Raw genomic sequence first — 60,948 nt, forward strand, 5'->3', positions numbered from 1 at the left:
TTGATTACCGAAGGTGAATCACCAGTGTTTGTCGCCTCCTCTGATTTACCGGTGGTGGTTGGTGGCGGCTCAACCATATTCTCCAGCAAGACATCCCATGGAAAGTCATCAGCAGCCTCTACACTAGTGGTTGAAGGAGGAGCCGCCATGTTTTCATCTAAAATTTGCTCAAAGATGGATGTATCAATATGGAGTTCCCAATTCAAGTCCAAATCAACCACTTCCACCACAGGAGGCTCTACCGAGCCTCCTGTGGGAATAAAGCAATCGGAAACCAGTGTTTCCGATTGAAAATCCCACAAAGAGTCGCACTCACTACCCACCTCTTCCTCAGTAGTACTACCCGCAGTTTCGCTGATGTCTTTTTTGCAGCTTTTGTTGTTGCCAGAACTATATGTGGTAGTTGATGCCCGCTCCAACACGCCGTTATTTCTCTTTTGTCTTTTACGACATTGTTTTCCAGCAGAAGTCGTCGACGAGGACGATGATGCTGCAGGCGGAGACGAATTAGACGCCACTTTAGGCGTGTGACCAGCCGAGCCGATCAACAGAGGGAAATTTAGCTTGGCTCGCGAGCCATGCAGCTCGAAAGCAGCTTTATCATACGCAAACGCAGCTTCTTCGGGCGTATCAAACGTCCCAAGCCACATTCTTGTTCTTTTCTTCTTCGGATTGGTAACCTCAGCCGCAAACTTCCCCCACGGGCGCCGCCTAATCCCTCTGTACCGCGTCCAATCCGCTGGCGTTGATGCTTGCTTTTTTGATGGCTTAGAACATTCGAATTGAACCGAATCACTTACAGGATCACTGGTGGCAGTTAAGCTTGTGTTTTCGGGTGGAAAGTTGTGTAAAATGTAATTGACATCTCGGAGGAGATTCTCCGGCAAATGAAGATCGTCATCGCCGGAATATGCTTCAAATGCCATACTTTTGAAAGTAAAGATACCAAAATGTTTCTCTGTGTTTATAGGCTTCTTGCTGACAGTCAATATCTATTGCTTGAGAGTGAGTGCGCATGTGGATATATATAGTTGTATATAAATATAATATATAATGTCTGCTGATTTTATATATGTTCACATGCGAATCTATCCATATAAATATATAACACATGGATATCGTCTTTATCGTTGAAGACGACATGCAAATCTTACTAATATATTAAACCAAGATTCTCTTCACATGTTTTTATTCTAGCCTATTTACATAGGATTTCATGTACTTACATTTCCATATCAATAATTTTCACATATTCACAATTATTTTTAATCTACTAAATTAAAATAATCATTCCAATTTAATTCAATTAATTTTACAATTGAATCTATTTATTCAAATTAATGCAATTAACTCCATGATTAAGTCTATTTATTCCAATTAATAACCAACTTGTAAATGATTTAGTTTACTTTTGAGGAAAGAAGAAGAGCCGGTGAATAATGATCAAATCGAATGTTCTTTAAGTTTTATTTATTTATTTATTTATTAAGAAATGACATGAAAAATGCTATAAAAATATAGATATCTTTGAAAATTATTTATAAAAAACACTCTAGAAGAAAAAAAGAAAAAAACGTTCTTTAGAACAATTAGGAACATTTAAAAAAATTAAATAAAGATGTTTACAAAGAGATTTTCGAAAACTTAATGTGATACAGTTTAAAGTTGATATGTATTTGTAAACTTAGTTTTCAATTAATATTACAAAATCTTTTACTAATATGCGTTTTTTATTTTTTTTCAGGTCTAATGGTTCATTTATGTTATATTATTCTTATTCATTGCATTGTTTATTTATAAAGTATTTTCTTTTTATGTTATAGATATAGTTTAACATCTTTTGTAACATCTGAGGGTAAAAAACTTATGTCAAATATTTGTGTCGACTGAATGCGTAGTTTATTTTATATTGTTTGTTGATATGTTTTCCGCCCGTGTGTAACACGGGTTATTATCCTAGTCTTAAATATATATAAATAAAATCTTCGTATTTTCTATCAAAGATTGTTTTATTTGTAAATGATGGTTTGTCATACATGTGACCTGAATTCATTGGTATATGTCTCACCAAACCCAGATAGCCAATTAACGGGTTATAACATTTCATTATATTAAAAACTAGTTTTAGAGCCCGTGTCACACACGGCCACACGAGATAATGCACATTATAAAATTATAAGTAAACAAATAATCACATAGCGTATATGAAAAAAAAATGTATTATATCTATGCTTATATCTATACAATGCGTACATAAATTGATTTTATTTATATCATAAAATTATTTTTTTAAATTAACTTAATAAAAAAATGCTCGTGCAAAAACGTACCCAGGAATATTTCTTTCTATTGAAAAATTCATTCTCGGTGCCATATATATATAATTGAAAGACTTTTGGTTATGAATCAATTTCGGAAATAAAGCTTTTCATACGATAGTAGTTCTAACCTCTCAGTCTAAATACAAAATGAGCGTTACCTTTATTGATATATTTATCAATTTACCACTCATTAAAGGAAAGTAGAACATTAAATTGTAACAATGGATGTTCTTCAAGAGCTATGTTTTTTTAGCTACACCATGAAAAAGATTTTGATAAGTTTCAGAGGGCTTTTCGACTTTGTCATAATGACAACATAAAAAATAACATGTTAACCCATCCAATTTTGTGAATATTTTGTTTCATTTGAGCATAGTTTTCCATGATATGCTTCCCATACAACGTTCTGATCACCATTGAAGGAAAAATTAATGTTGACATAAATATTTCAAATCTGATAAAAGTTAGAAGCATTGATAGACATGAGGGTGGCATGTCGAAAGTGTTCGTAATCTTTTCTTACATTTTAACAGTCGAGGGAAAAATAGTCAGTTTGCCAAATCCCGAACCTTTTTGATTATTTCAAAAAATGCCATTAAAAATAATTTGAAACCGAATCATGTTTAAAATTCTAGCTTTCATACTTTTGACATTTTAAAGTCAACACTTTGAACCCATAACAAATTTGACGATAAATCTATTTTGCATTCTCAAACTTTTAAAAATACTCAAAATTTTCATTTTTGACCCGTAACAAATTTTGATCTAAATGCAGTTAACTTGTATCAAACAATTTATTTACCAACTTTTGACCCATAAAATCAAATTTAAGTTCCACAAAAAACCCGAAACAATTTTCAATTGAGAAACATGATTTGCTGTTGATTTTTTAAATTCACCAAGTATTTTGAAATATCTAGTAAAATAATATGCTAATATTTATATTTACAAAATATATAGATATTATATAAATATAGTGTAAAAGGAAAGTGAATCATTATTGATTTATTACATATATTAGTTTTGGAAGGAAAAAATTATGAGAATTAACCAAAACATGACAAGTGTTCACATTTATTTTACTTTATTATATTAGGTAGATTAATCTCACCAAATATTTAATAAGAAAATTCTATAAAATAGAGATATACTAAAAATTAACATTCGATTTAAAAAAAAAGATATAAATTTATACGGAAACATAATGTTGTGGTTGTGGTGATATACTTGGAACTAACACCATCAAAGTTATATAAGAAAAATAAAACTTGGCTAACACTAATTATTATTATTATTATTATTATTATTATTATTATTATTATTATTATATAGTATAATTTGTAACCTTGGTGCCGCCAAACCCCTCATTGGGTCATTTGGCGGCACCATATTAGTCAAGACATTTTGTTTTTTTTCCTGTTTTATTTCCGGTAATGTAATGAAAACCAACCGATCGAATATCAATTTTTTTATATTTCTGGTATCGTAATGAACGTGATGGAAGCCGACCGAATTAACGTAGACTCACCGTGTTTTGTTTTAGTTCTGGTACCGTGACTAATGTAACGAAGCCGACCATGTTTGTTTTTTCGTTTTAGTTCCAGTACAATAACGACGTGACGAAAACCGACTGAATTTGCGTAAACTCACCGCCTCAACGTCCAGGTTCGACAAAGCTCGAGTCTAATCAACGCTTGAGTTTTACCGACAACGAAAACCCATTAGTCCCCCTCCATTTTCATATACTTTTTGGTTTTATTTCTTGTTTTAGTTCTGGTATCATAACGCATGTAACCGAAACCAATCGAATTCGCGTCAAATTAACACTTCAACACTCTGGACCGACAACGCTTGTGTTTTATCACCACGCGGGTTTTACCAATCTGCCCGGCGCATCGTGCCGGGTTAACACTAGTTATAAATATAAAATAAAAGAAAAACTTAAAAAATGAAAGGTAAAGCTTGAAATTAGTAATCAGGCATGTACATTTGCGAGCATGTACATTAGCGTTGAATTTAATGTACGTCGTAACTCAGTTTCGAAAGAGATTTATGTTGAAACATTGATTAAAAATTAAGCACTTCGCAACGACAAATTCAAATATTATGAAAACATTATATTTTAAAAGCAGCTAAATGCTATTAAAAGTAACAAGATAAAAAAAGTAAATGACAAAGCCTTTAGATTAGGATACGGAATGATTAGATTAAAAAAAAAGAAGCAACATTGTGAGGGACAATAGTAAAAAGAAGATTATATCTAAAAAAGTGTTAAAAAGGATTCAGAGTCATCAATCAAGTTTAATGCCCATAAACCTTAGTTCAAATGTTATTGGAGTGAAGGTGAAGATTTAAAACAAAGGTACTAAGGTTTCAAGTTTGAATTCTATCCCAGCCAGATAATATCGCAATGGGCCTTTGGATGGAGACGATGGACTTGGGCTACCGGCTACTCAACATTGTCGGCAATTGCAAAAGCATTGGGTCGTCTTTTGTCATTGGATTATTTCCTGTAACCGACTTTACTCGTTTATCGTTAAAAAATCAAGTTTAATTAATGACTTGTATTAGATATATTGCCATGTTTCATCAAGTTCATGTCAATTTTAACATAACGCTATTGTATTCAAATTGAGATAGAAAATTAGAAATTATTAATTTTATGGTATAACTTTTTAAAAATATAAAAATTATTTACGTTTACAAATTTTAAACGCTATAAAAAAAAGGCAAAATGACGATATTCCCATTTTACCCCCAACAACCTTACAATTTGTTTGATCCACTTGCTAGCCTTCTTATCCTTGCCATTGAATGGTCTTGATCAATGTCTAGATTCCTTAAACCATTTTAGGATAATTTTTCTTTGACCATCTTATTAACGATCAGCGTATATTACCCCTTTGTTCATCCTTCTCTAAACTAATGTTATTTGTTCATCCTATCCATATGAATCTCTATTTATATTGACTATTGTTATTTGTTTTTTTTTAATGGCAAACAAAACAATTTTATAACAAACCAACAACTTGCAAGAAGCAAGCATACAACATAAACAACCACCCAAATACAATCAAAAACCATTGTTATTTGTTATCCTTGATCAATGGTTCTTGTCAAACTTTTTATTATAACTTTCTTTTATAATTTATACTTCTTGTCATTTCTATTTTGATGTGGTAGCAAGGTGGTCAATGCGTAAAATAGAAGGTCACAAGTTCAAACCCTATAAAATACAAAAGTTTATTAGTCGTTCAAAAAAAAAAAAAAGCACCCAAAGATCGATGGACCTATAGGATTTGAGTTTCAGTTCGTCACAAAAATTTAGCATATAGATGTTATTTCAAATTTTTTTTATGTTCATTCATGGTGTTAAATTCTATTATATACATATACATATACAATTAAAAAAAATTATAAATATTATATTATATTAAAGATATATTATTAGCCAAATACATAACTTATTTACATAAAATATATCAGTGTAAAACATTTTACTCAAATTATAAAACAGAAAGAAGTACTCGGATAGTTGTGGCACGTTTCGTTATCAGAGTGTACGTTTTTTAATCTTATATTTTTTTAAGTGGTTTGATTAATTATTTAATAGATGCGTGCACCTATTTCCAGTAATACGTTAAAGAATTAGCATGCAGACAAACACTTAACGGTTGGAATAAAAAATGAGTTTGCTTAAAAATTAAAATACTCAAAGACGATAATGATTAAAATCACTACTTTACGGTCTCATTGTTTCAATGCTTATTAGTCATTCGGTTGTTAAATTTCAATAATACCAATTTTTATCTATTGGTCGGAATTAATTTAAGTAAATAAATGTTTTTTGGCGATCACAACTTTTAATATATTTTTCTTCAATAATGTGGAATTTTTGAAGGAAAATAAGTTATAATTCATAAGTTATAAATTGAAACTATTAGAAAACATGTCTTTAATTAGAATTAATCTATAGCTCAATGCTAGGATTATTAAAATCCAATAACCATTGATTCTTTTATATGGTGAGACATGACAAATACGAAGAGAGATGCATTTACCTTTACCTCTTTTTTAATTGTCAATCTTTTATTTTTTAACAAAGAGAACCTATTATTGTAAAACTCATAGGATCTAACGGTACCTTACTAATAAATGGGATAAGTTGAATCATAACTTATTCATATGTGATTTTCAAAAGATTACGATAGAAAACCAAGTGAATACTATAGAAAATTTAAGTTTGTTGATGATTTCTATAATAAACAAAATATTATCTAATATATATAATTGTGAAGTTTGGTGCCGCAAAGCCTCTATTGGGCCACTTTGCGGCACCCTAGTGGTAGTATTTTTTTTTAAGTTTCGGCCCGTAATAAACGTAATGAAAATCTGCCGATTGTGAATTTTGTTTTTGTTTTAGTTACGGTATCGTGTCTAACGCCACGGAAACCGACCGAATTCGCGTAGACTCACCGCGTTTTGCTTTAGTTCCAGTACTATAATGAAAACCAGCCGAATGCTGATTTTTGTTTTTTGTTCCGGTACCATAACGAACATGATGAAAACTGACTGATTTCGCGTAGACTCAACCGCCTCAATGCCTGGGATCGATAATGGTCGGGTTTTACCAACGGTTGAGTTTTACCGACCGATGCCACGCCATTGGTCCATCCCAATTTATATATATATATATATATATATATATATATATATATATATATATATATATATATATATATATATATATATATTTGTTTTATTTTTGCCTTAGTTTCGATACGATAATGCACGTAACCGAAAACGACCGAATTCGCGTTAACTTACTGTATTAACGTTTGAGTTTTACCACCGCCTGGGTTTTATGGACCTGCCCAACGCTACCCGCGGGGAAAATACTAGTTCATCCTATTTATGCCTTCCCATCATTTCACTTTTGAAAACAACCAACTTGCATTACAGTTAATGCCTTAATAGCATGGAAAACTTGACAACATGACTGTTGACTGAAATTGTCAACATGAAATTGGTAAATGGCATACAGAAAGTCATCTTTGACGGCTTTTTTCTTTGGCGTACAAAGTGATTAAAATCATTTACTCCAATCATAAATGTTTTGAGTTATTAGATTTAAATATTCTCCACATTATTTTATTTTGGCATCTCAAACTAATTAAACATTAACTTCATTAGTTTTCTTATTAAGGTGACATTTTTTAAGTGATATGGTATTTTTTTTAAACCTATGGGTCCCACATCACTACATCTTTCTTCTCGTAACATTTCGCATTTGCATAATCTAGCCACGGTTTATGTGTTTAATTTGAGGCTAGATAGTGAATCATGCTTGTTCAATGCTTTCCATTTCATATAATAGGCTTGCAATAAATTTTTCCACAATTTGATAGAAAATTTGCTCTTATTAAGATATTTGGCTTGATTAATTCGGAGAAGACGGAATTAGTCAATTTGAACGCGCAGCAGGGTGGCACCGGCATTCGATACCGAAAACTCAAAACTTGATATTGAAAGCGCTCATCCTCACCCATATATGTAGTCAATGACCTCCCTTACTAATAATCTTCCTAGTATGTGCCGTCCCTGCCATTTCCACGTTTCTATGAAGCTTGACAACGACGGGCATCGCCTACAAAAGGTAGTGATTTTGGATGAGATGTTCGATTTGGATCATCTAACCTAAGATAATGATTACGATAATGATAATAACATCAACAATAATATCATTAATAATAATGTCGTGTCATATCGTTAACTACTTTTAAGTTTTGCATTGTATTTTCGAGGCATTGCTATGTTTATATTACACGACTGTCACCTTTTATTGACATTGTAGGGGTATGGTACTAAACCCGGTTTTACGACCCTAAATTTATTGTGTTTGGCTTATTTTATTATCTGGACTAATACAATGTAATTGGGCTGAGGGAGTTTTGTGGAGGTAACCCTAACTGGGCTAGGCCCATTAGGGTACCATGATGGTGGCCATGAGGCTCTCTATATAAGGAGGTCTCCACCTCCTTATTAAGGGGTCATGCTCAATAAGAGCCACCACCACTTTTTGTGTCTGTAAACAAGAGATCTTTGAGATTTCTTAGCAGTCACCTCCACACCCCCGAAAAACCATTGCAGGTCTCAAGCAACCGGAGGAGAAGATCAAGACGTGGTTCGTTCATCTCGAAAATCCGTGGAAACATCGTCATGGATCAGGTCAGATTCATTTCATGCTTCGACATTGGCGCCATCCGTGGGACGGCAACGAACTACCCTTCGATCTTCCTCTCGGCTGTCAGATCTCTCCCAGGAAAAACCCAGATCTGGAAGTTTACAGAAAAAGGCTTCAAGGCTTGTTCTATTAAAGCTCAAAAGATCCATAGATCTAAAAGAGGCTTCCAGATCTGTGCAAAAAGAAATTGCCTGATTCGAATGATCAAGTCTCCGGATCTGTGATGGTTTTAAATCCGCTCCGAGCTTCAGATCTATCTAGATATGATTTACAGATCTAGATCTAGATTACAGACCTGGATTTTAGGTTTAAAATTGCAGATCTAACTCTTAAATTGCAGATCCAAAGATTACCAGACTCCCGCCGTCATGTACGCGCGCCCGCGGATTCTCACTCCGCAGCCATGCATGTGCCGCCGAGGGAACCACCATGTGGGTTTCGCGCAAAAGACCTCCACCATGTGGGTTTTGCGCAGAAGACTGCCACCACGCATGCTCGCCAGCGGGTCACCATTCCGCCGACATGCGTGAGCGCCCGTGGAAACCACCGCGGAAACCACCATGTGGGTTTTGCGCAAGAGACCTCCGCCACGCACGCGCGCTCGCGAGTCACCACTCCATCGCCGTGCATGCGCGCATCAGGTCACGCGCCATACTTAAAGGTTGGGAATCCTCATAATATCCCATATGGCTACACGCCATACTTAAAGGTTGGGAATCCTCATAATATCCCGTATGGCTACGCGCCATACTAAAGGTTGGGAATCCTCATAATATCCCATATGGCTACACGCCATACTTAAAGGTTGGGAATCCACATAATATCCCATATGGCTACGCGCCATACTAAAGGTTGGGAATCCTCATAATATCCCATATGGCTACACGCCATACTTAAAGGTTGGGAATCCTCATAATATCCCGTATGGCTACGCGCCATACTTAAGGTTGGGAATCCTCATAAACCCATCAGGCCAAGCGCCATACTTAAAGGTTGGGAATCCTCATAATATCCCATATGGCTACACGCCATACTTAAAATGTTGGGAATCCTCGTAATATCCCATATGGCTACGCGCCATACTTAAGGTTGGGAATCCTCATAAACCCATCAGGCCAAGCGCCAAACTTAAAGGTTGGGAATCCTTATAAACCCATACGGCTTCGCGCCACATGCTCACACATATCACACAGTCTACGCGCACGCGCACGCAACATCTGCGCGTGGCGCGGGACATAAAGTCTACGCGCACGCGCATGCAACATCTGCGCGTGGCGCATAACACAAAGCCAGAGCCTACGCACACGCGCAAGCTTCATTATTATTATAGCTCGTAAGTCGCCTCACGCGCAAGCTTCATTATTATTATAGCTCGTAAGCCGCAACTCGCGCAAGCTTCATTATTATTATAGCTCGTAAGCCGCAACTCGCGCAAGCTTTATTATTATTATGCGCGCAAGCCGCAACTTGGGGGGCTTGTAGGGGTATGGTACTAAACCCGGTTTTACGACCCTAAATTTATTATGTTTGGCTTATTTTATTATATGGACTAATACAATGTTATTGGGCTGAGGGAGTTTTGTGGAGGTAACCCTAACTGGGCTAGGCCCATTAGGGTACCATGATGGTGGCCATGAGGCTCTCTATATAAGGAGGTCTCCACCTCCTTATTAAGGGGTCATGCTCAATAAGAGCCACCACCACTTTTTGTGTCTGTAAACAAGAGATCTTTGAGATTTCTTAGCAGTCACCTCCACACCCCCGAAAAACCATTGCAGGTCTCAAGCAACCGGAGGAGAAGATCAAGACGTGGTTCGTTCATCTCGAAAATCCGTGGAAACATCGTCATGGATCAGGTCAGATTCATTTCATGCTTCGACAGACATCATGTTATACTATTTTATTTGTTATAATAGTATCATGTTATATTGTTAGCTATTTTTAAACCACGAATATGTGTGTTGGCATTTCATCTAAGACACGTTGTTTTATAAGACTTTGTAGAACGTCTACCGATCACCCTTGTAAACGGGAAATTTTTCAAAAAGTTGAATTTATACATATATATATATTTTTAATATATATTCTTAATGTCAAAACTCAATTACCCAATTCATTTAAGCCAATTTTTATTAAAAAAAATTACACAAACCAAATCATTACTCAATAAGCCCATTTAAAAGTTTAATTGCTTAAACGTAATACAAAAATCTTGTCACTTACGGCTCAAATTTTTTCTTGTCTTGGACCAAAAATTTTATAAGCATTCTCGAAGATGACCATGAGTGAAGAGCGTGCATTCTACAAGAATACAAAGGTCGAAGGCAATGCTAGTGATTAGAACTCATAGCGTATACTCAATACTTGTATTAGATAGATTGATATGTTTTAACTCTACAATATTTGCATTATTAGTTTTGATTTTTTGAATGTGATGTCATCGTTTGTTGAGACTTAAGAGACTTGAGAGTGATTGAAGGTAACAAGCTAGAAAAGATGGTTAGGAAAGATGTGGGAGAGAAGGGCGTGCAACACACATGTTTTACCTAAGGATGAGTAGGTATTGGTATCAAAACAAGTACTTTGGTACCGATACCATTACTAAAGTTTTTAAGAAAGTTGGGACAAGTACAAATATTTGCTGAATTTTTACTTACGATACCGATCCCGAACCTAGCATTTTCGATACCGGTAAGTGTTTGAAAAATTCGAGATCGTTACCGGTTATTTAGCTGATAATATTTAACTAAAGTTATAACTAATATAAATTAAAAAGGGGGAAAATTATCGACAACCTTTATTACAAGTCTTCTTTTACATCAAACTAGTGATTTACCCGCGTCTGTTACGCGGGAAACCGGTTTGTAAAACCCAGGTATTGCAGTGGCGAATTAACACAATTTCGGCTGGTATTAGCTACATTTGTTATGGTACCAGAATTAAACCTAAAAGTTAATTCGTCAAATTAACATATTTAAAATAAGAAATAAAAAAAAGTAGCGGAACTCATATAGCGTATTACAAACAAAATTAACATATTTATTCGGTCGGTAAAACCCGAGCGCTACGACGGTAAGCCGACACAAACTCGGTATCTTAAGCATCTTTCCCCGGCTACAAAAATAAACAAATCAAAATAGAGATACATAAGAAGTTAATTTTAGTGGTAAGTTGCAGAGTACATCTAAATAAACCAGGTAACAAAACCCGAACAGTAAGCGTTTGAAATTAACCCAAAACTAAAGACCACCGTTGCATTAAGTATGGGGGATAAAAGCACTAAAATAACTTGACAGCATAAAAGTAAAAACAGCAACTTCAATAACCAGGACAATGGTAAACTCACTAATTAAAAACTGGGAAAAAAGAAAAAGGGCTTACAAGATAACCCAGAATCGAACCTACACAGAACAACCGATAGTCATTTACCAAATAGAACAGAATAACCACCCAGCCAAAATAATAATATTGCTATCATTTGAAAATATCTAAAATAAATATCTCAAGCCGAAAATCATTATCTCAAGCCGAAAATCGTTTTTTTTTTTGTTACATGTAATATATGTTGTAACAATTAATACAAAACATCGAAACATTTAAAAAAAAATGTTTTGCTATTTTTTAACATTTTTTTTACTAATTTTTATATATGTTTTCAGGTGAGAGAAAAAGTTATATTTATATTTGCATTTTTTATTCACTTTAATTGTTGACCACAAGATTTAAACATTAATTAAAAACATGTGGTTAAGAATGGGTTTCTAGAGTTTTCACAACTCAAGTGGGTTTTCATTTTATACTTTGCCTATATATATATATATATATATATATATATATATAGGGGAGGGTTAATGCACAAATAAAATTAACGTACTAAACATGAGAATCAAGTAGAGTAATTATGTAATTACATCACAGAGTAATTACGTAATTACTCTGTGATGTAATTACATAATTACTCTACTTGTATATATAATTACTCTACTTGATTCTCACGTTTAGCACGTTAATTTCATTTGTATTTGATCCAAACCCCATATATATATATATAATGGTAACAAACTAAACATCAAAAGATATGCTATTACAATTCGTGTGAACCCCACATCTACCTATACTAATAAAAGAAAATAATCTGGACACATGACATTCTGAGATTAATCCTCATTATCAAATTACCATCTAAATCACTTCTCTTCTATTAATGGAAAAGAAAAAAAAATATCTTTGTTCTAAATATAGTATTGATTATAAATTCAACATACCGTATTAATTGATCAATCTCTATTAATTGAATTATTAATGCTATAAATTATATTGTAAACATACTTAATATAAAAAATTAATATATATAATAATTACGTGTTATAAAGATATTTTCTTTAAAATTAAAATGTATATAAAATAATATGTGTTTAAAGAATACACTAACATTTAATTTTTGAAACATCTTCATATTGGAGAAAACTATAATAATTTTGTTTACTTTTTACAAATATTCAATGTTTAATAAGTCTTAAAAATCATAGACAAATTTTCTATTTTTTATATTTAGTATAAGACTATTGTGACAGTTGAACAACAGTGTGTTTATAAGGATATCATGAAAGCTATTCAAAAAGAAAAATCTGGTATCTTTATTTGTTTATGATTTAGGGTATGGAGTGAAAAACATTTTTGTGAAAGGCTTTAACTATATCCTTCATATCTAAAGGTTTCATTGTTTTAAATGTTGTTTCCAATGGTATTGCTTTTTACATTAATTATCTTTTATTTTATTTGTTAAATTATTTATTTTAATTTATACATTAACTTATACCGTGTAATACACGGGTTTCTAAAGCTAGTTTAGTTCTATACTTAAATAAAAGTTTCCTTAAAAGAAAACAAATTAGATATTATAAACTAGTATTGTTTGGAATTAATTTGCTTTATTTAAGTGTGTACACATTTATTAAAATTTAGGAAAATTGGAAATAAATAATCTCACATTTTGTGTATTGGTCGATAATAATCTCACCTTTAAAAATCACTAGCAATGGTCCCACCTTTTAACTATTTTTGTCTCACTGGTCATCCGTTAAAAAATACTTAACGTCGTTATGTTTTTTCCCTAGTTTCAAACCGATGTTTTAGGGCTTTTGATCGGAAGAACGATACGAGTCGACCGATGTAAAACTTATCTCGAAATGGTGATCCAAACGACGAAACAATGTTTCAATTCGGGTGCTTGAATTTCTAATTAACAAAAATCAGGCCATTTGAATCACCGTTTCGAAATAAGTTTTACATCAGCCGACTCATATCGTTCTTCCGATCAAAAGTCCTAAAACATCGGTTTGAAACTAGGGAAAAAACATAACGTCGTTAAGTATTTTTTAACGGAGGACCGGTGATACAAGAATAGTTAAAAGGTGGGACCATTGCTAATGATTTTTAAAGATGGGATTATTATCGACCAATACACAAAAGGTGAGATTATTTATTTTCAATTTTTCAAAAACTTAATTTAAAACATTGTTTTTGATGTTAGTCATTTTAAGACACCTCCGAACGTTGAAAATTTAGAGGTCGAGATAAAATCATATATAAAGCCACAATTGAAAACATCAAAAGAGCAATTAGATATTGACCTTATGTTAACATGTTAATTAAAATACTTTATAAGAAAAACAATTCTTTAAGAAAATAAGTTTTGTCATTTATAACATTCGGTAAAAACATTTATAATAATTATCCATTTCTTATTAAAGTTTATGAAAAGACGACATGATGACGTCTGCACGACTGTTGTTCCTAGGGATGAACGTTTTCAGTACAAGTACTGATTGGTATCGGTACCGAATCAGTACCAAGTTTTGAGTTTTCAGTATTGGTACGTTTTGTTATGGTACTGATATTTCCCAAATTTTGTACGAAATACCGGTACCGGTACCGAACCGAACATTTCAATACCGGTACTGATATCAAATATTTCCGAATTTCAGAATTGAAATTTTTCAAAATCGATACCGATACCATCCGGAGCTCATCTCTAGCTGTTTCACAGCCCGTCTTCGTTGTTCATCTGCCACACCCAAGTGTTGCCACTAGCCATTATTCCCTATCACTGTCTTATTTTTATCTAACTACCATGTTTGAACTTTACAAATTTACATATAAAATATTATTATTTTGTCAATCAACTAACAAAACTAGTGATAAATATAAGACAGTGACAGGGACCATGGTTCACAATTAACACATTTACGTTCCTAACAAAACCTGTGAACTAAATCATCAATCGCCATAGTCTTCCAATTAGGGGTATGCATGGGTTGATTTGAGACGGTTTTTAGTCAAACCCATAATCATAACATATATGTCGGTTAATGGATAACCATAACTATAACTGACCCGTTATGGCGGTTTTGGTTAATCGGTTTTGTAGGTTATGGTGAGTCGGTTACAGGTCGGTTAACCATAACCAAAACAATGTAATTGACCTAAAAGTTTGATACCAATTATTACAAAATACGACGACATGACATAATTTTACAAAGTATATAATCCATAAAATTAATAACAAATATTCAAAAAAAAATGATATTATATAATCGAACAATGAAATTCAACTTAATTAGATTACAAACGTTGAACCAAAAACTTTAAAATGATATAATCTAACAATATGTTTGGTGGAAGTTAATCCCAAACATATTGTTGGTTAAATAAATGGGTCGGGTCGGTTATAGTGGTTTTGGAATTATCTTTAACCAAAACAGACCCGTATTTTACGGTTTTTAAAAATTCATTAATTAACCGATCCACTGGTTATGTCGGTTATTGGTTAAAAATCAGTTCGGTTATGTCAGTTATGGTTCGGTTTAACGGTTATGGCGGTTAAATTGCTCACCCCTACCTCCAATTGATTTCTTGATTCCCCGTCAACTTTGAAAGAGAAAAAAGAAAAAAAAAATCGTTTTCTCTTTATTTATTTTTTTTCTCATTTGTTTTATTTTAATACCAATTTGAGATTAAAATGTAAAAAAATTTGAATATACACAAATAATAGATGTTAACTATATAAAATACATATAAGAAGCAAAACATGTTATGAATAACTTTGCGTACGTGTAATAACTTCTTTATAAAAATGATGTATACACGCACTGTGACATCCCTCGATTTCGGGTCAAATTGTATTTATTTTGTAATTGTTTTTATGTTGTAAACCGACCCGATTTATATCCCGAACATTTCAAATATATAAAATATTGGATTTTATGTTACTAAAACATTCCCGCTTGTCTAATTTGAAAAACCCCTTTTACGGATTCGAAAACGGACTTAAAACGCTCAAGATACATCAAAAACGAACTTCCGGACGCGAACCGACGTGCTGACCAGCAGCAGACCAGCAGCCCCATTTTTTATTTTTTTTGTTGTTTTGTGACTTGTCTTGACCCCTCTTGCATGCAAACCTTGATATCACACCCCATGCTTGACCCTTTCAACTCACCCTATATATACACCCCTATCCCCTTCATTAATCCTTTCTCATTCATCTCTTTCTCTTCCAATTCTCAAGCATTCAAAGGTGTTCTTCATATTTTTTTGGCAGTTTGACTTTCCAAAGTCAAACTGACCATAGTCTTACATTATAATCAATTTGTTAACACTTATTTATACTTGAAAATTGTTATACAACATATATATAATAGCACCCTTTGTACATTCGGTGGGCATTTCTCCGGTCTCGGTCGGTTAAGTGTCCGGCCCATAAGACAAAGCTTCATGGAGGACTCGTAGTAGTCCTTGATTATATATATTTTCCGCATCTAACTATCAAACTTGTTATACTTGTTTAACTTCTGCTCATCTTAGTTCTATTTTACATTTTGAGTTTCCATGGTTATGGGTTTGTAGAATCTAACCTCGGTCGTATCCCGAAACAAGATCCGAACCGAAAACCGAACTTTCGTTTAAAGACTTTGTTTTGACTTTTTGTATGTAAGACTTTGATATTATTATTTATAAATTATTTTACAAGTTCTATGATGTATGTGGTAACCATTATTGGCCTTATTCCAAGATAAAGAAAACCGAACCAAACCGAACTAAACCAAGTCTACTCGCTTAAGACACACAAGTGTGTTTTTAACCATTAAAGCTTATATATTTATTTAAAAATACTTTATAAACTGATTTTAATTATTTTCACAAAGTACTCGGAATGTTGAATCCAACTTGATCCTATAACAAAGTTTGGACCGACTAAACCGAACACTCGCTTAACGGACGTTGTTAGTTCTAAAACAATAAAACTACATACTTGGTTAAGTCTCTTTAAGATTTATTGAGTTATCTCATACATTTATTATTTTGGGAAAGTTGACTTTGGGTTTGGTCAAGTCACCAAGACCCGAACCAACCACCCGAACACTCGTTAAAACCCGTTTTAGTATCTATATTATAAAGGGACTTGCTTTCTTGCATTTTTACCTACCTTATTACTTAACATAGGTTGAGTAAAATTAAGAGCTAGATACTTTAACCCGGTTTCGAGCAAACTTACATTTTTAAAGGACTATTATTATAATTTATTAAATATTTACATTTTAAACCTTAAACTTTAAATTGTTTACATTTCTTATCATTTATTTTCGTTTAAAGACTTCCAAGACAACTTTTCTAATACAAGAATTCTTCTCCTCTAGGCTTCGTTCGTTAAACTCATAGTTCCGGTTAATCTCCAAATCATCAAATCTTTCAAGTTTATTACTTGAACGTGACTACTTTCATCCCCCGTTTTCACTCTTTTATATTTTGGGGGTGACATTACAAACTTATTCAAATCCAAATGATTTATACTTAAGTCTTAAACCACAAACTTTATTGTATACTTTACTTAAATAAATGCTCAATTTGGTGATTATATGCTTATATGCTTAAGTGCTAATGTGTTTACTGCTTTTGGATGGTTGATTCACAAATCCGAGTATATCTGGCATCCCCTTATAGAAAGGTTTCGTTAATGTATTTTTATTAACGATTTCATACAAAATCCGAGTGTATTTGGCATCCCCTTATAGAAATGTGTCATTAATGTATTCTTATTAACGATTTCATTTATCTAAATTGTTGCTATTATTTATTGTTTTGTATACAAGTTGTGGAATTTCATATTATATATCTATTGTTCAAAAACTATGAAATTGCTCACCAACCTTTGTGTTGATAAATTATATTTATGCAATGTTACATGTTTGACTTTAGGTTGACTCGAGGACTTGAAGAAAAAAACATTATCAAGACTATTAGGATATTAGCAAAACGAACAATATATTATTTACTATGATTTGAATTCGGTTATTGTATGAACAAGTTATGTGACTCTTTGTGTTTTTATGAATTTAAATGAGTTTATTAAATATTGTCACTTAATAGTGTCGTGTGCGATGAACAATCGGTTGCGCCCCGACGTTTCCGTCAATGGTCGGGGTGTGACACGCACGTAACAACAGTATTTTGGCATGACTTTAAAAGAATAAATATGAAGACATATAAGAAGCAAAAAAATTTAAGACATTAGAAACTATATGAAAACATATAGTGAAGACATTAGAAGAATGTTTTTAAAAATAATATATATAAGAAACAAAAAATATAAGACCGAGTGTTGACTGCACCGAGTGTTGACCTTGGATCTAAAAATGGATGAAGTGAAAGATTACAAATAAAAGTTTAGTAGACATCAACATACAATACAAATAAAAGTTTGGTAGAACAACCAACATTTTGTCTCCTAGCAAAGGGGTGTTCGGTGTCCCTAGTAGGATCTTAATAATACACCAACTGATCTCTTTGAGTTTTTAAATGTCCCGTTAAAGTATAAAAAATGACCTTTATATATATTTTTTAAATCGATGAAAATTGTGATTATAATAAACAAAACAAAGTTATTATAACAATAAATAAACATATAACGATTATACTACAAGTTCGATTGCCCAACCCATGTACCGGACTTTATAATTTCTTGGTTACCATCCGATTATCCAAAATCCTCTTGTGGCTTAAGTTAATTCAGACTTTGAATTATGAATTGCTCATTTATGAAACAATTTGGATTAAGTTACTTCAATTTAAAAATGACCTATTATTAACTGGGACGTAAAAAAATGAGTTAAGTAAGGGATGTAAAGTTTCAGACAGGTTGGTTATGCATGACGGGGAGATATGCGGGTTGTGGGGTTGGACGAGAGCTCCTCAGTTGTTGGCTGAAATAAACGAGCTGAGGGGCCTACTGACTCAGTGTCAAGGAGTTTGGTTATTTGCTGAACAGGACCGGCTCGTTTGGGGGTTGGATGAAGGGTCGGACTTCTCAGTAAAAAGCATAAAAGTAAAGTTTACGGGTGCGTCAGTTGTGGATTGTGAATATGTTTTTGAATGGAATAACTTTGTGCCTAAGAAGGTGGGTATTTTAGCGCGGCGAGCGGATATGGAGCGTGCTCCCTCTTTGTTATCCTTGGCTAATAGGAATATTCCGGTTCCATCAGTCGTCTGTCCGATATGTGAAGACGAGCTGGAAACGACAGAACATATATTTCTGTCATGTCAATTTGCCCAATCGGTATGGAGTGTAATTGCTTTTTGGTGTAAGGTCCCGCCAATTTATGCCTTTTCGACTCAAGATTTGCTGGAACTTTACAAGTATTCGTCTATGCCATCCCGAGATGCTAAGGCATTTCACGCGGTTTGTCTCACGGTAATTTGGTGCCTTTGGAAGGTGAGAAACTCTTTGGTGTTTGAAAGGAAGCCGGCACAGTTGAATCATATAATAAGTGAGATTAAAACATTATGCTTTTTATGGGTTAAGTGCAGATCTAAGAATACGACCCTAACGTGGGAGAAGTGTAGTTTTAATCTTAGTTACTAACTGTAACGGAGTGGTGCGGGTAGTTTTTCCGCTGTGATTTTTGATTGTATTTGGGGGGTTGTTTCTGTTGTATGCTTGCTTTTTGCAAGTTGTTGGTTTGTTATAAAATTATTTTGTTTGCCATTCAAAAAAAATTTTGATTGGGCTTATATTTATATTTACCGTTATAAAAATTGACTTGAGTTACCTTTAATTATAAAATTGTCAAATCAATTATTGATTTAATATATATGCACAAATATTATAATCATAGACAGCATCTGAGCTTTGTATCCACAACCGGACACGATACACCACAAACAAAATTTCCACACTACCAACATATAATATGCGTGGTACCGAACAATATAGGTTATATATTGTGTTTACCAGGTTAGATCTCGTGTTACATATGGACGGAAAATATAAATATAACAATGAGATATAATTAAAATTTTTATTAAAATCGCGTATTTAATAAAGCAACAATATAATCCAAACCTCGTAACTTAAACCACCATTTCAATCCAAACATCCACACATCTAGTCCAAACGTTCATAAATAATTTCTCAGAATTCAAAAAAAAATAAAATAAAATAACAAAGTCTCAAAATTTAAAAATAACAACGAAAACAATTAATTATCTTTATTACTCAATAAATAATTATTATAACAATTTATTTTGAAACTTACTTCAACTTAAAAGTTAATATTTAAAATTAATGTTCTAATTAACATATGGAAATTATATAAATGGAAAATTGATGAGTTGGAAGCCTATATGGACATGCTAATTGAATGTCATGTGAAAATTTTGTATTAGTTTAATAGTATAGTAAAATTTATATAACACAGTACAAGTTGTATGCCTTTTATAAATAATAATAAAAATTACTTTACATAACCTTTTCCGTTAAAGGAGAAAAAAAACAAGCGAAAGTATTTTTTTTAAATAAAACCAAACAACCACGTTATTTACAAAATATTTTTTATAATAATAAATCAAACTTTATAACTTTTTATTAAGTACATTTTTTTTTTGATAAAAACCAACAAACAGTATGATACCTTTTTCATATAAATAATCAAATGTTATTTACTACATTTTAAACAAACCAAAGGAAAAGATAAAATTCAGGAAGTTACAACATTATCATGATAACGTCAACACATTCCGTGTTGAAAGAACAAAAAGAAAAGACAAAATAAAAGTTTCTGAAGCTTAACATGGCTCATGTTCAACCTAAACACGTCAATATTGAAAGTACAAGAGAAAAGATAAATTTGGAAACTTCTTAACTCACCACAGCCATGCTCAGAGTCAACACAGTCATGTTCTCTCTACTACTGTACCATCTGACAACAATCATTAAATATAATAGGACAAATTGATCAACAAGGTCGTGAACTCAATATGGTCCATGTTGAGCCCCCAACTCGGCCTATAAATTGAATGCTTATCTTTCACATTCAACACAGATTCAATAGCATTAATCCCACTTCAACCACCTCTTTTCTCCACCATTAATAAGAGAATTATTCTCATTCATCAACCATTTGAAGATTAAGGAGATTAAGCTCTTGGAAGAAGTTATTAACATAAAAAATTAGTCATCCAATTTAGTTAGATTGTTCTAATTTGATCATGTTTGTATCTAATACTTTGATGTATAACATTATGCTTATTATTGGCTAAACTTTCATAGTATTATCTTGGTTTATAATGAATCTTAGTTGAAGTTTAATAATATTGGTTAAACATGTGATCGGTTTATAATAAGTAAATGTTATGTTGTAATTACCACTTTATGAGGAATGTTAAAATACTCTTAAAAGATACCCCAAGTGCCAAGCTTGACGATAAGCCAGGAAACTGTCACTCTTGTGAGGCATTGGATAATAAACTTTAAAAAAGACACCAAGTACTGAGCTTGATAATAAGCTAGGGAACTGCCATTCTTGTAAGGGTTTCGTTGAGAGAAAAACATAAATCCTAATATGAACATGGACCAAATAAAGTATTAGTAGTAATTGATCATCTTAAAATTGAAATGCTAACAATGATGTGAAAACAGATTGTTGAGGTTCTTCCACTAAAATCGGTTAATTATTTGTTAAGTGAGTGTGCTACATAACCTATTTTAATCAATTCTTGGATGGTTATTACATGAGTTCTATAATTGTTGAAGAGTTGCTAAGACTTGGTAACTCAAGGTTGATCCGATACAACTTAACTACTCTTAATTGGTATTTTAAGTATAATAAAAATGTTATTTTTACTAAAATATCAAGGACAATTCACTTAGTAATTTAAGGGGTTGTCTTATCTTTAAAGTAAATTATCTCATAAATACTTAATATAAACCACTTGCTTACATAAAATGATGTTTTAATGTAGGTCACAAAGTTATTCATATCTTTTTCTTTAATTATCATTGAATAATATTACTTAGAAATAAGGTGTTATTTCCACGTTTAATATCAAAACAAGCTCATATCATATGTTTATTATTTAATTGCTAAACCAAGTTAAGAGGAGTTTTCACCAAGATGATACATTTTTATCCTTAATTATCTCTTTAAAAATATAAAAACTCAAAAATATTGTCTTTAATTTATGCTTTTAAATTTCTTTAAAAATGTACTTGTCAAACCAAAACTACTATAATGTTTACTTCCGGTTAAAATAAATATGACGATTAAGTAGTAAAAATCAAACAAGTGTGTCCGTGGATCGATACTTGGTGCTTACCGATACTATTCTACATATACGACATGTACCCTTGCTTATTTGTGTGTGGTCTAGTTAAGATAAAAATCATTTTTATAAATTTAAAACTCGACATTGTGTAAAATAAACCTTTTGAAAAACTTGACAAGCTTTTTCTATACCATCTCACGCACACTAGGGTGCGATTATATATGTCGCTTGGTGGGCAATTTGAAAGCTTCGAAATTATACTATTTTCTTGAAAAGATATATGAAGTATGCGGTGTTGTTTGATGACGCTACTTCTCTTTCCTCTGGTATTCGAGAAGAAAGAGTAAGTGTATATTTAAGTGGTTAGAGTGGTTGAAGAACGCTCTTTTATTCATGCAATTTTCCTTTCTTGTTTCTACGCGTGTAGTTTTTTGCTAGACGGTGCTTTATAATTATCCGTCGTTAAAACAATGTATGATTACATGTTCTTTATATGTGATTACATACATTTAATCATACCGATCACATCTATGTAATAATCACTTACAGACTACATAAGTTTTTTTTCTAAGACAATAATATATATATTTTTTTAAACGGCCAACGGATTCTTCAAATGGGCTACTGGCTAAATTCACCGCATCAGGATACATTCGTCTTTCGATCCAGGAAAAACCCTCACCTAAGGCCAACGCCCGTGAACACTCACCCGAAGACACAACAGTGCAGTGAGATAAAACTCGTTCAGTTTAAGGATCCAACTAGTGCAAGCCACCTAATAGCCTAGTCTCCCGTCATCACCTTGGTGCCTCTGAAACTAAATATTGTGGACAGGATTCGAACATGGGTCACATGAAACCCAAGTCTCGTCCTTACCACTCCACTAATATGGTTAAATTAAAAATAAAATAATGCTTGTGTATATGGTTTAAATTTTTCAAAATCTAATACCGTATTTAAAATGTTATTAACTAGTCTTTTCTACCCGGCGCATTGCGCCGGGGTAGCTGGCAAAACCGCAACGTTGAAACACGGACGTTGGTAAAATCCGAGCGTTACGACGACGAATCGACACGAATTTAGTCAGTATCGATTGTGTTCGTTTATGATATGGACACGAATTCGGTCGGTAAACTTGCCCATTGGTAAAACCTGAGCGTTGTCGGTCATGGGCTTTAAATAAGGCCGCGTGTCTGCGTGAACTCTGTTGGTTTCTTTCAAGTTCGTTGTGTTACCGGAACCAAAACAAAACAAAAAAAAACTGACATTTGCTCGGTTTCCATTACATTTATCATGGTAATTGAACTAAAAAACAAAACTTATCGACTAATACGGTGCCACCAAGTGACCGAATAGGCCACTTGCGCACAAAACTTCTTGTTTATATTATAGTAATAATAATTTTTAAAAAAGTGAACTTCATAAAAGTAGAAAAATATAGTGCCTCTTCTCACGTTACCCCTGTAAATAATAAAAATAAATAAATTATATATTATGTAGTTGGTTATGACTTATGAGACATTTTTCTAGTTTTCTCATTTTTTTTTAACGACGACTTTCTTGTATTTAGGCTACCGTATGTTTTAAATTTGGGGAGCTCCGATACCCCATTTTGACCAGACTATGCTGTTTTAACCGGGTTCAGGGCTGGCTTCAGAGTTTGGCTTGGGCGTTCCCTCAGGAAACCATACCGGGACTGACACTTGACAATCGTTGTACCACCACAAAAGCAAACTCTCTGGCATAACACACGGTGGGACGATAACCCGAGTGGGCTCAGTGTTTGAATTGACAACCTTAACACAAGACCTAGCTCAAATTTTTCATTGCAATGCATAGTTTTTTTCTTTTTTTTTTTAACGATTAATCCTTAGCGCCCTTAAAAAGACTAATCCTATTCGCTGTCCAAGGAGGTTAAGGAAAAAATAAAGAAAAAAAGCCACCTCAGTGGACTATCGAGTTACATGTGCAACAGAAAAGAAAATGTAGAAATAATTGGCAAAGACTGGAAAAAAAAAGTACGTCTCTCATCAATTAGATGTTTGTATGATGGTGATTTGGCACTTCCTATATCAAACCAAACGCTAAGCATATTAGACTGTTTTAAGGCTTTTTATTTACCGGATTTTGCAATTTAGTGCCCATTTTAATTTAATGGTAGATAATAAGTTTTAGCTCGATTGATATTAAAGGAGTGATGATTTGGGCCGGAGACAACAAGGTCTCAAGTTTGAATCCGATCTCAAGCGGGTTTCGTAGCGGGCCTTCGGGCAGTGGATTTTCCTGGAACATGTGATGGGTAGTGAATATTTGGGCTGTAGACAACAAGGTCTCAAGTTCGATCTGAACTCAACCAGGTTTTACTGCAGTGGCCTTCGAGCGGCGGATTTTCCCCGGAACATGTGATGGTGAGCGTTGTCTGCGGTAGCGAGCATATGGGGTCGTCTTTTGCCGTCAAGTTACCTATGGTAGTCAGACTTTAATCGTTAGTCGTTTAAAAAAAAGGAAAATTTACTAACATATTTTTTCTAGTATTTATAAACTAGATTCATCATGCAACCTTTCTTAAAGTGCGTACCTTACCTTATACACAAATTCATATAAACACCATTGAAGATTTAAATGTGTAGTTTGTTAAAAAGACACATTTTAATGGTTAAGTTTAAGAGATATACTAAGTGGTTTAGAGGTCATCTTTCAATTAGTCAGACTTTTTAATAATTTAGCACAAGATTGTCAAACAGCCCTTTAGTATCCCTAATTGTGAAAATCATAAGTAAACATTACTACCAATTTACAGTATTTTGCTTGTCTACTAAGGTTGAACATGCCATTCATACATAGATAGGGGTATAACAAAAAGTTGTTAACATAATAATCATCATTAACACAAATACATGTGAATTTAGTAAATATAACAAGAGGTAAAGTGAGTAGACCTGCTTTCAAAGCTCGAATTGGGTCAAGTTTAAATGAACCTAAACCTAAATTGAAATCATTTGATAAAAAAATGTACAAGCTCTACAAAAAGAAACCAACCAAACTCCACCCACACCCAAGTTCATTCCCAAAACACAACCCGAACAAGAAACCGTTCCCAGAACAAACGATTACCACAAAAAAAGAAAACATAATAGGAAACAAGCAACAACTGTCCCGACTTGACCATACGCAATAATAATTGGTGGAAACAGAGGAAGAAGTTACACGTGTTTGGGTCGACGTGTCAAGGACCCAAAGCTTGGTAACAATTTTTGTTTTTGTTTATTTTTTATTCATTATTGCTATATTATTTTTTCGTAATGTTTGTTTTTAATTGCAATTGTCATTATTGTTTACATTGTAGAGATGCTTGTCTATTAACCTTTAGGCTGCGTTTGATATATAAAAATGAAAGCTGGAATGGAATGTGGATCATTATGAGGGAATCTACTAGCATTTATTCGCTATAGAGCCTAATCAAATAGGCTCAGTGTTTTGGAAATGGGGAGACATTCATGATAAGGTTGGAATATTTAATGCTATACATAATAAATAATTGAACAATCGACGAAGTGAAATGAACACAATATTTATGAAGAATCATGTCAAGAATGAAACAGAGATGCGTTTGTCATTTTACTCTTAGGGCTTGGCAGGTTTTGAGCTTGAGTTGAAGTTGGCGAACATCGCGTTGATGGGACATTCATCAAAAAAAAAAAAAATTCCAAGTATTATAGTCCGTCTCAATTTAGTTCAGATGCTCGTTGTCAAAAATGTCTCAACAACACAGATGGCAAGCTGGAAACCCAAGAGGAAGCCAGCCCAGTATGTATATCAAGGGGGTGTTTGGCCTAGCTTTTATTTTTTGGCTTATACTTATATTTTAAAGTGGCTTATAGTTTATTTTTTATTATTTAATAAGCTTTTTTTAAGTGTTTGGATTAGCTTATATTATACAACTTGATAATAAGTTGTTAAATCCACCAGTCTTTAATTTGTACAATAATAAGTTGCTTTAATAATTATCACTCCACCACCATTTAAGGGCAAATGAGTAACTTGCACCCTTACACAAATAAGCCTCATCAAATAAGCTAAAAAACCATATTCAAATTAGCCTATATAAGCTTATAAGCCTAAGTTTAAAAGCTAAACCAAACACCAACTTAAGCTTATTTTATAAAAAAAGCTAAAAAAACTATAAGTTTTGTTAACTAAAGCTAGGCCAAACATCTTCTAGCAAACCCAATCGCAAGCAAAGTCGGATAATACATTGTTGGGTTGGTAGTTTTGGAGGCGCAAAGCAAAATAAAAGTTTGGAGCCTTAATCCAAACTTAATTAGTTTAAATCTTCCTTTATTCTGCTTGTTTATAAAACTTTAAATTTCAGACTAAAACATTCAGTTTATATCTTCCTCAATTGAACAATTTTCTTCTCTAGTTTCATAATTCTTGATTTTGTTTTATATCACTATCAAACCATTTTGTTTTATCTCAATATTTGATCTCAAATAAGCAAATGCTTGACAAGAAACTATAAATGTTTGAAACTTTGAAACTATTTAATCACTACTGACTGACCTTTGGGACTTTTAGAAACAATCTGCTTTGGATTTATTGAAACGTTAACGGTATAGGTTCATAGACAATTTTCATTTAAAACTAGGCATAATTTCTGGTGCGTTACAAGACTTGATTCTCCAATCAACGTTTCAATTCTCTATTCTCCAACCTGCCATTTGATTTCTGCATTCTGCCCTATGCCCTAAGGCTATGTGTAGCGGAGGGACTACAAAATAAGGCGACTTTTGACACGTGGCCAGGGGGCAGTATGTAGCCCAGGGGGGCGGTGTTATAGCCCACAAATCGCCCTACCCTCCAATCATTGATCGCCACACCATCATCACCATAACACAAGCATGCAAGATGTTTGTCACCCCCCCCCCCCCCTCTCTGTCGCCCCTTTTATCGCCCTGGGGGGCGGCGTTCTCGCCCTCGTCGCCCATGTTTGTAGCCCCACTACACATGGCCTAACTAACACTCAATGGAAACCGGATAACATAGATCACACCCTTCACAAGACTACTCAACATGCCCAAACTAATATTTAAAAAAAATGGGGCCTAAAAGTCATTCTTTAGTTGACTGACCCTTCATCTGGCCTGTCGACTGCACTTATGAACCACCTTTCACGTGACCATAACACATATAGCTTACAATTACATAATGTCTATAAGTTGAACTTCATTTGATCTTATGGGCGGACAAATCCCACATTGAGGTTCAATTTAGTGATGAATGGATAGGAAGACAAACTAACGGCTTGGCATATTAACCAGTCAATTTTAACCTTTTACACCATAAAATTACAACTATGAACAGGAGATGACCCAACATAACATCTAACACATATATCCCCAATAATCACCGATGCCCAATCTAGACAGGGGAACCAACCTGTTGCAGCCATGGCAACAAAGAACATACAACAAAATGAATGTGACTTACATGATCAATAGCGCGGCAGCGCGCAAATGTTTGTAACCTCAAGGAAGAAAAGGGTTATGTGACGGGCATGCCTCTCTCTGCTTCCGGTAAGCCCTGATTAAACAAATTGTCATATCATTATTAATATTGGTATTTGCTTCTAGCAAGTCAAGTATTTGATCAAACAGTAGCATAGATAATGAATCATTCTATTCACCTAGTGGCACTGGATCCACCGAGGGCAACAGTTCCTAAAACAATGAAGAGGAATGGAATTCGAATCAATGCTTTGCTCTTAGTTCCTCCTTGACTCCTTGGGACTCCGGTTCTCACCACTCTTGAATATGTACCTCTTGTTGAATATTTGCCTGTTGTCGCACATAATCATATTATTTTTGGGATGAGCAATATCAGAAACCGTTAACCAAAACCGAACCAAAAAACAATGAAACCGAACTGAAATTAACCAAAAATGAGCTATCGGTTTTTTTTAATCATCGGTTAACCGAAATTAACTGAACGGAATCATTCATATTTTCATATATTTCTAGCTTTTATGCCTCCAATTCATGTACTTCATGTTTTATACCTCCATTTCATGTCTTCCTGAGGAAAAATTTTTAGCCCTCATTTGGTTTTGGTTATTAAATGAACCAAACCGAACTTAATCGAAAACCGACAAACTACCGAATAAACTGAACCGACTAACAGAAAACCGATTGGTTAATAGATTAAATGATGACTTTGGTTTCGGGTTCAGTTTAGGCTAATAACTTAACTTTTGAGCCTTTGTCTGAGAAAACCTTTCAGGATCATGTATTTATACCTCCACCTCATGTACGTATACAGTTATGCCTCCGTTTCATGTGTTTATACCTCCATTTCACGTATTTCTAAACAAAAATTTTAGCCCAAGTTTGGTTTTGGTTATTAACCGAACCGACAAACTGACAAACTAACCGAATAAACCGAATAAACCGGACCAATTAACCGAAAACCGATTGGTTAATAAAATAAATTAACGACGACTTCGGTTTCGGTTTAGGCTAATAACGGAACGGAATGCACTTAAAACAACTTATTTCACCCTAATCATAAGATATGAATCCACTAATAATAATCAGTTTGGCCATAGCTTCTCTTAGTGGTTATTATACATAAATTTTATAGTTCCCATTTCCTAATTGCTTGATGTCTGACCACAATTCGAGATCAACATATTGATAATTTAATTTAATATGATCGACGTAAACTTACCGGACTGTAAGCATGTGTAAGCTTCAGAAATCTGCAGAAAATGATAATTAGAATATATAACTGTAACTGATGGCGGTGAAGGAATAAATTGAAAGTACCAGTTTGAAATTGGATTCAGCGATGGGTTTTTGGGATGCGGGGACCCGATCCGGATGAGTTTCCCATGCCTTTTGCTTGTAAGCTGCTTTAAGCTGAATATGAATATATCATGATGAAATTGAGTTGTGAAATTAGGGTTTAGTGTGTGTAATAAATAATAATAATATTGCACCTGTGATGATGAAGGCGATGAATTGGGAGAAAAGCCTAATAATATTCTGGCTTCGTCTCCACGCATCGTCTTCTTCTTCTACGGTTGGTTGGTTCTAGCGCTCTGTAATTAAACTGTCGTGTCATCATAACAACCAAATTTTCAAGCATATTTCTTTAGTACCTTTTTAACCGGGATTTATCAAACTCCGTTATTTCAATTGTAAATTTAAAAGCAGTTATGAATTAATTTAATGTAGACTTAAAGGAAAAACAAACGGGTTAACGAAAATTATTAAAATAGCATGATTTTGAAAATGACGGGTGTGAATTTGCAAGAAATTTAAAAAATATGCTAAAGTTGCGTAGTTGGTCAAACTTTAGGTATGAAAATCACACTATGTTATAACTCGTTTAACAAAATGATTTTGACCCATGACCCATGGATAGCTAGCATGAATGAGATGAGAGATTATAAATTAGAAAAAATGTAGGCTTGACACCGAAGCTTCAACATTTTCTTTTATTAGTATTGTAAAATTTTAAATGACGAATTTCTTGTATCAACCTCACCTAAGCTCATGTGCGTTAACTCGGGTAAGGCAAACCTAGTTAATCACTTATTAATGTTAAACACACACATACCTTTAACTAAAAGTTGGCACTTTTATTTTAATTTTAAACAGATGGTATGATCCTGAAATTAAAATAGCAACAGCATTCAATCATAAATACGAAGCAACTATTTTATTTTTTACGCTAAAACTAATATCACTAGACGAGTAGAGTGTAGAGTGGCTCACATAAAAAACAACAATAAAAAATGTTGCGGTGAGCGTGGATCGAACACGCGACCTTCAGATCTTCAGTCTGACGCTCTCCCAACTGAGCTATCCCCGCAACTGTGATATGTCGTTCTGCTAATCCTTAATAACAAGATCTGTTTTCAGCCAAATTTTTAAGTATTCAAGCAACAAAATCAAAACAAAAAAAGAATAATAATAAAAAAACATTCTAATTTCATCTTAAAATGGTAATAAAAGCAATGGTTCAAAAACTTGATTAACATAGTTTTTACTGTTTTTCTCTCTATTTCTCAAATCATAATACTAAAATACAAAATTTTGTTTGGTGAAACACCGAAACCAAATCAAGATCCTCAACGCTTTGCGATGAGCAAATGGTTTTCCGGAGAGATGTTAGAGGGAACATATTTGACAAGCTTGGATCCTAGTCCATATTCCCTCATCCATGTTAGCCTCCCTGCATCAATAATATCCTTGCACATAAACCCTAGCTCAGCCCGCTCTCTAGCCGACATATTAATACCTCCACCAATATCCTTAACAGTATCCCTGCCAAACACAAACAAAACACATTCATCACTTCAAATAAAGTAACGAGTCATTTCACAATTTCATAATTAGAAAATGATTAATGACTACATGTTTGTATCAGCAGCGTCTGAACTGTGGTCTGCGTCTACTGCCCAGCTGGTAAACCATGTAATTGCATGAAAATCGTCTTTTGTAAGCTCCAAATTTAAGAAAAAATCTTTATCTGCAACCGGATAAACAACTATTGTTACTTTCATGACACTGGCATACAACAAACGTTATTAAAAAAATGTCAGGATTTGGATTTTACTGATGTAATGTTTCCATAGGCAGAGATGATGGCAACAAGTTGCTATAGAAAATCCTCTCAAATTAGACTTGGCTACACCTTCCCCAACACAACATCTTATGGTCATATCTGCCAATAAAAAGAAAAAAAGAAGTGAGGACTTTATTAATTAATAAAACATTTGATACAATTTTAGGACCACCCAAAAGTATCAATTACCAGTCGCAGGCCCACACAGATGTTTTCCAATCGCCAAATAAGGAAGTCCTTTTAGTGCCTCGATTGCATTCAAATTTAAGTCCTCAACTACAACACACAATAAGAAAAGATAAAACAATGGTCTATAAGATCAACAATTCAAGCTTGGATGAAATCCTTACTGTCAATTCTCAACCGCTCTAATATCAAGCTCTCTTTCTGTCGCAAGCTTCGATCAGCCTAAAGATTGATCTTTATAAGTTGTCTGGTTTTAACATGTTATAATAAAAACAAAAGAAAATGATGTCTGAAACTCTGAATAGCAACTTCACGGACCTTAAGTTTATATGATTTGCGTTCAATCAAAAAGACTTTTGAGACCCCATAACAGTCTGCAAGCATTTGTGTCAAGTAACCTCTTCCAGCTCCAAACTCAACAACTGCAGGAGAATCTGCAGATGAACTGTTATAATGAAGTTGTTCCCCGATACTAGAAGAATTCAATGCTCCAAGCTTCTCCAAGTTTCCAAGAATTGATGCCTGCTGGATAACATGTTTTTCTTGAAATGGTATTTTCCTGTAACTCCATTAATTAATTAACAAAAAAAAAAAAAAACAAATGGATTCCTATTACCTACACAGAAAAACCATAGCAAACGGTGCTTCTATATTTCATTGGATAAATAATGACACGGAATGCCATGTAGGCACATAAATCAATTATAATATTCTGTAAAGCAATTAAAAGAATAATTTGGTTACAGAGTTTTCATGGCAGGGCACGTATTTTTTTAGCATTCTGTCATGAAATTGACCCTGATATAGGTAAGCGTCCCTCAAAGTATTGCTATACAGGCATTAATATACGTCATTACAAATGCACAAGTAATTAACATAGTTGTCAAAGGGCGCATACTTTGCAGCATTCTGTCATGAAATTGACCCTGAAAAAGGTGCACTAAAGGCGCAAAGGGTGAGCCTTAAGCAAAGCGCAGAGCATTAACATAACAATTTTGGGGGTTTTAGACATACTTTAGGCTTGCTTAGTGCTAGTTTTGGTTAGTTTTAGGCCATTTTTGGATATTTTAGACAGTTTGCCCGGATTTTGCATAATTTGAGCAGGATTTTGGCCAGAATCTAGGTCGCCCGATCACCTGGATGGCAGCGAGGCGCTTTCCCTGTGCCTCGCCTTGCCTCGCCTAAAAAGCCTAGGCGAGAAGCGCTTTTGACAACATACATCATTAATCAATCAAATGCGTAAGTTAATATAAAACTACAGTAATCATTTAATATGTCTTCTACAGGTTAATTTGTCTCGTGATCAACACATAATATTCAAGATTTCTAACTCAAAACACAATTCCAATAGCAATGCATACACTGCAAATAAAAGAAAAGCTGCATTTCACGTGCCATACCAGTCAATAGCGCGGTTAATCCAACTCCGACAAGCATCCGGGACAATGTACGAGTCCAGAATCTCCTTACACACCGAATCATGAACATGCTTTATCTTTTCAATTAACTTAATCAGTTGAGGTTCAGTCATGGACTGCACAGCCATCCGCTTGCACTCGGAAGTAATGCCTTCATGATCGTCTTCTTCACCGCCTCCATTAACACCTTTTCGATAAAAAGGCTGGTGAGACAACGAGTTCTTGTGTTTAAGCAACGGGCAACGTTTAAGGTGAGACTCAAGGTTAGATTCCAGTACAGAGCTGATCCATGATTCATATACACATAATAATAATATTAAAATAGGGAAATTGAGCATTAGGTTATGGATAATAATAATAATAATAATAATAATAAGTGGACACTAACTGGGAGGGATCAATTGAGCACGGAATCCAGACGTCATCGGACCGTTTGGAATGATTACCGCAGAAGTCGGAATTAGCGATCGGAGGAATTGCACAGAATCTCTTCTTCTTCGGCAGCCAGAACTTGCAGCGGCTCGCCATTCGCCTGAACCCTAAAAGTTGTGCCGGTGGGATTTACCAGGGCTGCTCGGGAAGAGAGGCTTGGTGCTGGCTCGAAGTTTGCTCGGATTTAGCTTGGGAAAAGCTTGCTCGATATGGCTCGATTTGAAACTGAGCTGCCTTGATTTGGTTAGAAAGTGAGCTTAGCTTGGTTGGGTTCGGAACAAGCCGGGCCGGGCTCGGTTTGACTCGCTGGTTACTTCGGCTCGCTTTAGCTCGAATTATTTTACTTTTAATATATTTTAGTTTTATATACATATTATACATTTAAAAAATTCCTAATTTTTAATATAGACAAATTGTTAAAATCAAAATTCTCATTATTTATTTTGCCGACATAATTTGATGACTTCCCTAATCTTTGATCTTGAGTGTATGTAATCTTGATTAAGTCTTGTTACTTAATTGTGCTAACTAGTAATGATCTATCAAGTGTTTAGAGACATGTGCGTGACATGTAATATCATTGTAACTTATAAACAAATACTATTTTATGTCACATTATTTTAGTTAAAGTCATTATCAAACCATTAATGTTGATTAAAGTTTAAACAATAGTTTTCACAACAAATCCGTTAACTAATTTAAGACTACTAAAATGAACTCATTTACAAATACTTTGTCCAAATTTATTTATTTATATATTTATTTATTTATTTATTTTTAAATCTGAGCCAAACCAATATGAGCTTAGCTCGAGCTTGCCTTGGCTCGGCTTAGCTCGTGAAAAACTCTAGCGGAGATGAGTTGATAGCAGTAAAAGTTAAAAAGGATTGTATATGGCTTTTTTTTTCCCTTTTCAGGTTAACATGTTTAATGTACTTATCCATTTTAACCCATTAATTATTTTGAGATAACTAAAATTAACTCATTTACAAATAAGTTGTCCAAATGAACCCGTATTTAAAGAACGGGCCAAGATTGTTATTCATAATGCAAGTAAAAGGGGATTTCAATTCATTTGATTGGCTCTCTTCACTAAATTGAATGAATTTAGAAAACCAGAAATTGAATGGTTAGTTTAGGTTCGAAAGTAAATTCATTCGAGTATCTAACTATCTATATTATTCAACCAATCATATTATCCTACTAATTTATATATTTAAATCCAATAAATTATACAAATCAAATGGGTAAAAACATAATCTAATTCATTTTCATTTAATTTCAACGAATGGACATATACATATATTCTTTTAGTCTCTTTGTTTGAATATTTCACTTCGTTTCTGGTTTTCTAAATGCACCATCTCCCAATTATAATACCGTGAATTATTTCTTTTTGCACAATGCTTATCCAACACAAAGTATGAAAATCTATTCTCTAACCACGAATGCGAAGCTTTATGAGGTCTTGCACCAACTACTTATACCTTAACAAATAGTCGTCGTGAGGCAGCATGAACTGAAGAGATGTTCCGCCATCTCGCACACATCTCAAAAAAGAAAGCAAAGATTGGAGTCAACCTATATATTTATTTAACTGATCCATTTCCGCTCTCCAACCAAAAATGTTACATTTGCTGCCGGGAATCCATTTGCACCACTTGAAGTTGTATAGGTTACCACATTTTTCGTCCTTTGCGATTAAATTTTTAAGTGACTTAACATAAGATGGAGAGGCAACTGTGTAAATATTAATTACTTGGAGGCTTGAAAAGTAATTTTAGAATTTGATCATAGTAATTAGACATAGATATATATAGTTAGTTATCCCGAATATAATTAGCGAAAAACTAGCAAATCATGATGGGCTTAAACAAATCCTTAAAAAACATGCGATGCATCTTAAATCCTAAATTATAGGATTAACGTTGCTCATGATACATACATCCACCCTCCAAACATTTCCATTTCTCCCTTTAATCAAGGATATAGGGAGAAGTAACAAACAAACACACCATGGCTGCAAGTAAGATCGTCATATCCATTATATCCTTACTCTTAGTGGTCGGTTGCGTCCTTGGTGTCGTTCTGTTAATCGTCAATAGCGAAAAGTCCGATGAAAACATCAGCACTAGCACGAAAACAGCCGAAAGCATATGCAAACCAACCGAGTACAAAGAGGCTTGCAACAAGGCGGTGGCAGAGGTGGCCAAAAACTCCTCTGCCACCCATGAGGACTACATCTTGGCCACCATTCGTGCCACGGCGGATGAACTTCAAAAGTCCCTTGAAAAGGCCAAGGCCCATAAGAAAGATTTGGGTGATGATGAAAAGGAATCCCATGGTGATATGGAGACTTGTGAGAAAATGATTGGGTATGCATCAGATGAGCTCCAACAGGTTCTTAAAATTGTCTCCGAGACCGATGCGGTCTCTTTAGCCGAACAGATTGACCCTATTTTGGTCTGGTTGACCGCCATCCGGTCGTACCAAACAACATGTGTGGATGAGATTCGAGACGAGAAACTGAAAAAAGACATGCAACAAGGGTTGGAAACTTCTAATGAGCTAACATTCAATGCACAAAAGATTGTGTATAATGTGCTTGATATCCTTAAGGATATTGGAGTCGATATGGGTGATCTAAATATCTCGCTCCCACCTACCGGACAACGTGCGCTCCCACCTATCGGACAACGTAGGCTATTGGATGAGGTCGATGAGATGAACAACTACGGTTTCCCTTCGTGGGTACCGAATGTTGACCGTAAGCTTCTAGGAGCCAAAAAGGGCGGGGGCAAGAAAGGAGGAAAAGCGAAAGGCCAAGGATTGTTTAAAACGCCACCACCGCCACCTCTCCCGCCAAACCCCGTACCCAACGCCATCGTGGCTCAAGACGGTAGTGGAAAGTTTAAAAGCATCAAACAAGCTTTAGCGGCTTACCCTGCAAATCATCAAGGAAGATACATAATTCATATAAAGGCCGGAACATACAACGAAGGACAAATCATCATAGACAAAAAACAAAACAATGTGTATATGTACGGTGATGGCCGAGACAAGACCATAATAACCGGGTCGTTAAACTTTGCAATCGCGAAAATCGGAACCTCACAAACCGCTACCGTGGTTGCTCTCGGAGAACGATTTATGGCTAAAGGAATAGGGTTCAGAAACACGATCGGACCCGCGGGACATCAAGCAGTTGCTTTCCGTTCACAGTCTCCGCACACGGTTATGATGGATTGCAGTTTCGAGGGTTACCAGGACACATTATACTACCACACTCACGAACAGTTTTACAAGAATTGCCTCATCTCAGGAACTGTGGACTTTATATTCGGGACGGGCCGGGCTTTTATCCAGGACTCGGATATCCTTGTTAGAAAACCAGAACAGAATCAAGCGAACATGGTGACAGCCGATGGAAGGATGAAAATGGAAGAAACCGGAGGGGTGGTGCTTCATAATTGCAAGATCATGGCGGCACCAGAGTTGGCTCCAGTGAAGGCGCAATTTGCGACCTACCTAGGACGCCCGTGGAAACCAGCGGCAACGTCAGTGATAATGATGTGTGATATTGGAGATTTGATCAAGCCACTAGGGTGGACCACTTGGGAATCACCGGAAGGGAAGAACAACCACTTGTCATGTATGTTTAGAGAGTATGGAAACAGGGGTCCGGGTGCCAACATGGCAGGTAGGGTCAAATGGTCGGGTTTTAAGCCAATCACAAATGAGAGAGATGCACTTGGTTTTACAGCTGGCACATTCTTATTGGGAGGGACTTGGCTACCTCAATCCGGTGTACCGGCTAGACTCGGGTTATGATTCATTAGCATTCTTCCGTGCATGTAACATCAGTGTAAACAGTACAAATGTAACCAAATCCATGTGTTGTAATTTGTAATTTGTAATTTGTAATAGTTTGGTGTACCCCTAAGTTATTTACTTAAAGAAGACCATTTTCCGGGGTTTAATATTTTACAGACGCTCATTACAAAACCAATTTTAAACTGATTCTGTAATGACCGCGTCCTGATAAACATAAACAATGTCACTATAGACACTAGGAACAAACTGTATAAATTCAGGTACCAAACAAATATACACAAGCTAGTTTTAGTTTAACTTTCCTTTTGCGTAACTATACATCAAAAGATGATATAATTACAAGGGGAATCAATATAACATGCATAGATAAAAATGACTCGAGGCCTAAGGCTTACATTGACTCGAGGCCAAAGGAATTACATCTGCTTCTCATTGGCGACCACCCTATCATTAAAGTATCAATCAATCCAAGAACCAAATGACGCGCGTGGCATACGAAAATTAATTTACTTTTCTTTTGTGTTTCAAAAATATTATCTACATGCTTTAAAAGAAAAGACAGGCAACCACCTTATAAATGCACGAGGAAATATCGACACCTTAGCTTTGAAAAGCAAAAGATATAGCCCATAACACGGAAGGTGAAACAAAGCAATGCCCAAATACCTAAAGGTTGTGTGAAGTCTATTAAGCTATGAAATATAGCAAACAATATCCAGAATAAAAATCATTAGATGCAACATACCATGCGGGAGCCCATGGAGTGGCAAGATCAAGAAAAGGATAAGGCCACCTGAAATCACCATATTATTATTTTATACATGAAAACATAAGTGGGTTCTCGTTAGTACAGAAAGTGAAGCTCACCATGAAAAGCAACACACATGCACACCCCACTGGAAAACTATATAGACTGAGCTCCATAAGACAAAGTATGTTAGCCCGTGCCAAGAAAAATGCTGCACATGAAACGGAAATAGGCAATAACAGAACTTAAAGATAATAATATTGGAATTCAATGTAAATAAAATGTTCAGAAAACCAATTACTTACTAAACTGTTGAGAGCAGAATCCATGATGAGAAAAACAGCATTAAAGAAATGCATGCAACCAATCAACTGCCACCATTAGAAATCAATCTCAGATTGTAACATAAAATGAAACATACATCAATAATTAGCCATCATTGAAAACTAACCAAGGTAAGCTTGAAGTTATCACCAGTTTGAAATGGGAGTAATAGGCACCAAAATACAATGTCAGTAAGCAGAACTGCGCCTGCACAAGTCTGATGCCATACACTATCAGCTTAAACAGTTAATATATAAGAACCGAGCTCAGGTCAATGATCATAGATACAACTTAAATGAATGTGATGTGAAGAATACCTGATAAATATTCTGCATAAGATTTCCCCCAAATCCTGCTTCTTGATTAAATTGCATTTGCAGCTTCATGGAAGCTTCGCTATCTTTCGCCATGGAATCTTCAACTGGGATGGAATCTTTTTTCAAAAACTTATCTTTCTCTTGATTTGGAATTGAAAGGGAATGCTCTTTATAGAGCATCCAGCAGCCATGAGCAGATATGACGGTACCAAGCTACATAAAATTATAATTACCAAAAGAATTGGTGTAGATTAGCAACATAAACAGCATGTTCATTCATATAACATATTTGTACAAAGATACAATATAAACAATATAGCCGTAAAATATTTCAATATGATTTGAACAACTTTTAATATAATTGGCATCCTGTTTGGTAGGTCAATAAGCTAATCAAGTTTTTCTAATTCCTAAAGGCAAGCATTGTAATTGGGGTATCTTCTTAACTGCTTAAATTTAGATTCAATATCCCTAACCTTACTAGGGGTGTAAACATAGGGTGTAAACAAGCTGAGCCCAGCTTGACTAGGCCCGAGCTCAGCTTGTTTTGACTTACGTGAGGTCGAGCTCGGTTCATTTGGAGCTCTTTTTCGCCAAAGCTCAAGCTCGGCTCATGAATCAGTTTTTCAAGCTTGGGCTGGCTCATTTATCATTTATTAATTAATTTACATAAGTCTTTTATTATTTATATAACTTTGAGAAAAACCCTTAAACGAGTCTAACTCAGCTCGAGCTTGTGTAGCACCTTAAACAAGCTTGGCTTGTTTAGACTTACGAGAGCTCAAGCTCGTTTCGTTTCGAGCTCAGCTTGTGAGTCAATTTTTCAGCTTGGGCTCGGCTTCTGAAATATTTATTAATCAATTACATACGTTTTTAATTATTTTTATAACTCTTAAGGAAAACCTTAAACGAGCCAAAGCTCGGCTCAAACTCCTTTAACAAGCCTAAATGAGTTTCCCGTGCTCGATAACTAAACGATTTTTATTTTAGGCTCAGGCATCTGATCTCAAGTAGCTCGCAAGCTCATTTGCACCCCAACAAGTAACCTAATATCTCTAGAACCCTAATTATAAACAATAAAAGTCAAATTCAGTGATGAGGCAAGCGGATTGGCATACCGCAAAGTAGATCGTGACTAGTAAGAAAGTCCACCTGCAAATTCAATTATAAAATCAGTACACAATTAAGTACGAAACTTAAACTGAAATTGAATAGCATACTGACTGTGTGTAGAAATAGAACACGAAGAAGCCGAATTGACTAACGGTCTGATACAACAAATAGGCCATGGAAACGAAGGCGAAAACTCGGTAAATAAGAAGCCAGATTGGGTGGAGGTTGCTCCAGTACGGCATCCATATATGATGATAATTGGTGGTAGGTGTGTGGTTGTTTTTAGTGACGAGGCGTATGGAGATGATGGCGGGAATGAGGAAGATGAGAGCACAGACAGGTACTTGCCATTGAAGCCAGTATTCTAAAGCTAAGCCTCCGCTAGTCATGGCCGGCGGACGGTGGTGACGGTGGAGAAAGTACAGGCTGTGTTTGCCAAGGACACGTCACGGTAAATTAAAATTAAGGTAACTTCGTAGAAAATACTAATTGAATGAATATAAATGAAAAAATTGCTGTTTGGTTGAATTATCCATTACACATGGAATCTTATTTCATCAAATCCATTCCTTCCCACCTTCTTTTTCTTTAATTTCATTCCTTCTACACCCTACTTTCTCAACATCACCACTACCTAACAACAAAAACCACCATTACCATCGTCACCACCAACACCTAACCACCACCGTCACCACCACCTCCGCCACCACCACCCTACCACCAGTGCAACCACCCTCACCGCCGCCGCCACCATTGTTACTGTAACCACCGTAAACAATTTCACCGCCGCGCCTAACCATCACCGCCACCACCACTTTCACTGCCTGACCACCATCACCGTCGCCACCATCACTTCCAATGCTATCACCACCACCCCGCCGCCACTGCCACCACCATTTTCGTTGCCAGAGCTAACCCCACCATAGTCGTCATTGATTTTTTATTTTATAATTTTTTTTTGCTAAAAAATATTTTTGGATATGAGTATTTTTATTATTTCTATTTCATTCATACAATTTTTTTGGATACCAAACAACATTAAGTAATAATTCATTTAATTCACATAGGTTAACCAAACAAGACAAAGTAATGGAATGATCCATTTCATTCCATTCTCCGTTCCATTCCTTCTCTCATTCCATTTCCCCTTCATTCCATTACCTCCAACCAAACATACCCTAAGTAATAGCTTGTTCTACACTGCATTAGCGTTAGCGTTTTGTATGCAGGAATGACAGTGGGAATGGAATGATTCATTACGTGGGAATGGAAAAAGTGGTGTTTGGTTGCTCAATGGAATGGAATAATTCATTACACATGGAATCCCATTTCATCAAAACCATTCCTTCACACCCCCTTTCTTTTTCATTCCATTCCTCCTTCACCATACTTTCTCAACAACAACACCACCTAACAATGACCACCACCACTATCATTGCTGCCACCACCACCTGACCGCCATCGTCGTCGTTGCCACCACCTTCGTCACCACCACCGCCGCCCTCACACCGCCACCACCGTTGTCGCCTCCCTACCATCGCCATCACTACCAATGCTACCATCGCTTGACCACCCCCCACCACCCCCACCACCATCGTCGCCACAGAAACCACCACTTTTGTCGCCGGAGCTACCACCACTATCGCCATTGCGGGTTTTTTTTTTGTAAAAAAATATATTTTTAGATAGGAGTATTATTTATATTTCATTCTTACAATTTTTTTTTAGATACCAAACAACATAAAGTAATAATTGATTTCATTCCCATAGGTTAACCAAACAAGACAAAGGAATGGTAATTATCCATTTCATTCCCTTGTCCATTCCATTCCTTCTCCCATTCCATTTCCCCTTCATTCCATTACCTCAAATCAAACATACCCTTATTTTTTTTATTTATGCATTCTTATTTTTTTATTTAACGGTTTTGAAAAGAAAAGACAAGAAAATTTTATTTTTTCCATTCTTGAGTTTTTAAAACTTTTTAATAAAAGAAAAGAAAGAGAATGTAAAGAAAAGTTATAGCTTTTTCCTTCAAAACTTTTCAGCCAAATATGACCTGATCTGAAGGAAAGTTTATAGTAACGTACAATATTACTTTTTTTTGAAAAGCCAATATCAATAAAAATCAAAAGGACCATTACAAGAAGCAACGGCCTAAGACATATAAGGAATACAAATACAATATAAAAGAACAATTACAACGGAAAATTAACAAGATTAAACTTGCATCACTTTTCCCAATCGAGGCTAGAACTTTTGCTTCTATACTTTACCCATAAAAAGAAGTCGTTTTTATATCATTCACCACTTTAGATACTGAGAAGGGGACACCATCAAAAATGAGATCATTCCTTGATTTCCAAATCATCTAGCACGTAACCGCTGAGATGGAATTAACTGCTAGATACTCTGCTTTATTTAGTTTATGCTTACTCGGGAAATCAAACAACTCCTTTACGGAATCAAAGTTGGTCAAATTCGGTAGCTTAACCCAATCATATATGATTGACCATACTCATTTAGTTGCCCTACAGTGAACAAAAAGATGTTCCGATGATTCCGCAAATACTCCACAAAACTTACAATTCTGATCCCTGAAAACAATGCCCCTATGTGATAGTGCTGATTTCGTTGCAATGCGATCCATTAATAGTTTCCATATAAAGCAATTAACTTTAATGGGAACCCATTTCAACCAACGCCCTGCTTGCGGTGCGCACATATAATGTATATATGTGTGAACTCTTGGGTGGGCAAAAGTAAAATTGCACTAATTTTGACGTTATTTTACTAATCACGTGAAAATAACGTTAAAAGTGGCGGAAGGTTAATCAGGCATCATGTGGTGGCGTTGATAGCCGAAAGACAAGGGCACATGCACCAATCAGCCGGTGTCCCGATGATTGAGTGTTATGTGTCTTATGTCCAAGGCTTGATTCAAAACTACTATCGAGCCGGGGGTCTCACCGGAAGCAGCCTCTCTATCCCTATGGGATAGAGGTAAGGCTGTCTACATCTTACCCTCCTCAGACCCTACCATAGCATTGCTATTGGTGGGATATACTGAGTACGATGATGATGATGATGATGGGGACCCATTTCAACCAAAAAGAAGACCCAACAACTTGATGTTCCCCGTTATCTATTTCCCATCTCAAAGTTTTAACCGAGAAAGGAGATAACTCACCATCAAAACCATACCATAACCATTTATCCGGATCATCTGTAAATGAGATCTTAGAAATCAAATCAAGGCACCTGCACAATTCATCAATGTTCCGAACTGAGGTCGGATTCCTCCGCCACCGCCAAGCCCATGTGATATCATTATGGTCTGAACATAGCTTCACATCCTTTATGCATTCTAACAAAAATAACGAAGGAAACAACTGCTTCAACGGTTGAGAACCAGCCCAACAATCAAGCCAAAAAAGGATTTTATCACCAATACCTATCTACACTTTTAATCTATTCAATACATTCAGGTTACTAATTTCTTCCGCCTGATCCATACTGCCAATACGTCTCCATGTGCCTCCTATGGATTTTTAATTGGTAACGACTCCCATTTATGTGATCCTCTATGAACCGCTGTGATAACCTTTACCCAAAGAGATGTATTATCGTTTTTATACCGGGCCAACCACTTAACTAACAAAGCCTTGTTTGCTGCTTTCAACAACCCAACACCTCCGCGTTCCTTGTCCAAAATAATTTTACTCCATGATACCCAACTTATTTTTTCCTTTTCCTCTGAGCCTCCCCATAGGAATCTTCTTCTTTTCGTTTCGAGTAATTTTAGAACCTTTACAGGGGCCTTAAATAGAGAAGTAATACACCCCCAAGCTACCCAACACTGATTTTATAAGAGTTAATCGGCCCCCAAACGATAGTGATTTTGCTTTCCATCTTGATAGTTTAGTGTCAAACTTGTCCAAAACAGGTTGCCAATTCCAACTCAAACCCATATTAGCCCATATCGGAAGATCAAGGTGTAGAAAAGGTAGTTTACCAAATTTACAATTCAATGCCAACGCACACCTTTCCACAATTGAGACATGCACCTTTACCCCAAATAAAGTGCTTTTTTTCAAGTTAACTTTAAGACCGGAGGAAATGTAAAAGCTTCTTAAAATACGATTTAGGTTCAGAAAATTCGAGGAGCACCATTCTCCTATAAAAACCGCATCATCCGCATAGAACAAATGTGATAAGAGTGGGCCATTTCTCGGTGTTTTAATGCCTTTAAACATACCTTCCGAACAAGCCGTTTTCATCGCGACATTTAGTGCTTCAATTGCCATAATAAATAGTAATGGGGAAAGAGTATCTCCTTGACGAACTCCTCTTTTAATGTCAAATTCTTCTGTTGGTGACCCATTTACCAAAATCGAAGACCTAGCTGAAAGAAACGTCCCTTGAACCCAAAGACGCCATTTATCTGGGAATCTCATTTGAGCCATAATTGAATCAAGGAACCGCCAATTTATCGAATCGAACGCTATCTAACTCATTTGAGCCATAATACAATATTACTAATTTACCATATCGTTTCCTTCCTATCTAACTCAATAATGAGGACATAATTGTAAAGTTGCAATTTTTTTCTTATCTTTTCCTTCCTATCTAACTTAAGAATGTGATTAATACTTTCTTTTCTATTCTTTTATTTTAACTTGAGAAGGTCTTTTAAATATATAATTTCTTTTCCTTTCTTCCTCTATCTAATCTTATCATTTCTTTTACTCGTATTTTAAACCCGAGAATACAGTGCTAGAGTCAACTATTGTGTTGAGTGTTTGTTTGTTTAAATTTAACGGAGTTTAATTTCGAGAAGTTAGTGTGCTTTAACAATAGACTGAAAAAGTGGTTAGTGTTTATGAAATATTTGTTAGGTTGGTAAGTTTGCCTTTTGGGCCGATTATGATTGAAAGCGGAGCAACGAGAAGGGCTGACCAGAGGTGCAGTAAAAGCATGAATCTGAAACTGAATTCGAAAAAAAAAAACTTTTTTATACTTGGGATTTTATTACCAGACCCTATCCGTAGGGTACGGAGAGTATGCATTTCAGTACCAAAATTTGGACCCGATTTGTACCGGATTTTTCAAATACCCGATCTATACCCAAACCGAACCCGATGCATAGTGTATGGTTTTTAGATACAATACCTGGACCCGGACCCGAACCCTACCCGGCTATTTCCAATACCCGGTTATACCCAAACCCGGTTCCATACCCAGATGCAGATATAAGAATAACCCGATTTTTTGCACCTCCAGGGCTCCCAGCTTTAAGCCGGGCTCGATTTTAATTGAGATATATTCTTCATCATTAAAAATTGAATTGTCTTGATTTTTCTTCTAAGGTCGTGCGATATGCTTCAAGAATGGTGCCGACGTGACGAATGGTACTGAATGGTGAACAGTATGTATAATACATAGCCTAATAATATGGAAACCGAGGTGTTTTTGTTGTTGAAAATGTTAAACAATATGAGTTTCACAAGCGAATCACAACAAAAACAAGGACCTCAAGATTGAGCCCTTCTTATCACCTACTGTACAAACAGAAAGAGAAATTGCTGCAACCAACTGAATTGAACACACCAATTGCTATTTGACTAACAAATACTTCAAACTCTTTTTATTATTAAGAAAAGACGAACTGGAAAAACTTAATAATAATACATTGACATCAATGGTTTATATACTACCCCTCTTCCTAATCATACTCAAGTTCAAATACACAATTTGAATTCAACTTAAATAGAACTATCAAGATAAGACTAACTTATCGAATAAGACTAACTTATCTATAATAATAAACGAATCATTATTATATTAAATCTCCTCCAAGCCACCCCATGAGATTTACCAAACCGCCCTTAATAATATCGCAACGTTTAATACTCCCTCTCGATATTAGCTTCCACCATGCCAATATCGCTGCAAAACTTCATAACCTTTTCTTGAGACAAACTCTTGCTAAACATATCCGCAACTTGTTCCGAAGTATTAACATAATTAAAATCAATTTCTCATTCCAAAACCTTTTCACGGATGAAGTGGTAATGGACTTCTATATGCTTCGTTCGAGCATGAAAAGTAGGATTTTCAGCTAGCATTATTGAAGAAATATTATCTCCAAACAAAGTTACCTTAGCACTCATCTTTTGATTCAACTCCTTCATGAGTTGCGCTAACCAAGTACTTTTTTGTGCCGCCATCGCGGCTGCTCGGTATTCAACTTCGGTTGTAGACAGCGAGACGATTGGTTGCCTCTTGCTACACCAAGCTACCGCTCCTCCTCCCATGACGAACACATACCCGGTCGTCGAACTTCGGGTAGACACATCTCTAGCATAGTCGGCATCACAGTAGCCAACTATATTCAAACTCGACTCCCTCTTAAACTTTACACCATAAGTCGGAGTAGTTTTAACATACCTCAACACTCGACGAACAGCATCTAAATTGTCACATCCCAACCTAAGGCGGAAATGCCGAGGCGTGATCCGATTGCTCACAGCTCGAAGATACTATCATAAATATAAGTGACAATATCTAATTAATTATTTTATTCAAATATACACACAATAATCAAATACAACCAAACAATTCAAATAAATAAATACAACAAGTCTAAATCCATGTATGTCTTTATTATAATCCTAAGGTCCTTCTAAGTGTCCATTCTTCAACTCAGGCAACCTGCATATGCGTAGAAAATGGAGTTTTGTCAACAAATATGTTGAGTGAGATAATCACTAATTTGACACAACAAATAATTATATAATAGATAAATAGTAAATGATAAGTGTTAAATACGCAAACCAATATATGTGGTAATAATCAATCAAACCTTAACAAACCAAAACCAAGTTATACTCGTGTGCCAATGAATCGTTGCCAAGCGAATTGGGCATTGATTACAATGACTAAATTGTCGGTTTACCTTCGCTAAGCGAATCGGGCTCCGGTTACTAAGACGGTCGTATGATCATACTAATGAGAACCCTATACAAAAGGGGATATGTTGGACCTCTCCGAAACGTTATCAAGTAAACAATTAAACATGTAGCAATTAGCAAATAGCATTCAATTGATATTCATACAATAATTATGTTTGCGATTTTGAGTATATATATAGCATAGAAAATATGAGTAAGTACGCATATATCCCCAAAATGTTAGAAAACAATATATAAAAAGGGGAATGATCAAACTCACCTTAGATGGAAGGCAAGTGATTAATAAATACGATAAACGAGTAAGGTTTAAGCGAGTCGTCCAATAATGCGTCAAACGAGGTAACGAATCAGAACCTGAAACCTTTTGATATGAAACTATAAATAAAAACGAACTTAATGCCGCTGGAATCAATCCAAACAGATGAGTAGAACTCTAGTTATGTTGAATTTAAGATTTAAGCGAGCTGGTACTGACCAGAATCCAAACAGCGAGTCGGAAGTCGGATTTTGGGCAGTAGACTTAAAATCACGTTATGAGAATAAAAGTCTTCTGGACCGAACATTGAATCCGACCAGAAGCATGAGAAAACGCAAAGTCAAACTTGTTGACTGTTTTACCCTTAATCGGGTTTTAAAGCAATTGACCAGTCAACACCCTTCAACCACCGAAATTGATTGAAGATTATTGACTAGGGAATATGTATGAACAAATTTACAGTTTACAACTTACCCGGAAAGTGAAAGAACAAGGAGAAACGATGAGTCAAAGGTCCTAAAGCAAGCAAAGTCAACGAACAAGTCTTGAATCTTTAACGAATATGCAAAAACCGAAGGGTTTATGAGCTGAGCAGAAGGTAGGACGGCTGGAGTATGATCTTTAGGGTTTGATTAAAGTTTACAGCAGATGGTTATGTCTTGTTTATATAGGAAAACCTAAAACGAACTAATTATAGGCTTTTTGGCCCGTTTATGCAAGTAAATACGTTTTAAGGAAAGAATCGTCGAAAGATCCATAAATATCTGATCTTGGGCAAGGGTAAACGAACTAGAAGTTGTATTTTAGTTATATTATGTTACTTGGTCCTTAATTCACTCAAACATGCTTAAAATAAACGATTTTATGCCTTAAACGAGTTAACGAACGAACTAAAGTTAACGAATCTGTGCAGGTGTCTCATGGCGGCGTGCGACGGCAGGTGGGAAGCCGGCCGCGCGGCGCTTCGGTGAACCAAGGGTGGGTTTTGCAATTTTGGCAATAATGGTCCCCATACTTTGTTATTTGGGCATTACTTGAACTAGTTTTAGTGTAAATTGGTTTTGAACATTGATTGAAGTACAAGGGCCTAAAGTGAATTATTAGAAACTTAAATATTCATAATTACTTGATTTTTAATAATAATAAAGATCTAAAAATGTTTCGTTCGTAAACGAATACGGGTTCGAAAAATCCGAGATGTTACATAAATGAGGTTTCAAAGGCTTTTGCATGAACTGACTAAGCACACCTACCGCATATGTGATATTGGGCCTTGTTAGCGTAAGATAAATAAGACTTCCTACAAGCCTTCGGTACATAGTGACATCATTTATCACTTCCTTTATGAACTTGCAGCTGCAGATTCACATCCATGGGTGTAACAGCGGGTTTTGAGCATTCTAAACCAAATCTTACTAAAAGATCCACCACATACTTATGTTGGTGTAGAATAATGCCATCATTTTCATATTTTAACTCTAGACCCAAAAAATGGCTTAACCGACTCAGATCTTTCATCTGAAACCGAGTGTTCAAATTCACTTTTAGTTGACTTATAACATGAACTAAGTCACCGGTTATGATTAAATCGTCTACATACACCAACACCACCGCACCATGTTCGCCTTCGGTTCGAACAAACAAACTCGTGTCGGCTAGAGTCGGTACAAAACCATTTGCCTCCAAGAACTCACTGATCTTCCTGAACCAGGCTCGCGGTGATTACTTTTGCCCATACAACGCCTTCTTTAATTTGCAAACATGACTCGGAAATTCTTCGTTTACGAACCCATTCGGCTGTTCCATATAAATAACCCGATCAAGATCACCATATAAAAACGCATTGCTTACGTCCATTTGCCACAAATCCCATTGCTTACTCGCAACTATGGCTAGAACAACTCGAACGGACGCGAGCTTCGCTACAGGACTAAATGTCTCCTCATAATCTATTCCGAACTCCTGAGAAAACCCCCGAGCTACCAAGCGGGCTTTATACCGCTCTATTGACCCATATGCTTTTTGCTTAATCTTGAAAACCCACTTGCATGAGATTGGTTTTACACCCTCTGGTTTCTGAATAGGTTCCCATGTTTGGTTTTCTTAGAGTGCATCTAACTCGGATTTCATGGCTTGTTCCCACTTCTAATCTAATAATGCATCAGCAACAGATTCTGGTTCGGCTTCTAGCTCTTCGACTAATGCAACATTTGCATGTTTTGGATTAAGCCTTTTTATTCTCTCGGATCTGCGAATAGAGGATGGACCCATTTCGGATTCAACTGCTAAATTTTGGCCCGTTTGCTGACTTGGCGAAAAACCTGTTTGCCAGGCTGTTCGTCTTGGAGACCCACTTTGAACCGATACAGTTGGACTTTCAGCCGAGTCTAACTCATTTTCAACTTCTTCCAACTGTAGAGAAACTCTTCCATCTAATTAGTTCTTTAAATTATTTGAATCTGGTAGTGGTTCATATTTAGTTGACCACCATGAAGATGCTTCGTCAAAAATTACGTTTCGAGACACGTAACAATTCCCAGTTACCGGATCACAACAACGCCATCATTTCTTTTCGTTATCACACCCAACAAATATGCATCGAACCGTTTTCTTTTCCAACTTGTGTCTTAGATGACTCGGGATGAACACATAACATACGCATCCAAAAACTCTAAAATGACTAACATTCGGCTTAATCTTGAACAGTCTTTCAAATGGTGACTCATAATCCAGACCTTGCTGTGGCAAACGGTTACTCACGTACGTAGCCGTTTTCATACATTCAGCCCAAAATCTTCCGGGAACATTCTTATCGTGCATCATACTTCCACACAACTCTGTTAGGTGACGGTTTTTCCTTTCGGAAACGCCGTTTTGTTGAGGCGTATTCAAACACGTAAGTTGGCGCTTTATGTTCTGTTCTTTCAAATAGTCCGAGAACTCTTTCGATGTATACTCTCCACCATTAACATATCTTAGACACACAATCGAACACCTGGTTTCTCGTTCGGCATTTAATTTAAATTCTTTGAAACATTCAAACGCCTCCGACTTTTCCTTCATAAAGTTAGTCCACAAATATCTTGAAAAATCATCAATAAACGTAATCATATACCGTTTACCTCCGATTGACGATTGTTTGACAGCACCGAACACATCGGTGTGAACCAACTCGAGAGGCACGGTTGAACGGTGTTGTGAGCTTTCATATAGTTGTTCATGTGCCTTCCCATACTAGCACCCGCTACACACTACATCGAGATTAACGTCTAGATTAGGCAAACCAATTGCCAATTGTTTCGTCATCATGAGTTTTAACTTGTCATACACGTGGCTTAACCTTTGATGCCAAAGATCTGACTTATGATTGGTTTTCGTCCTTTCTACGAACGCGGTTCCGGCCGACAGCACGTAAATAGACTCGTTCTTTTTCCTGCGCACTACAGGTTGTGATTTTGTCTCAAACTTATCGAAAATCATCACTTCTTTTGGCCCGAACAGAACGTACCTTCCGGTTTCAGTAATTTGGGGAACTGAAAGCAAATTCTTTTTCATTCCCGGAACATGGGACACATCCTTTAAAGGCAATTCATTGCCTCCAACTCCTGGGAACAATTCCGCTTCTCCGATGTGCTCGATCTTGTGTCGAGAGTTGTCGGCTATTACGACAACTTGGTTACCTCTATACTTTACCGGGTCTTTTAATCGAGACACATCACCGGTCATATGGTTACTACATCCAGAATCGACAATCCAATCTTAGATTCGCTTATTCGTTGTCTCGATAGTTGCCACCATGACTTGCGCCACTTCGACACTTTCTGTTTGCACAAATTGGGCTTCAACATCCCAGGTTGGTTCGACCCTCGGTGCAGTTGCTGCCACATTTCCTTTTTCCTGTGGCTTTGATGGACAATCCAGGGCAATGTGACCTCGATGACCACAATTGTAACATTTAAATGTGGGTTTCTTCTTATACCCACCTGTTTGTTTTCTATCACCATTCCACTCCTTTTGTTCCCGGCTTTTATTTCCACCTGCCCTATGTTCGTCTGAGCCTTTTGATCGATTCCCAAAGTTTCGTTTACCATAGTACTTTGACTTTCCTTTTGATGCATATAATGCATCAGATTCTTGCTTCGCTGACCCCAACCCCGACATCGACACTCCACTCATCTATTTAGCAAGTGTTTCTTGACTCGCAAGAAGATTCTCGAACTCGCCTAAAGTGGGTTGGGTCGGCCACCCTTGAATGGTTGCTACAAAGCTGTGAAACTCCGGTTTCAATCCATGCATAATAATCTGTTTCATCCGAGCTCGACAATTCGAGCTTGCGGATCGAGATCACCAATTTCTCTACACAGAGGCTTAACTTTGTGAAAATATTGTGGTATAGTTAGTTCTTTCTGAGTCACCGACAACAACTCGTTTTCCAACAATTGGAGCTTAGTATCGTTTTTCTTGGAAAACAAAGACGCCAACGCATCCCATGCTTGTTTCGGTGTTTCGAGATCCCTTATATGTTCCAACAGCTCATCCTCAATTGTTGTTTTCAAAGTGAACATAGCTTTTCCCTTTTTAACTCTCCACTTGTGAACAGCACCATTCGTATCAACCCGTGGTTTGACGGTACTTTCTCCGTTTACAACTTCCCAAAGATCTTGCCCCTGTAGGTACGAAACCATACAGGTTGACCACGTGTTGTAGTTACTGTTGTACAGTTTCCTAAACGCAGCGGACGCTTGAAATTCTGCCATAATGAACAGTAGTGATTTTGGTTCTCACACTTTGATTTTTCTATCTACAACCCGGTCGATCACCTGAAAGTAACTGTCCATGAACAAAGTTCTTGGCTGGACTTCGACCGATAAAATCAGTAACGAACAAACTTTTGTGAGCCTGGCGCTCTGATACCACTTGTTAAACAATATGAGTTTCACAAGTGAATCACAACAAAAACATGGACCTCAAGATTGCAGCCCTTCTTATCACCTACTGTACGAACAGAAAGAGAAATTGCTGCAACCAATTGAATTGAACACACCAATTGCTATTTGACTAACAAATACTTCAAACTCTTTTTATTATTAAGAAAAGACGAACTGGAAAAACTTAATAATAATACATTGACATCAAGGGTTTATATACTACCCCTCTTCCTAATCATACTCAAGTTCAAATACACAATTTGAATTCAACTTAATAGAACTATCAAGATAAGACTAACTTATCGTATAAGACTAACTTATCTATAATAATAAACGAAACATTATTATATTAAATCTCCTCCAAGCCACCCCATCAGATTTACCGAACCTCCCTTAATAAAATCGCAACGTTTAATAGAAAACTCTATCATTGCATGTCTTTCATAGACACCAACATGTTTTTAAAATTATTGTCTACACCATTCTTTTAGACTTTTCCATAGGTAAGTTCTTATATATTATGTGTCAGTAGATCAAAAGATTGGGCTACACTCACGTCTCATGGCTCGAGGAACCCTAGATGGTGTTTGAGCAAAAGATCGTCAACAAGAGCGTTCTAGTGTGTCAGGTTTATCCATAACAGGTCTCGTAACACCAGTTTAATAATTGGGTGTTGATACACTACTATACCAGTGAAATGATTTTAAAACCAAGAATACATTGAGACCTGCGTCATATAAAACAATTGTGTTTACTTAATGGGCTGTTTGGTAGTCTCTTAACAATCATTAAGAGGCTACCTCTTAATGGCTTATAACATATTAATGTTTAAGAGGTAGCCTCAGACTTAATGCTACCTCTTAACCATTAATATGTTATAAGCTATAAAGAGATAGCCTCTTAATGACTGTTAATAGACTACCAAACAGCCCCCAAGTGAAATACAAACAAAGGTTGCATAAGCGGCTACCCCACTATCTTGATTTTTAGTTTATTATTATTATTTTGAAAATGGTGTTATTTACGTCCGTTTTCATATTTAATGTATTGAAATGTACATTGTTTTGCATTTGGTGTCTCCGAATCTCCCTGTCCAGATGTGTTCGCCTATGCAATGCAAGATGAAAACAAAATCGAACTTCGCAAGTTCAGCAATTAATATGAGATAAATACTCGTAACATATGCTACTTAATTATCTTAGCTTTGCTAGTAAACCATCTAAATGATAGTAATGAAGCTTGTGACAGGAGTATTTATCCATTCAATTCAAGTCACTACATTATATGTATGGATAACCATCTTGTCACAGAACTACGTGGGATTATTAAATTAAGTTGTAAAATCAGTTTGTCCGATTTTCCATGTTGAACATGTGATATTGTGAATGGTTGTAAACATTAGCATGTGATTGCGTACGCGTGACTCTTTATATGTGTTTAGCTTCACGTTAATTTGTCATACTAATAATCATGCATTAACTGATCATGCATAGTGCACCTCTAATTAGCTTAATTTTGATTTAGGGAGCATCCTATGATCTTTATTATATTAGATATGCAAAAGGCCAATAATAATACCGCAAATTAGCTCTTTCATGGGTTCCACACATAATTAGCTCTTAATTTGGAATGACATAAGTTAATAGTTATTTTTTTTTATGATTATATGTTATGGGTTTGGATCAAATACATTAAATTAACATGCTAACGTGAGAAGAATCAAGTAGTGTAATTATATATCCAACATAGTGTAATTATAGTGTAGCGTAATTATAATTACACTACGATATAATTACATAATTACACTACTTGTAAAAATAATTGCACTACTTGATTATCACAGGTTAGCACGTTAATTTAATTTGTACGTTTATTTTCCCCTATATGTTATAATTAACTTTATACGTAGTCATCCGATTTAATTAGAATTGTTTTGTTACATCTGTTTATGTTGATTGTTGTTAAACGTGATGTTGCTTGTTTTATGCGTTCCTCAAGACCAATATAGAACATCTTGTTATTCTAGGTCTACATTGGTTCTTTGTTTAGGTTTAACAATATCAAGACTCGTTAGCTTCTACGGAAAGTTACATAAATCTGACAAAACGGGGAACTTGTATTGGTTAGCAATGGATCAATATTTGATTATGTGTCTAGGTAAGTACTTAATTTTGGATTGCTCTCGTACTCCTGTATGGGTTCTAATGTTTATTCTACTTTACTTAATTTAGCTTCGGGGTTTACTAGTTTACACTTTGCACAAAGATAATAGTAACTCATTAGCACTTATATTTTCTTGTACTTCTAAGCCGGCAAAAACCCTTAAACAAGCATCACCCCACTACTTCATCACACGTTCAAATTTTATAAATTAACAATTTAATATAACATTAAAAATTCCACAACTTGAAAACTGCAATCTTCCAAAAATCAAAATATCCCCTAATTCACGGATTATAAAAAAAATTGGTGCAAGTCAGCATGTGCTTCTAAATCACGTGTTTCAGAGTAAATCATGCGGTCTCTACTTTACGGAGTAACTATGACTGACCACTGCAAACCCACCATCGACACCCAAATTCTGTCCACTAACATACACCGATTCATCCGAAGCCAGAAACAACGCCGCCTTGGCCACATGTTTCGCCTTCAACACCACCCCCTTTAAATTCCCAGTCTCACAACAATTTGCCTCCACCTGGCTCGGCTCTAGATTATACGCGGCGCAGCTAAGTGGCGTCGCCACACCAAACGGCGAAATGCAGTTAACTCTAATCCCATAAGCCCCTAGCTCGTTGCAAGCCGATCTCATCAAGCCGATCATGGCGTGTTTAGAAGCCGTGTAGGCGTGAGGACCGGCTCCTCCAATCGAAGCCGCCACGCTGGCGGTACATATAATAGAGCCGCGTATGCCTTTAGCTACCATGACACGAGCCGCGTGTTTGATTGTTGCAGCCACCCCACGGACGTTGACGGACATGGTGTCGTCGAATGCGTCTAGGTCCATGTCTAGTAACGTGGACATGGGGCCCATGACTCCGGCGTTGCTGAAGAGGATGTCGAGTGAGCCGTATTTGGTGACGGCGTGGCTCACGGCAGCTTCTACTTGTTTCTCGTCTCTAACGTCACACCGGCAGTAGGAGATGTTGTTGGAGTCCGTAGAGGTGATGAGATGATGAGCTAGGTCGTCTTGGACGTCGGCGATGACGACATGGGCTCCATGCTCCAAGAATAACCTGGCGGCCGCTTCGCCAATGCCGCTTGCGCCACCGGTGATAAGGGCTACTTTACCCTCCAGTCTTCACATACATGTATATATACCATAGGATGATTAGTAAATATTACAAAAGATATGTAAATGTTAATGCTTATATATGTACCATATGAAGCATATGATGCTTAGCTACAACACCTCTATCTAAGGCAGTTTCCGAAAACACTTTAAAACTTTGGGGTCTGAGACGAGTAAAAAATCGAGCCCTCTAAAATCATGTTCTCAATTATGTAATAGATAATTTGACAATTTTGCCAATAATATTGAAAAAAAAAGAACACTAATAGTGAGAATTGAACTCATAACCTTTGTTTTCATAGTCTAAAACACCATCTATTCAACCAAAGAGCAATTTTGTAAGATTTTGCGTTAAAAACAGAAATATATATAAAATATAGATTTTATTTTTTAACAATTATGGGTCTCTCGGAAGAGTGGGACTGGGTCCGTCGCCCTCCCCTTAGGCCGGGCCTGCCTCTGTCTGATTTCACATCATCAAACCGTCATTTACAAAACACTCACACAACACTTTTCACCAAAAAGTCAAACTTTGAAAATCATTGGTCAAAACAATATCATGATCATAGTTTTGACCATAAGTGGTCAAACTTTAAAATATATTTGTCACAAACGGTCGTCCTACCAATATCCGGATGGCCGTTGTAGCCACAGATAGACAAACTTTGAGAACTTTTAACCGAAATGGTTTTCCGACTTCTATCCAGGCAACCATTTGAAATGATGTGGGATTAGATGTCAGACGGTGTGTATAGATGACCGATATACGGACATGAATGTGAGATATGAAGAAGATGATCGAATTGAAGTATTAAACAAGTAAGTTAATTAACCTGGGCTTGTTGGTCATAGCTGCTGATGGGATGAATGATTATGGGTTAAAGAAAGGATATGATGGGTGGATCTCAGTGAATGATTTCTATATTCCCTTCCTTCTTTTACGTAATGGCTAGTAAAGAGAAAGAACCCTATTATAACACACTGGAAAGATGAAATGCACATGGAACTTTGAATAAAGTATAAATATATTTAATGAAAACCCAACTAGAGTAGCGTATAAACGTGTGTATATAATATTTATATCAATGATACGTAAGGAGTTACGTGACTGTTTAACCTTTTTTTTTTTTTTTTTTTCTAATTTCGTTATATCTATCAATCACTATTAAAAGCTTCAGATCTGACTAGTGTTTAGTCATGACTCTCTATTAAATAACCTGAATGACAAGAAATAAAAAGTATGTGTTTAATAAATAAAAAATATATGTTTTTTTAATAAAACAGTGAAAGCTAAATAATTCCAATTTGAAAATTCAGGTTGAATTGGTTTGAAAATCACAAATTCAATTCATGAATTTTAAACGTATTAGGAGTTCAATTTGGATGCAAACCCGATTCAAAAATTTAAAAACCAAATTAAAATGAACACATGTATTAGAGAAGATGTCATCGGTTCAATTTAGATGCAACCCCGATTCAAACTCAAGTTCGGTTGGGTTTACGTTACGCTGATTGTTTGTGTTTAATTCGAATAATGAACACCTATATCGAAGAAGATGCCATGGTTTAGATCCAAGAAGGGAAACGCAAAGTCTACCTTTCATCATCAGCCATTAGGTTTATTCTTTTTATGTGTAACAGCACGAACACGAACATGTATATCATGTGTTTATTGTTTGTTTTATATGGATTTAAAACCACAAGTAGCTAGATCTTGAGTTTTTTACTTAGGGTTAGACAACTTTTTTGCTAAGGCGCTACATTTTAATTGTGTTTATTGATTGTTTTATTTATTGGCTTATCATTATGAATGTTTGTATTATTGATGTGCAATTACTTTATCTCGTTAGTATAGTCATAGAGCTTAGATGGTCTTCAAAGATTTGTGACATATTTTATTTTTTAAGTTATATAGGCTAGCTTATAAGCTTATTTCGAATAAATTACGATATAAAAACTTGTGAGCTTAAATAAAGATTGAAGAGGTATGTACCCGCCTTAACATCGAGCGGGGCGGGTCAACCCACAAGATATGGACAAGAGGCTTGAAATCAAGATATCATGAAGACACAAAGCCAAAACCTATGTGCATGGCGCATATCACATATGCTCACGCATATCACATATGCTCACGCATCACATATGCTCACGCATATCATATATGCTCACGCATCATATATGCCCACGCGTATCACATGCTCACGCACCATATATGCTCACGCATATCACATCTGCGCGTGGCGCACCTGCGCGTGGCGCATATCACATGCTCACGCATCATATATGCTCACGCATATCACATCTGCGCGTGGCGCATATTACATATGCTTGCGCATATCACATCTGCGCATGAAACATCTGCGCGTGAGAATAAAGAGAAGACCTCGCGCATCCTCAGGATAGGCGCATATCACACATGCACATAATCAACCTCGTCCTTATCCAAATCAGGATAAGGACAACCTTGATTGTGCTCGCCAGACAACCTTCCAGAAGGTATCCTTTAGGGAATAAGAATATGCTGATGTTGACAGCTGCCAATGAAAGGTGGACAACTCAGCAAAACCCATGTGCTACCACGTGATTGCACATGGGTCAGGTGAAATACCTGGGTCAGAGAATAATCAATGAAAAAGCACCAGGTGTCCTAAGGACACGTGGCGCAAAGCGATAGGAGGAGGCCAAAAAGGCCCTAATGGGATCTGAGTCCAATCATTGGAAACCCTAGCACTATAAATACCACACCACCTCCACAAGGGGAGGTAAGCAAGAAAATACATTCCAATTCCTTACTCTCAGATTATTATTATCTTCTCCTACAATCTCTTATTCTCACACCGGAGGGTTACCCCAAAGAGGACCCCTCTGTCCCTTTCTGAGGGGTAAGTTCACGGTGCTGCTCGTTTTGTAGGTGGAAGAATTCATACTCCGGAGAACCATCGGTGAAATAGCATACTCATACCCGAGGAAAGTTGATCGTCTACCAGTGAGTCGATCCACGTTTCTTCATTGGCGCCATCACCTGTTACAACGGCAACAAAATCACCATCTCATCAGTTCTCTCTGAAAAACTTTACCATGGTTTCTGGTGTTCGAAACAGCGATCAAGCTCTGGAGAATATTGAGCCTGAGGATGTTAATGAGGGACAGCAGTTTCTGAGGGTGCCGCGTGATTCTGCGCGCACCACCAGTAACCATCCCTTCATCACAACTCCTCATAGCCAGACTGAAACTCCTCCAGACGATCTCACGTTCCAAAATCTGACTGGCGCGAAACAAAAAGGACCAATGGGTCCAGAAGTTGAAACCAATGACCCTAAAGAATGGCTCATAAACGAACAACGACGTTTAATGGACAAATACAATGAGCTGGTCAAACACAAAAAGTTAGCCGACTTAACACAAAGGCTCGCGTTTGATAAGCAAACCATTCAAGGAACAACAAAAAGGACGCGCGCGCCGGAAGATGGTCATTCTGTTCACACTGAACACGCTGATTTTAGTGATGAAGAAGTGCACAGCATGAGGAAGACGCGAGATACTCATGCAGGAGGCTCACAGCTCCGCGCACACATGAACATAGCGCCTGGAGCCAAAGCCGATATGGATCTGTACACACCGTACAACCCACCAGCGAGAGGGCAAGTGGACGTAACCACACCATACAGGCCAGCCATCTTGGTGAAGTATTCAAAATTCACTGAGCGCATCGCGAAGGCTCCCATTCAGCACAAAACCAAGATGCCAAGTGGTTTGGGCAAGTACGACGGCACAACAGATCCAGACGATTTCTTACAAGGTTTTTACAACACTGTAAACCTAGAAAGCTGGACGATGCCAACATGGTGCCACATGTTTGCTCGCTGCCTCACGGGCGCAGCGCGTGTCTGGTTCGAAAGCTTGCCGACTGGACAAATCGATGGGTTCGAAGAGCTATTGGAGAAGTTCCAGGCTCACTTCGTACAGCAGCGCAGACACACGCGCGACCCCGATGACATCATGCACTGCGTGCGCAGGAATGATGAAACCATTGAAGACTACATAACCCGTTTCAATCAGGAATCTCTTGCAATTGGAGGTATCACTGAGCAACTCTTGCGCGTGGCCTTTATACAAGGTGCGCGCAGTGACCAACTCCGCAGAGCTCTCGTGAGCAGAGATGGCATGCCAACCACTTGGGCCAAGCTAATGGAAGCATCGCGAGTCTTCGAGCGAAATGAAAAACAAATTGCCCAAGATAGAGCAAGAGACAGAGGGCATCAAGCAGAAGCACTGCGCAACAACGAAAGGAGGGCCAAACAAAACTCTGTATGGTCCAGGTTGCAACAAACCAGTTTTTCTCCCGCAGAAAAGCAGGCGCAACCAAGTTCACCCCAGCCCCAAAAAGACATTCGTAATCGCGGAGAGGGTGACAAGAGGGAAGGCGGCAGAGAGCCTAACAGACCTCTACCAAGAATATGGACTCCCCTCACTAAAACGCCTTCACAAGTGTTAAGCACAGAGAATGTCCAGTTTAAAAGCCCCAAGCCACTACACTATAAGGGACCACCAAACAGTGGCAAGTATTATGAGTTTCACAAGTCCACAGGGCACAACACCGATGCATGCCACCATTTGAAGGATGCGATTGAAAGAGATGTGAAATCAGGCAAGTTGGCTCACCTGGTGAAAAACCCAAGACCAGAGAATGAACAACCAGATGGAGCCTCAGCCAGTAAAAAGTTCAAAAGAATCTGTGTAGCCGAGGGAGGAAGGCAAGGGCAAAGATCGAGAAAGAGAAGCGCGCAAGTCCAAGGAGATTGGCGCGAGCAACAAGTAATCTTCCCAAGAATCAGAGGAGGCCCGTCTATCAGCAGTCCTCTAGTTATCACTACACACATTGCTCATTATGAGGTGTCAAAAGTCCTGGTGGACACCGGCAGTGAATCAGACATCATGTATGAGCAATGTTTCAGGAAGTTGGATCCAGCAGATCAAGCAAGGCTCGACATTGTGAATGCACCAATCTCGGGTGTTTCAAATGAAATTATTCACCCCCTAGGTCAGATACAATTTGAACTAACTATGGGGGATGAGAAACACAAGCGAGCTGAAATTGTCAACTTCTTGGTCTTGCCCACCACTTCATGCTACAATATGATCTTGGGTAGAGGAACGATTGCCCAATTCAACGCCATACCGTCGCCAGCGCACGGTGCGTTGGGGTTCCCAACACCAACAGGTGTAACATTTGTATACCGAGATCATTTGTGCGCAGTGACAAGTACACCGCGGGAAGGGAGAATGAAACTTCCAATGGCAAACAACGCGCCAGAGGAATGGATTCTCAACCCAAAATTCCCAGAGCAAACAATCACAATTGGAGCTACGATATCAGACGACACAAGGTTGAGAATGAAAAGGTTGCTCACAACGTATATGTCGGTCTTCGCGTGGCAACATTCTGATATGACTGGGGTTCCGCGAGACCTGGCGCAACATTCTCTCAACACGTTCAAGTCTGTAGAGCCAATTGCTCAAAAGAAGAGAGTCATGGGGGATGAGAAGGCAAAGGCCATGAATGAGCAAGTAGAGGATCTACTGCGCGCAAACATCATCCGCTCAATACGATACCAGACATGGGTAGCCAATCCTGTGATGGTAAAGAAGAGCAATGGGTCATGGAGGATGTGCATTGACTTCAAGGACCTCAACAAAGCATGTCCAAAGGATTGTTACCCCCTCCCAAACATTGACGCGAAGGTAGATTATGTAGCGCCATTTAAGCTCAAATGTTTCCTGGATGCCTATAAGGGCTATCACCAAATTCAAATGGCACCACAAGATGAGGACAAGACTGCCTTCAGAACTGACAAGGGTGTTTTCTGTTACACAAAAATGCCCTTTGGTTTGAAGAATGCAGGAGCCACTTACCAAAGACTCATGGATGCGGTTTTCAACGAGCAAATTGGAAGAAACCTAGAAGTCTACGTGGATGATTTGGTGATTAAAAGCAGGGAGGAAAAACAAATGCTCAAAGACATAGAAGAAACCCTTTGGCGCCTAAAGGAAGTAAACATGAAGCTCAACCCGAGCAAATGCACATTTGGCGTAGAAGAAGGGAAATTTCTCGGTGTAATGGTCACCAAGGATGGTTTCAAGGTGAACCCAGAGAAGGTGGAGGCTATCCTTGACATGCCCTCACCATCCACCATGAAAGAAGTTCAAAAATTGAATGGTAGATTGGTATCAATCAACAGGTTCCTAGCAAACCATGCAAGAAAATCTACCCCATTCGTTAACACATTGAGAAATTGCCTAAAGAAAAGCCAATTCAAGTGGACGCCTG

At 36.4% G+C, this 60,948-nt stretch overlaps 2 protein-coding genes, 1 long non-coding RNA gene, 1 other non-coding gene and 2 pseudogenes across 4 annotated transcripts; 1 reads left to right on the forward strand and 5 right to left on the reverse strand.

Annotated features, from left to right (window-relative positions):
• Window positions 1-27,588: 27,588 nt before the first annotated feature.
• On the reverse strand, window positions 27,589-29,136 carry LOC143549086 (uncharacterized). The gene is made up of 4 exons (XR_013138078.1): window positions 28,992-29,136; window positions 28,894-28,924; window positions 27,854-28,004; window positions 27,589-27,750 (listed from the first exon to the last, which is right to left on the reverse strand). It is a non-coding gene; the product is annotated as an uncharacterized LOC143549086 (long non-coding RNA).
• An 833-nt stretch (window positions 29,137-29,969) lies between these two features.
• TRNAF-GAA (transfer RNA phenylalanine (anticodon GAA)) lies at window positions 29,970-30,042 on the reverse strand. The gene has a single exon. It is a non-coding gene; the product is annotated as a tRNA-Phe (tRNA).
• A 192-nt stretch (window positions 30,043-30,234) lies between these two features.
• On the reverse strand, window positions 30,235-33,078 carry LOC143549087 (tRNA:m(4)X modification enzyme TRM13-like). The gene is made up of 8 exons (XM_077040085.1): window positions 32,791-33,078; window positions 32,385-32,684; window positions 31,303-31,543; window positions 31,149-31,206; window positions 30,988-31,074; window positions 30,790-30,897; window positions 30,588-30,702; window positions 30,235-30,497 (listed from the first exon to the last, which is right to left on the reverse strand). Exons 1-8 carry the CDS (start codon window positions 32,928-32,930, stop codon window positions 30,302-30,304), a joined length of 1,245 nt encoding a protein of 414 aa, XP_076896200.1. The 5' UTR covers window positions 32,931-33,078; the 3' UTR covers window positions 30,235-30,301.
• A 1,608-nt stretch (window positions 33,079-34,686) lies between these two features.
• Window positions 34,687-36,665, forward strand: LOC143549088 (pectinesterase pseudogene; annotated as a pseudogene).
• Window positions 36,666-36,932: 267 nt separating this feature from the next.
• LOC143549089 (uncharacterized) lies at window positions 36,933-39,562 on the reverse strand. Its single transcript, XM_077040086.1, has 9 exons — window positions 39,282-39,562; window positions 39,176-39,209; window positions 38,058-38,270; window positions 37,868-37,957; window positions 37,722-37,787; window positions 37,536-37,627; window positions 37,414-37,461; window positions 37,239-37,334; window positions 36,933-37,112 (listed from the first exon to the last, which is right to left on the reverse strand). The coding sequence occupies exons 1-9, from the start codon at window positions 39,557-39,559 to the stop codon at window positions 37,085-37,087; spliced, it is 945 nt and encodes a 314-aa protein (XP_076896201.1). The 5' UTR covers window positions 39,560-39,562; the 3' UTR covers window positions 36,933-37,084.
• A 14,290-nt stretch (window positions 39,563-53,852) lies between these two features.
• On the reverse strand, window positions 53,853-56,234 carry LOC143549108 (short-chain dehydrogenase reductase 3b pseudogene; annotated as a pseudogene).
• Window positions 56,235-60,948: the final 4,714 nt, after the last annotated feature.

This window comes from Bidens hawaiensis, unplaced genomic scaffold (assembly GCF_021521415.1).
Source record: "Bidens hawaiensis isolate Kalapana, Puna unplaced genomic scaffold, B.hawaiensis_p1.1 tig00015443_1, whole genome shotgun sequence".
NCBI lineage: Eukaryota > Viridiplantae > Streptophyta > Magnoliopsida > Asterales > Asteraceae > Bidens > Bidens hawaiensis.

Excerpts from the sequence above, each read along its gene's own strand:
- LOC143549089 (XM_077040086.1), bottom strand. The coding sequence starts at position 39,559 with ATGACTAGCGGAGGCTTAGCTTTAGAATACTGGCTTCAATGGCAAGTA. Across the intron at positions 39,210-39,281 it reads GTGTTCTATTTCTACACACA|GTGGACTTTCTTACTAGTCA; the intron begins GTCAGTATGCTA and ends TTGAATTTGCAG. Across the intron at positions 37,462-37,535 it reads CATGTGTGTTGCTTTTCATG|GTGGCCTTATCCTTTTCTTG; the intron begins GTGAGCTTCACT and ends TGGTGATTTCAG.
- LOC143549087 (XM_077040085.1), bottom strand. The coding sequence starts at position 32,930 with ATGGCGAGCCGCTGCAAGTTCTGGCTGCCGAAGAAGAAGAGATTCTGT. Across the intron at positions 31,544-32,384 it reads ATTAACCGCGCTATTGACTG|GAAAATACCATTTCAAGAAA; the intron begins GTATGGCACGTG and ends ATGGAGTTACAG. Across the intron at positions 31,075-31,148 it reads AGAGCGGTTGAGAATTGACA|TTGAGGACTTAAATTTGAAT; the intron begins GTAAGGATTTCA and ends TGTGTGTTGTAG.